This window comes from Vitis vinifera, chromosome 12 (genome assembly GCF_030704535.1).
Source record: "Vitis vinifera cultivar Pinot Noir 40024 chromosome 12, ASM3070453v1".
NCBI lineage: Eukaryota > Viridiplantae > Streptophyta > Magnoliopsida > Vitales > Vitaceae > Vitis > Vitis vinifera.
This window is the reverse complement of record NC_081816.1, coordinates 18,490,623-18,562,711: the sequence shown is the minus strand read 5'-3', so window position 1 is coordinate 18,562,711 and position 72,089 is coordinate 18,490,623. Positions and strand designations below refer to the sequence as shown.

General features: G+C 34.7%; 2 protein-coding genes across 2 annotated transcripts in view; both read right to left on the bottom strand.

Moving 5' to 3' along the window:
* Positions 1–11,807, bottom strand: part of LOC100246412 (disease resistance protein RPV1) — a 13,955-nt gene extending 2,148 nt beyond the window's left edge. Inside the window, 7 exon segments of the mRNA XM_059740941.1 lie at positions 644–679; positions 681–1,363; positions 1,482–3,626; positions 3,725–4,069; positions 4,193–4,957; positions 9,364–9,721; positions 11,069–11,807. Coding sequence (XP_059596924.1) covers positions 644–679; positions 681–1,363; positions 1,482–3,626; positions 3,725–4,069; positions 4,193–4,957; positions 9,364–9,721; positions 11,069–11,565 — 4,829 coding nt within the window. The 5' untranslated portion in view covers positions 11,566–11,807.
* Positions 11,808–18,728: 6,921 nt separating this feature from the next.
* On the bottom strand, positions 18,729–41,779 carry LOC109123441 (mitogen-activated protein kinase kinase kinase 1-like). Its single transcript, XM_059740940.1, has 9 exons — positions 41,645–41,779; positions 41,362–41,424; positions 30,921–31,078; positions 27,047–27,119; positions 26,900–26,959; positions 26,111–26,179; positions 23,666–23,776; positions 21,456–21,695; positions 18,729–19,309 (listed from the first exon to the last, which is right to left on the bottom strand). The coding sequence occupies exons 1-8, from the start codon at positions 41,777–41,779 to the stop codon at positions 21,495–21,497; spliced, it is 870 nt and encodes a 289-aa protein (XP_059596923.1). The 3' UTR covers positions 18,729–19,309; positions 21,456–21,494.
* Positions 41,780–72,089: the final 30,310 nt, after the last annotated feature.

The following is a 72,089-nucleotide window of genomic DNA, read 5'->3' as shown; positions in this document are numbered from 1 at the left end:
TTATTCAAATTTTATCTTAAAAACAAGTATAAAAAAAATTAATTAAACAAATAATTAATTAATGCTATCTCTAATAAGGTAATGAAGAATCCCTAGAGCTTCATAATCACTTTGTAGAGGTTTTTATATAACTAATTAAATAAATAAATAATGAAAAAAAAGAAAAGAAAAGCAATTCACTCTACCATATCTATGCTATATATGTACAAAAAATAAAAAAAAATAAAAAAATAAAAAAAACTATACATGTTTTTAAACTAATGATGACTTTCAAAGTTAGTTGAAGTTATTTTTCATATTTTTTGAAAATGAAGAAATTCTATAAAACGTGGTACATGCATAGTTATGATATCAATCACTATAAACTATGTTTGAATCTTAGAGAGTACTTAGGAAATAAAAAAAACACTGAGAAAAATTATTTTTTATGCTTGGTTTTTCTATAGAAAATATGAAAGAAAATAAAATATATTTAAAATTGATTAGAGATGTATACATTTTTAAATTATTTAATTTTTATATAATGGAGAAAAATAAGTGAAATGAGTTTAAAGAAATATACAAAAATAGTTTATTAACTTTAAAAATAATTTAAAAAGGAGAGAAGTTAGAATACATGAAAAAGGGTTGATAATGCACTTACTGATGGAGTTCAAAGCGAGAGATGGGTGTTGGGTGCTCCCAATCTTTTATAATGTGGCTCCTCCACTACATCGGGTAAGGAATCATCACGTCTTCTCTTACGGTTTCCATCAGTGCCTTCAAGTATTACTGATCCAATGTCACCAAAATTCCCAAGAAGATCTAACACGATGGGAATATGGTAGTGTTCATCATCTTGATTAGCCCCATGAACATTACCATCGGTATCTTGTAATGCTGATCCATTGTCACCAGAATTCTGAGGATGCTCCAACATGGGCATATGATTTTGTTGATCTCCCGCAAATATAAGATTGATGCCGCATTTTTTTATGTTTATCAAATAACTCTCAAATGAAGCATTAATATGTGTGTATTTATGGTGATGCTCTTTCGGAATAGCAATCTTAGGATAGCACCAAACCCATACCATCAAATCTTTAAAATCACACGAGTATCCATGACAGCATTCATCCTTGAATTCAAATCCATTGCCATGTAAATTCAATTCACACTCGAGAAAAAGATAAGGTTCATCAAAATCAGATGTAGGAATATGCCGATAAACACATGATACAACAAATCCTAGGAAGTCAGGATCTTCATACCAATTCGTTGGAAGCTCTGTTGTTACTTCACTTCCCATGTTCTGATACCTTATCCACTCTGGAATTCCATTACTTTCAGGAATAACAGCACCGAGTTTCCAGCATTTCAACTCCTGCACAAATTATTATGTAAATATTGACTTCAAATAAAATAAAAAAAGGTTTAAGTGGCATAATTAAAATATATATATATATATATATATATATATATATATATATATATTAAATTACCTCCGTTGTGGATTTCAACCAGTTGAGGTGGCAAAGCCAGAGCAGACCTGATAAATCTTCCTTGCTTGTGCAAGGGTATGCGTCTATTTCTTGTAGACTTGAAGGAAGCACCAGAATTTGTCCAGCCATTTTGCATTGACTGATATTAAGTTTTTGCAGATTGCAAAGCTGATTGCTTATTAATCCTTCCCACAGGTCTGAGCAGCCACCGAGCATAAGTCTTTCAAGATTTTTCAACCTAGAAATGTTGGTGGGAAGATCCTTAATAGCAGTATTTTTTAAATCAAGATGAATTAAACTTTTCATGTTCCCTCCCTTCTCTGGAAATTTCTCAAACTTTGAGCAATCAGAGAGAACAAGAAACTTAAGAGATTCCAAGTCTCCAATGCTATCAGGCAGATCCTTAATAGCAGTATTTGTTAAATCAAGGTCCATTAAACTTTTCATGTTCCCTCCCTTCTCCGGAAATTTCTCAAACTTTGAGCAATCAGAGAGATCAAGAGACTCAAGAGATTCCAAGTCTCCAATGCTATCAGGCAGATCCTTAATAGCAGTATTTCTTAAAAAAAGCTTCTTTAAGCTTTTCATGTTCCCTCCCTTCTCCGGAAATTTCTCAAACTTTGAGCAATCAGAGAGATCAAGAAGCCTAAGAGATTCCAAGTCTCCAATGCTATCAGGCAGATCCTTAATAGCAGTATATCTTAAATCAAGCTTCATTAAACTTTTCATGTTCCCTCCCTTCTCCGGAAATTTCTCAAACTTTGAGCAATCAGAGAGATGAAGAGACAAAAGAGATTCCAAGTCTCCAATGCTATCAGGCAGATCCTTAATAGCAGTATTTGTTAAATAAAGCCACTTTAAGCTTTTCATGTTCCCTCCCTTCTCCGGAAATTTCTCAAACTTTGAGCAATCAGAGAGATCAAGAGACTCAAGAGATTCCAAGTCTCCAATGCTATCAGGCAGATCCTTAATAGCAGTATTTTTTAAATCAAGCTCCACTAAACTTTTCATGTTCCCTCCCTTCTCCGGAAATTTCTCAAACTTTGAGCAACCAGAGAGATCAAGAAGCCTAAGAGATTCCAAGTCTCCAATGCTATCAGGCAGATCCTTAATAGCAGTATATCTTAAATCAAGCTCCATTAAACTTTTCATGTTCCCTCCCTTCTCCGGAAATTTCTCAAACTTTGAGCAACCAGAGAGATTAAGAAACATAAGAGATTCCAAGTCTCCAATGCTATCAGGCAGATCCTTAATAGCAGTATTTCTTAAACAAAGGTGCCTTAAACTTTTCATGTTCCCTCCCTTCTCCGGAAATTTCTCAAACTTTGAGCAAAATGAGAGATTAAGAGACTCAAGAGATTCCAAGTCTCCAATGCTATCAGGCAGATCCTTAATAGCAGTAAATCTTAAATCAAGCTTCTCTAAGCTTTTCATGTTCCCTCCCTTCTCCGGAAATTTCTCAAACTTTGAGCAATCAGAGAGATCAAGAGACTCAAGAGATTCCAAGTCTCCAATGCTATCAGGCAAATCCTTAATAGCAGTATTTTTTAAATCAAGCTTCTCTAAGCTTTTCATGTTCCCTCCCTTCTCCGGAAATTTCTCAAACTTTGAGCAATCAGAGAGATCAAGAGACTCAAGAGATTCCAAGTCTCCAATGCTATCAGGCAGATCCTTAATAGCAGTATTTATTAAAAAAAGCTTCTTTAAGCTTTTCATGTTCTCTCCCTTCTCCGGAAATTTCTCAAACTTTGAGCAATCAGAGAGATTAAGAAACTTAAGAGATTCCAAGTCTCCAATGCTATCAGGCAGATCCTTAATAGCAGTATTTGTTAAATCAAGCTCCATTAAACTTTTCATGTTCCCTCCCTTCTCCGGAAATTTCACAAACTTTGAGCAATCAGAGAGATCAAGAGACTCGAGAGACTCCAAGTATCCAATGCTATCTGGCAGATTCTTAAGCTGATCACAGAATCTCAAACTTAAGGTAGTAAGCTTCTTCATATTTCCAACAGATGGGTGAATATCGATCAAGCTTACACAACCTTCAAGAATTAGTCTCTCCAAATTTGGCATGCTTGAGAATTCTGACATTTGAATGAGATTCCTTGAGCAACTTAGATCAATGACCTTTAACCTTTCAAGATCCTGTGCCAAACGAAAATTGGTTTCAATAAAGACATAACAATCATAAATTTCAAAATCAATACAAAGATAAAGAAGTCATTATTAAATGATAATAATACCTTATGCCCTTGCCACAACTGTTTTATGTTGCTACACTTCAAGTGAAGTTCAACAAGCTTCTCTCCATCAAAGTTTGATGGTAAAAAATCTAAAGGATATCCATCCCAATAAAGATACCTTAACTCATAAGGAAATTCGAATTTCATGTCAAGTCGCATTTTAGAAGTATTTTTTATTATAGCATAATAATCCTTCTCGTGAATACCTTCAAAATGATGATAATAGACACCTGAATGAACTTTGAGCAATCGAAGACTAGTCATCTTTGCAAAAACATTTGAATCGAAGCATACTCTTTTTAACTTAGACAAGTCCAAGGATATTGTTTGAGCTTTTGGTATTTCCTGAAAAATAACAAGGATAAGGTAAACATAAATACAAACTAACTCAACTTATATGGATATGTAAGTTCTTATACAAGAATGATATTATTGAAGTTTATGTGAATTTATGCACTTGGCTCTTACCTTAGATGTTCTAAGTGCCTGTTGAATATCATGGGGATCCCACAATCTGCTCCATTGGTTTGGCTCATCAGGAAATTTTTCACGAACAATTTCACAACCCATATGTTGTATCAAATCATGCATAGCTATACGGTTGTATGGGAGAGTTATAAGACACTTGTCATTTAGATTTTTTATTCCAATTTCTGCAGGGAAATCACAAGCATCTAATATTCTTGACACAAAATCTCTATCTTCACCTTTAAAAAAACATGCAACATCAAGAAATATATTTTGTTCTGTACGATCTAATCCATCATAGCTTCGTCTAAGCACCTTGTGAATTCCCGCTTCAGGTTCTCTATCCAATTTACGCAATTCACTTTCCCACTGAGGTATTGTCTTCTTGAATAAGAGAGAACCTAGAACTTTTAGAGCTAATGGAAGCCCTTGACAATAGCCTACAACACGATGTGAGAGGTTTCTATAATCTGATTTGGGAAGATTTTGTTTAAAGGCATACAAACTGAAAAGTTCACAAGCTTCTTCAAAATTCAATCCCTTAACCTCATATAAGTCATCCACTTCTTGTACAGCTAACACATGTTTATTTCTAGTAGTTACGATGACTCTACTTCCTTCTCCAAGCCATTCACGATGTCCAAGTAAATATTCTAATTGACTTGGATCATCAACATCATCAAGAACCATAAAAACTCTTTTAGATAAGAGAATGTCCTTTATCATACCTGCTCTACGAGCAACACCATTTATATTTTGACTCCCCTGACCCCCATTTGGGGCTCATTTTCTGCAGCTTGATTTTGCCAAGTGTCACGATCTCAAGGAGCCACTTGTCCATGCATGGTTGGCTGTTGGGGCACCAGAGTGGTGTTTTTGATGGCCAACCAGAGGTCGACACGTGTCCAAAGAATCTGCAAAAAAAAAAAAAAAAAAAGCTGCAGACGGTTAGAGGAGCGTCTCCTACAGGCAGAGTGGTGGGGCTTTTCAGAGAGGATTTTTGGGGTCGTGGAGGAGAGATTTTAGGAGATGGGGGGATTCCGGTTGCAGTGAGGAGATATTTTTTAGAGAGGTGAGGCAGCTGCAGTGGAGGGGACCTGGCCGTTTTGGAGAGAAGAAGGGCAAACTGAAAAGAAGAAGGTTCAGGTATTATTTCTATGGGTTAGTTCTTCCATGTTCTGGCCGTCTCAATTTTTTTTTAGGCATCATGAAACTCTGCTTTAGTGTTTGAAGGTGATTGGTGGTATGCTTCTCGTTTATTCTTTTTATTTATTTATTTATTTATTTATTTTTTTCTCATGGAATTTGTACTTGCTTGTTCTCACATGCTGCTTGATCTCTAACTTGTTTCGTATCCCCTATTTTGAGATCTCTTATGAGATATCAGTATTCCCACCTCTGTTTTCTTTGTTTAAAAACTTGTTTGAAATTTGCTTTAATCCATTTTTACATCTGGGCTCATTGATGGTTATGGGAAAGGGGGCTTGTATGGATTCATTTGGTTCCTATCCATTGTACTCTGTCTTGGCTATCTTTCTCTGTTCTTGGTATTCATCCATGGCACACATCTGATTTCTCATCTCTGCCTGAGGAAGCCATATAAGAGTTGTCAGTGGGTCAACTCAGGTCTATTCTATCTCAGTGTGCCCTTACTGATTGAGAATCTCCAGTTTCGGGTTCATTTGATGGCCTCTGAGTAGCCAACAGTGTTGATGGAATCATCGTGGTATAGGATGGCTATTTGCTAATAGTGAATGGAAGCTCACGGGGGAATGTCAATGAAATGAGCAGAACGTGGGGTGTTGGTGTTTGCATTATAGAATTGCTTCCAGAGGGAAAAGACTGAATAAGATTTGAAGATGAACAGAGATGAAACATGAATCAGTGGAGATTGAGGTAAAATGACCGTTGATGAATGGAATGAAAGATGCTAAGTAACTATGCCCCGGAATATCACAGTGTTTTTTTTAAGATGCAGTCTGTAGAAGGTTTCGAAAAAGCATCATGTCTGCTTCATCAGTTTTGTACCCTCCATTTAACATCTACTCCTTTTGATATCCAACATCATTACTCCTTCCAAAGCTTGCTTTCTCAGTTTGTGAATGGTGACAGTGCCGCATCCTTTTCAAAGGAAAGTCCTGAAGCTATAGAATTCATCAAACAGGAAACTTTCTGGTCAGAAAATTTGATGGAATTGAGACGTATGGTCAGCTGGAGCTCATTCCAATTGGTCATGGTCTTTGTTTACCAGAAAGCTTGGAAGATCTGTACTTTGAGTGGATCCATTGGCCTCAGATATCAACTCTCTTTTGTGAGGATGAGTTTAGGTATACAAACAATCTGAGCCCTGCTCGATATTCTGAGATGCTGCGGATGGAGCTGCTTGCGATTTGAGAGGTCTGCTTTCAGGTTCTGGTGCTAGGCACCATTTTTCTTTAGGAAGCAGTGTTTTCATTGGACTCTGTTTTGCTTATATCAATGGGATGATGAGTAAGGAATTTCGGTGCAACTTTAAGGGGATGAAATGCATGATATCCACATGTACAGAGTTCAAATATCCTCCCATATCATTTGTCTCTTATCATGCATGCACTTAGGGCTATCCTTCAACGTACATTTCATGCCCATACCCACCATGCCCCTATACATACCCCTTTTCTCTCACCAGTTTCTGCTACCTATTGCACCCATCTCTTAACCTTTATCTTCATGCTCCAAGCTCATCTTCATACCACTATACAACCCATTTGACTCACTCATTCTTCATACCCATTTTCTAATATTTCCATCTCATTATTATAGTTTCTCTCTTTACTCCACATGACACCAACCCTCATGCATGCACCGGTTTTCTCATGCATTGGATTGTGCATCATATGATTTATTCAAAGAGCACGAAAAGAACGTCAGGCCGTGGCACCTATACAGTCTCGGATAGTGCGTGAATCATATGCGGGTGTATTTTTGTTGCCTACCTGTTTGTGCATGGTGTTTAACTTTTGAATCTCCAATGGACTGTAACAAGCAAAGCTGCCCTCGAACGACGCCGGCGGCAAGCCGCCGGCGGCGAAACGCCTCCACCATCACCACTTCACTGTCGACTCAGTCCAGCTGGGTACTAAATTCAGCCGCAATGTCTATCTCTCAATGCCTTGCGTAGCACCGTCGATGGGCATCATCACCGAATCTGCCATGGTCGTGGCCTTGACCACTGTTGACGCCAAAGGAAGCTTTTACCTGAAGGTGATCGGCACGAATACAGGGGTTTACTGTCAACCTAAGGGATCATCCTCTGGTTTGAAGATGCAAAGTCACGATACCTTTGATCCATACACCTCCAAGACATGACGTGTTGTACCTAGCCTTCAAAAGATTCAAGATCACCTCAGCTACACTTACCTGATGGAAGCTTAAAACATAGTCAAGATGTTTACGTGGAAATGGTTCTAAAGAAAGGTCACGGGAAAAGATGTACCTTGGGCGCTGGGTCTCTTCTTGGCTGGTTTATCTTTACATAATAGTACTGGAACCTCGAGGTTCTCTGCCGGCAGTAGCTATATATCGGATGAGCAGCAGAAATTGTCGCCACATCATGTTTATGGGAACAACCAAACTCCTTCTGGATATGGTGCTGCAGACTTCGTTTCAAATGCAACCTATGGAGCTACAGGTCCTCAGGATGCTCTGGTCGATGCTGGTGTTTCAGGACCCATGGGCCAATCTCCAAGTGTTGCTTCTGGATATAAAAGTCCAGGTTTTGGATATGATAATTACTGTGGGGAGTATGAACCGTTTTAGTTGAATGACAAGAATGCGCCAGTCATGTTTAGTGATCCCGTTTGAACAGCCACTACAATAAGGAGGTTAGATTATGGACCAGTGTATCGTAGTGTTGTTGTGATCCTTCAAAATGGCATTGTGCCAGTAGCTTCACAAGACGCCAATGTCCGGAGAGGAAAGTGCTTTTGGGAACACTGCATTCCAAGCATTGAAGACTTATGGGTGTGGCCTTGTTGAGTAAACTGGAAAGCTTGATCCTGTCATTAGCCGAGACGAAGAGATTTGGAGGGTCATCAGGATTCTTCCAAGGGAAACTAAGAACGACCCTGTTCTTATTGAAGAACCAGGTGTGGGTAAGACTGCTGTTGTTGAAAGATTAGCTCAGAAAATTGTAAGAGGGGGGCGTTCCTAGTAATCTCGCTGAAGTGAGACCTATGGCATTGGATATGGGTGCTTTGGTTGCTGGGGCAAAATATAGGGGAGAGGTACGTTCATGGTCTTGACATACCTGCCCAGGTCAAGGATTGCTGAGAAGCCACAGATTCAGAAATTGACCTGTTTTTTTCAAATGGGCTAAGAAAGGGATTTTCTTTGCATGGCCCTGTTCACCATGCAAATCTTAGTGGCCACATGACATCTCCTTTTACTTCTCTCATGTCACCATCCCTAGTTTTGAAAATAATTTTCCAAATCCCTTCATTCAAATAATTTTTTCGGATTTTAATCTTTTTAAATAATCGCAACTCTATATGTTCCTTCATCAAAAATTCCGTTTTTCCAATAACATTGGTTGCCATTTTCTCTTTGGCAATCCTTTTTCATTTTCTTTGTTTTTTTTTTTTTTAAATGTTTTAAAATAAGCAAAAATCAAATTTTGTAATTCTTAGTGATGGAATTTACAGATTTGGTTCATGCAAAATAAATGGGCTTTGGTGGGGGCCTACATATGAGATTTCAAGATTGATTAACTGATTGTTTGCTTCATTGGCCACATGTGATTGATTTACTTTATTCCTTGATATGCGCTTTATTATATATGTTCATTGTTCACTAACCATGTTTCATGATAGCGCATTCGTGATTACCGCCCAGGTACGCATCTATTCATATTTTGCTCATTCTTTATACATGCTTTGCTTCTCATATTGTGCATGATCGATTTGAGTATTCATCGATTTTCTTGTTGACTGTCACATCATCTTCATTCTATTAGTAGAGACCCGACATTAGGGACTTAGAGGGGTGCTACGGTCCGTACCGTACCTTCCCGATAAGTAACCTGACCCCCGAACCCGATCCGGTTTTTCACAGACCGCCTTTTCCAAAATAAGGAGTCACACTTAGGGTTTTTCTTTCTTATTTTGTTTACCCTTTAAAAAATAAAACAAAAATAAGTGGCGACTCCAAGTCATTTTCAAATAATCAATAAAAATCAATATTTCAAATAAAAATCGAGCTCGCCATCGAGTGGGAAACACATCGAGCAATCGAAATGCGGGGTCCACACTCGTCCATTCAAATTCGCAAGAAAGTTTATTATATATAACCTTTGCAATGGCAGTCTTACCTATCCCACCAACTCCATATATCCCAACAATACGAACATCACTTGATTCCATATGCAACCGCAAAATCATCTCTTTTACATGGGAATCCATACCAACTAAATTGTCACCAGCATCAAGCCTCTTACATTTCAATCGACGGTATATGCTAGCAGTTATTTCTTTAACTTGATTGGACTCGTACCTGCCAATTATAAGAGTACAACATTTTAAGCAATAAGCCACAATGGTAAATAAAACACATTAAGTTTGACAAATTTACGAGAAATAAATTAAAGTAGAACAATACCTATCAAAGATATTAGTTCATTTACATTTTTAGGACATTTTTCTTTGTATCAAGTATTCATGAGAATAAAAAATAAAACATAAATTTTGAATTTTGTTAGTTGTGCTCCTTGTGTGGCATTATCATTTATGCACATTTCCAAAACGCTTTAACAGCCCATGGCAATTAGAAACCTTGCAGGAGCAAATATTTTATTCTTTGACATTCGTTTTATATCTTGTAATGCCTGAAGCCTCGTTGTAGATATAGTACTCAACCTCTTAATATAAGAAGTTTTTAGTTTAAAGACCCCATTTTCAATTCCTCAAGCTTCAAAACTTATCTATCCTGCAAGATCATCTCCTTATTATTGATTTGTATAATAAAAAAAAAAAATTAAAGGCTTGCAAAAAAGTTATTCATTTATCTTTATTTTGAGTTGATTTCTTCAGCATCATCTGTAAGAAAATTAAGTGCCTAACCATTGTTCTTTATTGTCTATATATATACACACACACAAACTCTCAGGGAAGTTGAATTCCTACTAAATAATTTACGTCACATAATTTTGTTATTAGTAATTGTCACATAATTAATCAAACTATTTGGTCAAATAATTTTGTTATTGTTACTTGTTACATAATTTGATTAAGTTGTTCTATGAATACACAAGAGATTGGTTAATTGAAAATTTTGAAGCTCTTCAACAGATAGTAATAGTCATTAATTTTATTGTTACCTGTTATATAATTATTCAAACAAAATTTCAAATAAATTGATTAATTTTTGTAACATTAATGTGGATTGAATCTTGACAATTGAAAAATTAGTAATAAATTTTGATTAAATTAGTTTAGATATAGATTCTCATAAATTGACCTAAAATAGTAAAACTCATTAATTGGGTTTTAATAAGTTCATTCTACCATTTATCATGAATTCTAACTCAATATAATTGTTATTCTACTATTCTTTTTATAAAAAGTAAAGAAAAAGGAAAAAAACACTTATAAAAAGGTTAGAAAAAATAAATTCGTGGAAAAGATAGCTGATTTTCTAGAAAACACTTATAGTGAAAACATTTCCTATAAAAGAATATTAAACACATTTACACATAAAAGACTTCAACTAAAAGCATTTTGAGGAGAAATTTGTGCTTAAGTAGTAGACCTCCAAATAAAAAATTTGAGCTTATCATCACTCTATAAATGCAAAACTACTCATTCCTATACTTACAAATAGTTGAAAGGAAATTATAGTTACCCATCTAGTATATGCCATCCAGAAAGATTGGCTGCTTCCGTCAAGGCCGTCCTCCACCTTGGTATCTTGTCCTTCCAGTTTTCTTCATAACCGGCAAAGGCCTTTCCAAAACTTCCTTCTTGGTTTCGTACATGGGATGGATCCACATGATAGAAAATTGGGAAAACATGTCCCAGATCTTTGTGGCACTCCATGATCTTTACCAACTCATCCAAACACCATCTCGAACCAGCATAGTTTTCAGAGAAAACAATTACGGAAGACCTTGATTCTTCGATGGCTTTCAAGAGTTCTGGAGCGATCGCTTCTCCTCTCCTGAGTTTATCGTCTCTGAAGGTGCGAATGCCTCTGTTAACCAAAGCTTTGTAGAGGTGATCAGTGAAATTATAGCGGGTGTCTTCGCCTCTAAAACTCAAGAAAACATCATAAGTACTTGTTTGAGGGATGGAAGGAGTAGAAGAAGAAGAAGAGGCTCTGAAGGAGCTTGTGGAAGCCATTCTGGGTTTCTATCTCAAAAGTACAAAGACAGTTTAGAGGGGTTGATTTCTCTTCAGGATAGTGAGTAAATGAGGAGATTGTGCAACCCTAACTCATAATCTAAGAAGTTGGGAAGGCAAGGCGCCTTCCAGGAAGTGAAGAGGAAAGTTAGGGACAGCTCTGTGTCTCTCGGGTCATTCAATCTTGAATTAAAGCAGCTGACCCACTCTCTCTCTCTCTCTCTCGGGCCATTCAATCGTCATCATTACGCTCCTCTACTTCACTTCCCCACCAAGTTTTTCATTTTATTTAATATTTTATTTTTTCTTTAAGCACATAAAAAAATATTAATAAAAAGTTAAAGTAGACAGAAACTATATGTGCTGGCCCAGAATATGAAAATGAAAATATATTAAAAGAAAGAGGAATGGATTGATATATTTATTTTAAAGATGAATCTTATTATTGATAATATTATAATTTATAATAAATAAAAAAATAAATTAAAATAAAATGAAATGATTTTATTAACTTGAACTAGTCCATTTATATTGGAAAAGCTTTATCTTTGAAGTACAAATATTTTTGGAAGAAGGAAGAATAAAAATGTAACCATTAATTCTAATAAAAATCGTGATAATATTCTAAAGAGATTATTATTAAAATAAAATTTTAAATATTAAATATTAGAAAATGATCTTTTTTATACGCATATATCTAAATATAATTGAAAAATAATTTAAATCTAAATTAAAAATACTTTTATTAAAAAATTAATTCATTTTATGAATGATTTAAGAGATATCAAATATTTAAAAAAAATCAGTAAAATTATTATTATTTTAAATAAAATGAATTTTCACATGAAAATCAATCCAAGAAATAAAATGAATAAATTGAAAAAAAAAAAACTTTATAAGACATCCTGTGAGTATAGAAAAGCATGTACAATATAAAAAGGACATTACAATATAAAAAGTTGGGAAGACAGGTAGCTTCCTACTACCTTCGGAAAAGTGACGAGGAAAATTAAGGGTAACTCTCTCTCTCCACTGACTTAGATATTCTTTTCTCACTTTTTTCTTTTTCTTATTACCTTCGTTTTTTTTTTTTTTTTTCTATTTTCAAGTGGGACACCACCAAGTTTTTTATTTTATTTAACATTTTTTTTCTTCACTATATTCATGCTCTCCTATCTTACTATCATCTTTAATATATTTTGTTATTATTATTATTTAATTTTATTTTCTTCATATATTTTTTAAACTACCATCCTTTCATTTGGAAGATTAGAATATTGATGACAAAAAATAATAATTGTTTTACTTCATTTTCCTAATGAAGATATTGTTCTTTTGATAGATTTGTTGATGACTAATTATCATCACAACAAAACTAGAAAATACTATCCAACTCTTTTTTTCTTTTCCTTTTTCACTCTAAATAATTTCTGTATTTATATAAAATTATAGATAATGATACATTGATTTCAAAATTCAAATAATTATCTAACTTAAAATTAAAGTTTCTTTTTAATTTAAAACTTACTTATTTTCTAATTATGATATGTGTCACACAGGTCTATTCTTTTTTTTCAATATTCATAAATGTCCCCACTTCCATATTTGGAAGAAAACTATGATTAAAGTATACTTTTTCTTGATTTAATTTTATAAAATTTATAAATCTTATTTGAATAGGTATTTTACTTTTCAAAATTCTACAAATAATAAAATATGCTTGTTTATTTAATAGTAAACAATAAATTAAATTAATTATAATTATATTCATTATGACTAATTAATTTAATAAGAAATAATTAATTACTTATTATGTATTATCTAAACTTTTTATTCCAAATATTAATATTAGAAGATATGTATAGACATATGATAATTCTTCTAATTTCAATATCTTAAAAACAATCGTTATATATTTGAATTCATATTTTAATTTATTGATAAAAAAGAAGAAGAAAAAAATTAATATAAAAGTAAATAATAAATTTATTAAATTATTATAAGACGTAACTTCAAATTTAAACAAAGTTAGCTATTAATAAAAATAAATATAGGAAATAAATAAATAATGTATTAATTTATTATAAAACTTGATATAAATTGTATGTCTTTGAATTACAATTTGAAATGTTATGTTTTTTTAAACAAATAATAAAATTTCATCTTATCCTCTCTCTAAGAAAACAAATATGATTTTACCAATTAATATAATTATTTAAATAAATATAAATGTTTTAAAATAAAATCATAAAATAGGTAGATATTAATTGTTTATTAAATAATTATAATAAAATTTATTAAAGAAGAATGGGTTCATCTATTTAGAATTAATAATATATTTATTTTCTAATATTCTATCGATAAATCTTATTATTGACCAATTGTAGTAAACTAAAATAAGAAGAAATAATTTTATTAATTTGAAGTAGTCAATTTAGTATTGGAAGGGCTCTATTTTTAAAGCAAAAAAATAGTTTTATATTTTGGAAGAAGGAAGAATAAGAAAGTAGCAATTAATTCCAATAAAAATCGTGATAATATTCTAAAGAGATCATTACTAAAATAAATTTCAAATATTAAATATTAAAAAATAATCTTTTCTATATACATATATACATATATAACTAAGGAATAATTTAAATAAAAAATTACTTTTATTAAAAAAATTAATTTATTTTGTGAATGATTTAAGAGAGATCAAATACTCTTTTTTAAACTAGAAAAAAAAATATAATTATTTAAATAAAATGAATGACATGAAAAAAAAAAAAAAAAACTTTGTAACATGTCCTTCTTAATATTAGTATAGTAAAGCACATGAAAATACCATACATATCTTCTTCATCATTCCCAAAATTCAACAAATGTCATTCAAAAATAAGTCTTGAATTGGATGTCAACTTGAAGAAGAAACTGGTATCATCATTCTTTGGATTGTGATTAAAATCATCCAATGAAAGAATATTCTTTTTATAAAAAAATATTACTTCAAGCAATGAATGTCTTTGCTTTGCTGTAGTCATAGGACTCAGAGGTGTTGTGTCTTAACTTTGCATACTAGAAATTTGTACGCGTAAAATTTGAAAGTCCTATAAAAAAATAAGTAAAAAGATGAGAAAAATATATAAACAAAATTATTTGTATTAGAAAATTTTTAAGGTACAATTTTCTAGAGTAATATTCTTTACAAAATAATAATTTTTTTTTCTTATTTGATCACAATCCAGAAAAATATATAAACAAAATTATTTGTATTAGAAATTTTTTAAGGTAAAGTTTTTGGCTCAAATTACTTTTGTTGAACTTTGAATACATATTTAATATTTTGTATGCTTCCCCAAATTTACAAGAATATCTTATGAAACCTCTTTTTAGTTCTCTTTTAAATTTGAGATCTCAAATACTTTATTGCTCAAAGCCCTAGAGCTTAAGGAATACCACAGAGAACCACTAAGATATATGCATTTTGACGCTAAGTATGGAAAACAAAAAAACATATTCTTTTTCTAAAACATTTATAATATAAAATAAAATAAAATAAAATAATATTTTAAAAATTTATAAAATTAGTTAAAATTAAATAATTTAATTTTACTTTAGTTTCAATATATTTACATTTAAATACCATATATATTTCATTTAATATTATTTAAAATATTATTATATTTATACTTATGCATGATTTAATTTAATAATATTAAAGATAAAAAATAAATATTATTGATTTTTAATTTGGTTATATATATTTTAAATATCTTTTTATTTTTAATTTTAATAATATATAAATTATATATTTACCATATTATCAATTCTAGGTGATTTAACTATTAGTCCAATTAGTGAAACGTGAATTAATAATTTTTTTGATTTATTATCCGATCCGATTCCAAAAACATTATTTAATATTTAATATTTCAATTTTATGTTATTAATGATCTCATTAGAATATTATCAAGGTTTTTATCGGAATTAATTGCTATGTTTTTATTTTTCCAAAATAAAATTTTTTTCTTCTTAAAAACTAAGTTTCTTCCCACACTGAATTCACTACTTCAAGTTAATAAAATCATTTCCCCTTATTCCAGTTAGCTTTTATTTATTTATTTTAAATTACAATATTTATCAATAATGAAATTTGTCTATAAAATATTAAAAAATAAATACATCACTAATTCTAAATATATCAATCCATCCCCTTATTCTTTAAATTATTTTAATTTTTAATTTTTAAAATTTATATTTTATTTTTATTTTTTATTTTTAGTTTTATATTTATTTTTCACTTCTCGATCATAAATTTTCTTTTTTACTTACTTTAATTTTTTATTATTATTTCTTGTTGATGTCCTTATATATATATTCGAAAAAATATATAAAACATAATAATAAAATAGGAGAGCATGAATAAATTATGTGAAGGAAAAAATTGTTAAATACAAAAAAAAAACTTGGTGGAGAAAGTAATTGAATAAATAATCGAAATTCAATTACTTTCCTCGTTGCTTTTCAGAAGTTGACAAAAAGCCACCTCCTTCCCAACTTTTTATATTATAAACTAGTAGAGATACGCAATCACCAACTAGTCATCACTTTAGCCTTATTAGAGGCAAAAGGTCAAGGTCCTCATGGTAGTGCTTTTATAAAGCACTTATAGCATAAAAAACGTTTTTGAAGAAAAATCACATATTTGATAAAATTTAAAAAATCACTTCTAGCATAAAAACAAAAAACATTTTTTTTTGAAGAAAAACCAAGTATTTAATAAAATTTAGAAAACACATTTAAAATGTTAAAAAATCGCTTGTAATGTTTCCTAAAACACTTTACAAGTGATTCTTCCAAAAATATTTCTAGAAAAAACACATTCACTAAAAGTACTTCAAATGAAAACATTACTAAACACATTCTTAATGTTGTTTGAAACAAATTGAACTTTTTGTAGTTTCCTCTATCCTTCCAAAATATTTCTTCACCAATTCTTGTTGCCATCCAAAAAAATTCTCAACCTAATTATCCACCTTTAAGAAATTTCTCCATCAATTCTTGTTATCATGGAAGAAATTTCTCAACTTGATTGAAAATTTTTCCACCAATCTTCGTCACCTTCCAAGAAACTTTTCCACCTATTCACATTCGATGATTGTGCATGGTCATCCAAGAAAATTCTCACCTAGCAATTCATGTAACCATCTAAGAAATTGTCCACCTATTCATATTCAATTACTGTGACAATAGAAGAAAATTCTCTATCTACTAATTTGTGTGACCATCTAAGAAATTTGTCCACCTATTCACATTTAATTATTATGGCCAGCCAAGAAAATTCTCTACCTACTAATCATGTGATTATTTAATAAATTTTTCCATTACATCCAACAAATTTCTTTACCAATTCATCTAAGAAATTTTTGTGTTACATTCAACAAATTTCTTTACTAATTCTTTCGCCATCCTATAAACATTTCTACTTACTTACATCTAAAAATTATCTCTACCAAGTCCTCTCATCTGACCAACCAAAGAATTTCACCTTCACTTCTATTTTCACTTGCATTTTTATAGTTGTGTGGTTTAAATTGCTAACCTTATATTAAATTAGTTATTATTTCACATTATCTCTTTGACTTTGCAAAAAAATATTAACAAAAGGAAATATGACAAAAAGATAAAATTTTAGAAAATTTCACATTAAAAACTCTTAAAAAAAATCGTCATTGGAAACTTGTTTTATTTAAAATAACAAGGATATATAAAATGATCTATCCAAAAAAACAAATTATTTAGAAAAAATACCTCAAGACAAAAAACCGAAAAGAAATAAAACATTTGTAAAAAAAACATATCAGAATGAACGGTTTCTTTGGCAAAGAAATTGAGTAAGAATTTCATTCACTAAATTAGCATGATTTCTCAAAGCTAAAAGAGACCGTTTGAGGCTTGGTTTCTCTTGAAGATAGTGAGCAACCCTAGTTTACAATATAAAAAGTTCGGGAAGGCAGATGGCTTCCTGTGAACTTTGTAAAGTGATGAGGAAAGTTAGGGGCCACTCACTCTCCCTCTCTCTCTCTCTCTCTATATTGATCGAGAAGTAAAGTGCAGGAGTTTGAAGGATGAATGTAAAAAAGAAAAATTAAATGAATGTAAAAATTTTGATCGAGAAGTGAAAAATAAATATAAGACTAAAAAGAAAAAAAAAATAAAAGCAAAAATTAAATGATAAATATATATATATATAAAGTAAAAATTAAATCCACTGGATTGATATATTCATTTTCTAACATTTTATAGATAAATCTTATTATTAATAAATATTATCATTTATCTATACATAAAGAGTTGGGAAGGCAGGCGGCTTCCTATGACCTTCTGAAAAGTGACGAGGAAAATTAGGGGCATCTCTCTATAAGTTGGGATGACAGGTGACTTCCGGTGACCTTCAGGACAGTAATGAAGAAAGTTAAAAGCAACTCTTTCTTCTTATTTATTCTTTTCTCACTTTTCTCTTTTTCTTATCACCTTTTGCTTTTCTTCGGGTTTGGTGGGGTTATTCCATCATCATCATCATCATCATCATCATTAGACATTAGGCTCTCGCACTACACTTCACCAAGTTTTTTAATTTTTTTTCACATGTTAGTTTTTTCCTTCACTTTATTCATGGTGTTTTATTTTATTATTACGTTTATATATATAAAAGGATGTCAACAAGAAATAATAATAAAAAATTAAAATAAATAAAAAAAGAAAAATTCTGACCGAGAAGTGAAAAATAAATATTAAAAATAAACATAAAACTAAAATTAAAATATAAATACAAAAAAGTAAAAATAAAAAATAAGTTAAACAATGAGAGGATGATTTTTTTTTTTTTAACATTTTACAGACAAATCTTATTATTGATAAATATTATAATTTAAAATAAATAAATAAAAGGAAACCAAAAAAAGAGGAAATGATTTTATTAACTTAAAGTAGTGAATTTAGTGTTCGAAGAAATTTATTTTTTAAGCAAAAAAAAATATTTTTGGAAGAATAACAACATAGCAATTAATTCCAATAAATAATATTCTAAAGAGATTATGAATAAAATAAAATTCAAATAATAAATATTAAAAAAAAACCTAGTGTATGCTCATATATCTACATATAACCGAGAAATAACTTAAAGCCAAATTTAAATTATTTTCATTGAAAAATTAATAGATTTCCAATTTAAATGAGTGATTTAAAATATGATACGTAACACCATCAAAGCATAGTACGGTGGATCGTCATGAAGTACACTCGTGTGCTTTAAACCTTGCACTACAAAAATTGATAATCAACAAATACCTATGAGTTATTAACCTCCAAAGTTTTAATAATTTGATGGAAAAGGAATTCCAAAGCAATGCAATGTCTCATTCATCCAAACTTGCAACAATGCTAGCATGAGGGTGACCTCTTAAACAATTTGAGTGTTCCCTCCAAATGTGTGCTTTTAATTGGTACATGGATCTTGAGCCTAAGCCTATTGATAGTTGGGATAAAATGAAGCATGAAGACAATTACTTTTCCCAACCACCGATAAACATAATGTAGTTCACAAATACCAAGCAATAGAAAGATGAGTCAATGATTGACTGCATCAACTCACGTTCTTTAACCCTTGACAACAAGAATAGATTACATAATATTTAGTAGTGGAGATGAGCATATAAGGTATGCATTGAGAGCTTCTATATATCCTCCAAGGCAAGCGACTCTACACATTACAAGAGTTGTTCATATGAGCACATGACATAAAGTCTTATATAAAAGCTTAATATAAAAACAAATGCAAGTGAAAACATGTTATCCACTAGATTATGATGAAAGTGATTGAATAAAAAGAAAATATTCTTTTGTAATGAGTATTATTCCAAAGAATTGTACCCTACAAAATTTCTAATACATAAAATTTTGTTTGCATATTTTCTTATCTTTTTGTTTATTTTTTACAAGATTTTTAAAATATGCACATACAAGATTACTTTAACAATTATTATTATATTCATAAAATTAAGTATTCTTATCAAAATTGATTTAATTAATAGAATAATATTTTATTTTTACAAATTAAAATAAATTCACAAATTACAACCAAAATCATTATTTTTTTCAATTAAAAAGACATGAAAACTATCTTTTTTCCCCTATTAACATGGATTACAAATTAAAATTAAATTAACTAGAAAAAAAAATAATTTTCTAATTAAATCAAATTATAATTTTATTTTTAATCAAAATGAATATCCAACTTACATTTTTCTATTAAAACTGATTTTTAATAAAGTTCTCCTTAATTTATTTATTATTCTACATAAAAAAACAATCTTATTATGATGAATTGAATATAATACCAAACTTAAAACAATAAATCAATATTTCATGTAAGTGATGTAGCAAGTCAATTGTTTTTTAATTATCAAAATTTTATCTTCACTATTTGATTTTAAAACAATCATCAAATTATTGATCAAGGATGCATTTACTAAAATAAAGTTAAAAAAGGAAATAAATAAAATACCGAGTTCAAGTAGATATTCCCATATTATAAATGAACTCATTTGATTAAAAAATAAAAACACAAGCATACAAACCCATTTAAAGTTTAAGTAAAAACAAGTTTTAAAATTTAATGAAAAATATTTGTAAGAAAATCAATATATATTAATAATTCTTTTCTAGAAACGTGATACAAATTTTTTTTCAAAACAAAAATGAATAATGTATTGAGATGCTTTGAATAATTTTAAATAAATAAATGCAAGTAAATTTAAATAAATTTGACATAATTTTAATGGAATGTTAACCACAAGTGGATTAAGAAGTATTCAGATTATTTTGAATTAGTTATCTAATTGCAAGACATTATTCTTCTTTTTTGGAGCTTCTCCAACTTTTGAGATAATTAAAAATTGGATATTTAATTTTAAAAAATATATAAAATTATATAAAATACTCTTATTTAAAATTTTTTTATTTTTATATTTTAAAATTCTTAACAAAATTTTATTTCTATAGTTCCTAGGGGCAAAATAACTTCATTTTTCTTGAAACACATGTGAATGGCTACAAGGACATTAACCTTTAGAAAGGAGAAGCAACACTTGATAATGGGCTACAATGATTCAATGATTCTCTTCTATACTTTATATAATAAAGAAGCTTGAAATTTCTAGGAAACTTTATGAAAGGAGAGAAGGGTGGGATTTTTAAGATAATGGGCTAAGAATGATTCTCTTTTATACTTTATATGATAAAGAAGCTTGAAATTTTTAAGAAACTTAATGAAAGGAGGGCAGAGACAACATTTTTAAGATAATGGGGTAAGTAGAGTCAATGATTCTCTTCTATGCTTTCAATTCCCATTTGTTAGACAATTTGACATTGGATGGTAGTGGGTTGGTTTGGCAAGAGTCAAGAGTCAATGATAATTTTTTTCCTCACATTTCTATTTTGGATTTCACTTCGTATTTGAATGGTTTTTCTCTAGTTCTTATTTATTACCATTTGATGCTTTTTAAAGGAGTTTAACATCTTTAAGAACTATATTTATAGGAGTATATATCTTAATATTTATATATATTAAATTAAAGTCATTTAATTAGAATTAGTTTTTGGTAGTAAGGAATATTATATGAAAAGGAATTCTTATATGAAAAGATGTTGAAGTTAAATTGTTGTGTAAATATAAAGAATTTTTGTATTTAGGAAGATGAGTGAGTTCTAAAGTAGAAAAAATAAATAAATTAAAAAGTCATACTATAGGGATGTACTTCCTCCAGCTGGATTGGACAAACTCCAGTGTCTGATGGATCAATGCTGCTAAAGAAAAGAAATTACTCCAAAAAGGTGTTTTATTTTACCTCGATGTATTTGATGCTCCGTAGCTAGATCAAAAGCACTTAAGGTTGTATTCCACTCGTACGAGGAGATTGAGGGCCAGATGGCCTCTTCACAAATGGATGGTCCAGCAACTCACCAGCAGTAGGCCGATCACTAGGGTTGACTTGCAAGCATTTGAGGATAAAATCTCGGGCATCTGATGAGAAGGAATCAGGAACATCGGGAGGTTCACTCCTGTAAATTTTTGATATCACTTGCCCCTGCCAATATAATATCAGAGATGGACTGCATTCCAAGTCGTAAGGTTGATTATCAGGCAACACAATTATTTTCCCTTAGACACCAAAGGCATGTTTGGTACACTGGAATAGGAATGGGAATGGAAGCTGGAAATCCATTCCATTTTTCATTCATAAATGTGCTTAGTCTACTTGTACTAGAAATGAGAATAGGAATAAAAGAACTGTTCTCATGGAAACAAAAACGCACTCTTGTCAAGAGTTTTTATTCCTCCCTTTCACTGAATATTGTGATCTCTCCCCCTCCATTCCCATTTCTAAACTGAAACCTTCCAATTAACTTTGCATAGGACTTGAAATGGAGAAAACTAAAACTTGATTTCTTAAGCGGCAAGATCTACAGCAATATCAAGAAGCATATTAACACAAGTCTGGCTATCATATCTTCTGAATACAAGAACAGAGCATTCAAGGAATATAAGGTTGAGTGATGATGCATGACAACACAAAGCAAGATGCATGGTCAATATTTGCATATACAAAGTACTTGATCTGAAGGAAGAGCGCAAATCTACAAGCCTACAATCTTGCTTTCCAAACTTAGCTGTTTGGAAAGCAATAATCTTATGCCAAGGATGAGTTTGGAAAGCAAGATGCATGATCAATATTTTCAAACCTGATGCCAAGGATGTTTCTATAAAAACCTGTTTTCTAGCCCAAAGATGAGTTTGGGTGCCTTTAGATCTTGCTAGATAACACAAGCAATAATCAAGTCAAAACCTTATTTGGAAACATTCAACTTCCAATTTGATGATAAAATGCCTGGTGTTTCCAACCGTTATCAATTGGCAATTCAACGAGATTTTGAATCTGCTACCATGAGTTCCAGTGTCATCTGCACTGTCCTTCATCAGGGAAGGTCACACAATCAGGATTGTGAGGCTCCTTCACCCAGATTATATGACAAACTTAAGTTACAAAAGAAGAAATTTAAAATTAAAATTAAAAAAAATAAAAACAAAATTCTAGAGTGACTGCAAAATGTCATCTGACAACTGAGAAAAGTTGTTGCCAATGATACAAGCCTATTTAGTCAGGCACTTGTCAATTGGAGTGTTTGATAACATAAAAGAAAATATTGATAATTCCATGGTATTCATACATGACATCCAGGACAAGACAGATATTGAGTGGCATTCTCCAAACAAGGAAAAGTATAATTCATAAGTGCCAATTATCCAAAAATAAATGGCTTCAGATTGAACCTTTTTTTTTATATATCCCAAATCTAACAACCCAACCTTTCCATATTACAAAGGACAAAACCAAATACAACTATTGGGTTCCCGAAACATCCCATATTTCCCCACTCCCTGTATCCATACCCTACCATGAGCCCTCTCACTCCACCGGATATCTCACGTTCTTCCTCACATCTCTATCCATTTCGTATAATCTCTACAAGCTCATCTCTATCTTATAACTTTTTTTCCTTATAACCTAGAATATTTATAGAGATATTCCTAACAACTTTCCTTATTCTATAAAAAAATCTAATATTACAATGATATATCAACTTAGGAAATATTCTATACAATATTCTTTACAAAAAGGAATTAATAATAATTAGGAATTTGGGATACATTCCAATAATAATCACGAAATGATAAGGTGTGTGGATCTAAGAAGCTCTTAGACTCAACCCATTCCAAATAATTTTAGATATATTTTTTATTTGAGTGTTTTTATTCTTGAGATGTTACAGGTGTAGATTGTTTTTATATCGAATCCTTCAAAAAGGGGTAGACTTTGGGTCAAGATCTTCACCCTTACTATAAAATCATCAGCATTTTCAAAGTCAAAGCCAAACTCAACCAATTTCCATATCATCAATTTGAATAACAAGTAATTGAAGAGCACAAACATAAGAACAAAACAAGAAAAAACATTAAAGAAAATAATGTTGTATATCTACGAAATGTCATACGTACGCCTTCCAAGTGGGAATATGGGGGTCGACGAGTTAACATCTCCAACACAGTGCATCCAAGGCTCCATATATCAGTTGCAAGCCCATAGCCCTCATTTTTCCAATTAACAACCTATAGTTACACAATGAAATCATAAACTCAAACTATCTATAAGAAACAAGAATAATTCATAAACTCAAACTATCTACAAGAAACGCTTGAGCATGTTGTGCCTTGTAACATAATGTAAATTTTCCAAAATCATTTGGATGCCTAGATTTAAACTTGGGGTTTGAGTTATGAATCCCAACTGCTACATGATTTTTGAATAAAATGTCGTACTGTTATTGAAAATTCATAGATCCATGGTTTTAACATCTTTATAGGGCTTAAAAAGGTTAAAGAGTCCAGATTTTGGGACTTAACACCAAATATACTCCAAGATTCCAATAACCACTTAAAACAGTTAAATATGCTTCCTGAAGAAACTAGCAAATATCCATGAATGAAAGAAACAACAAAGTTGAAAGAGTGTTGCAAGTAGTTAAACTTGAACTTTGTTCCCTGAAATATTACCATGCTCATGCTTGTCAGCCAACTCCAACATGCCATAGTCTGGCTATAACTTTGTTATGGGTGTTACAAGTATTAATAACAAACCCATCCAAATCAATAATCAAGTGAACTAGAGGATATGGTAGTTCTATAATGCAAAATTGTTAGGTTGCTCTAAAGGGTGTGGCCAAGAGGATGCTAGGCTGCTTATTGAATTGCTACCATTTTGTTTTTGTTTAATTTTTATTTTTTCAAATTTATGGTGTGCTCTTACATGGAATTATCAAACTTTAGCACTTGAACAATGCAAGGGCTGATTGCCAGCATAATTTTTTTATTTTTTTTCATAAATAAAACCAAATGCATTAAAAAATAAAAACGCCACAAAGACACTCCAAAGTAGATGTATACAAAAAGTGTCCTAGCACAAAAACAAGAAAAGAACCCCAACAACCCCCTCCCTTAACTAGAACCCGACCACTCAATAAAATCAAGTAAAGACAGAATCAATCTCTATATACAACTTTACCCAAGAAAACAAATTTCTTAAAAAAACCATCTTAAAAAACTGAGCTGAATGCTCTTTATTTTCAAACTACCTAAGATTTCTTTCCTTTCAAACCATCCAAAATAGATATAAAGGAGTTGCTCTCCAAACCTTTTTCCTCCTTTTGCCCACAAAAGAAACGTGTCACCCTAAAAGAGTTGCCTTTACTATAACAACTTGCACCCAATGAATACAAAAGAGATCAAACAACAATTGCCAAAGAATCCTAACCAGAGAACAACAAAGGAGGATGTGATCTATGGATTCTTCTTCTTTGCAAAGAAAACACCTATTGACCAAAGACTACCCTTTTTTTTTAAGCTAATCTAAAACTAGAAATTTTCCCCAAATCGTCTCCTATGCAAAAAAGTTAACTTTCAAAGGACCCATGAATTCCAAACTACCCACCTTGGAAATAACATAACAACCTCCAATTCCAAATCAACATATAAATGACTCACTGAGAACTTATTATTGTACAAGTTCATTCACACCAACTTATCTTCCCCCTCTTTATAAACTGCCTTTCCTTGCAACTTGAAAAATAAATCCTCAACTTCATCCACTTCCCAATCATTCAAAGAACATGAGAAACAAGGGTTTCAATGACCTCTCTCCCCATGTTGAAACCAAAGATCTACCACCCAAGCCTCTTTTGCAACACCTAAGGTATATAAAGAAGAGAAGGAAATATACAACGGTTCATCCCTACACCACTTATCCATCCAAAACCTCATCCTCCTCCTATTACCCGCTACAAAAGGAAAAAAAGCCCAAGAAAGTGTTTTGTTCCTTCCTAATGGATTTCCAAAGCACAACTCCATACCCAACTCTAACTTCACCAAAACACCACCCACTCTCTTCCTCTCCATATTTGCCACTAATCAATCATGTCCAAAAGGCACCTCTTGCAATGGCATACCGCCAACTCCATTTGCACAAAAGCGCCTTATTTAACAAAGAGATGTTGAGCCTCTAACCTGCCTTTGCTTTTCTCCAAACACATAGTGGACCACACTTCACAAGATGTATCATTTTCTCCAACCCTCCACCTCCCCATAGGAAATCCCTCTCAATTTTCTCCAACCTCAATCTAACTATCCTCGGAATATGGAACAAAGACATAAAATAAATAGGAATGCTAGATAAAGTGCTCTTGATGAGAGTTAACCTCCCCCTTTAGAGATGAATAATTTTCCTAATGCTGGCCTCACTTGTTAGTAAATTTTTTACACTTTAATATGAATATATGTTTTCCATGACTAAAACTGATAGCTCTCCAACTTCAAAACAAATCTGACAAAAGATTGCAAAATATAGGAAGCAATAACAAGATTGATTATAGGTTTGGTGGGACCAATTACCTCATTGGTTGATCTTAAGGCCCAATCAGGTGGTAAGGCCTCAAGGGGTTGGTGGGGAGGATGTGAGAGCTTCCAGGTTTAGAGTACCAATAGGAACCCAAAAAAAAGGGAAAAGGAAAAAGAGAAAAAGACATATTATCTATCACAAAAAATAAAAATTAAGAATTAATTTTTTTTAAAAAGAAACAAAAAAATATTAAATTAAAATCTAAAAAAAACATTTAAAAAAAAAATCGGTTATAAGGATGGCAATGGAGTAAATTAACTAGGACTTAATTGCAGAATCCTTATATTAATCTTCTTGTATTAGACTAATTTTCCCATAACAAATAATGAAGCCAAGGCTTCCACCTCTCAGAAAAGAAATCACCAATTTAGACTAATATGAGAATTCCGCAGTTCCATACATCTACTAACGTGAGTGCATTGGTAGCTGGTTGTGTGGAATTATTAACACCTCATACATGATGGTAAATCTAAATGCATTGATAGAAAAATGCTAATAAGAGATGACATCAGCTAAGTCTCCCTTAGCTCCGAACAACAGTTTGAAAAAAATAAAAACTAATCAATTAATTGACAGAAACAGCTTTCCAAGAAAAAACTGAACTACTCCATAATTTAGTTGAGTTATATCACTTCTTTTTTTGAATAAAACGCTTACTAAAGATGGTTCCAGAGACTGCATCACAAGCATGCTGAAAGTCAGTTGAGTAAATATAGTTCTCAATCCAATTCAGAACATGAATTGTTCATAAAAATGAAGATATCAAAAGGGAGGAAGCAAACCTCTGGGGCCATCCAGAATGGTGTTCCTCTACAAGATTTTACATCATTCAATTTGGTTGCCTGAGAAGATAAACAACAAGAAATATTATGTTACATCATTCAGCAATTAGAAACAATGGAGATTGTAACTCTACTGAAGAAAACAACCTTTGCCAATCCAAAATCCGCAATTTTCACAGATCCATGTACATCCACCAATATATTTGCACATTTGATATCCCTTGAAAATGAAAGAGAAAAGATTAGTCTTAGAACAAAAAAAAAAAAAAAAAAAATCTATAATTAAGAAAAATACTCAGAAAATTGTGCTTTCAAATCTTTCATATTCTCCCCCCCCCCCCCCCCCACCACCATCACCACACACACACAAATCCATAGTTCTATCCTTGTGATTATTGCACAAAAGCATTGCAATTACACCTCACCCAATAGATATTTCCTATTCTAAGCCACACTATTCACACAACACTTGCTCCTTTGGTTGTATGACAGTCATTTAGTGAACTTGATTGGAGATTTGTAGTCAACTATGGTGCAAACAACAACATAGATTTAGAACTTGTATTTCCCTCCATAAGTACTATGTTTACATATTCAAGATCAACATGGGAGAGAGAGAGAGCGAGAGAGAGAGACAGAGAGAGATGTAAGTGTTCAAAAGTTCTCATGAAGGAAGATTGAGATTGAGTCAGTTGCTGCAAGATGGAAGGAAGGAAGTGAGGTAATACTATGTTTACATTATGCAAGGAGATGACAGGACAGAGGGAGAGAGAAACATTTAATCATTCAAAAGTTTCCATACAAGAAGATTGGGTGGAGTCAGTTGCACTAGGAGGAATGGACAGAGAGTTGCGGTGGAAAGGGGGAAGGCAAAGAGAGAAGTTGCTTGGCATGGTTCCAAATTTCTTATGAAGGAGATTATGATCAAAGCAGTCAGGAACAAAAGGAAAGAGAAAAGGAAGAGAAGCAAAGCTGAGGGAGAAGAGGACGGAGCTTCTTTTCATGATTCAAAACATGAACATAGATAAAATTGAGCTAATCAAGGGAAGAGAGGACGAGGGGGAAGATAGAGAGAAAAGTTCGTTAATTTTATTTCAAGTTTCCAGAGTTCTCGTTAAGGAAGACTGAGAATGAGTCAATAGGGAGAGAGGAAAAGTGGGTTAGGACAAAGGGGAGGAGAGATCCAAAATTTTTAAATTCCATTTCAAGGTTCAAAAGTTCCTAATGGGGAAGATTGGGAATGAATCAATAAGGAAAGGAAGGGGTGGAGGGAAGGGGAAAAAGAGATAGAGGAGTTGCTTTTCATGGTTCAAAACATGAAGAGAGATTAAAATTAAGTTAGTTGGGGAAGAAAACTGAAAATGTGAATCTCAATAATGAACTACACCTAGAGGGGGGTGAATAGGTGTTGTAGAACAATTTAAAAATTCTCCCAACAAAGATTACCTAACCTTAGACTATCTTAATGTCAAGAATTTTTTCTTCCAATAACTTTTCAACAAAGCAAAACATCCACAAGCAATAATGTATGCATCAACACTCTCCCAACAATTTATAAATGCAAAACACATGCAAATGCTTCAACACTCCTCAAAAATAAATAAAAATATAGAGTGAGAGAAAGAGACAATGAACACCGGATTTTTTAACGTGGAAAACCTCTGAAGAGATCAAAAACCACAGGCCTATCACCGATTGAAAACTCCACTATGAAGAATAAAAACTGAGTACAAGGTTTTACCTAACTCAAGCCAACCAATCCTTCCCGGAATACTTGACTAGTACCTTCATTTTCAGCTTCTCTTTTTGGAGCACACTTGGAGTCCGCACCAAGCTCAATCTCGGCCTTTTCTTGAATCCACACAAGAAGAAAATGGGTTTTTGCACAAACCCAAATAGAATGAGAGATTGAGATGTGAATGAAGTAATGAATCAACCCATTTATTGCTCAAAAAAATCCATTGAAAACTAGTTTGGAAAACATTAAGAGAAGTGGATTTTCTTTGCAATCAAAAACCCCAAATTAGGAAAGCAAAAATGAGAAAATGAAGAACACTTGGAGTGTGGCTGCTCTCCCCACGTTTTCAGCAGTCTCTCTACACAGAAAATGAGAGAAGATTGGTTTTTAAAGTGTAAAAAGAAACCCTTAATCTAATGGCTGAGATTTGATAAAAAAAACATTAGTTGGATAGATCCACCCCTACACCTGGATCGATCCAGAAACAGAGGAATGAAAGCCTTGCACCAAAAACCATTTTTCCCAACTTTCTAACACATTTAAAGATTAAAAACCGGGTTGATTCACATCCAATCACCACACACTTGACTACATACCTCGGCCTCTTAGCAAAGTCTTAGTCTTCAAAGTCAAGTAGTCCGAATAGGAATAGGAAAGCCGAGTTAGGGGACACTTAGGAATTTTGTCCGGAATTGCCAACCTAGCTAAACACTCACAAAAACGGAGAGAGGGAAAGAGGAGAGGAAGAGAGCCAAGAAATTTGTTAATTCCATTTCAAGGTTCAAAAGTTCTCTTGAAAAGAGATTGAGAACGGGTCAATGAGGGAAGAGGAAGAGAGGGGGAGCGAGAAGGGGAGGGAAAGATCCAAAAAATTTCAATTCCATTTCAGGGTTCAAAAGTTCCTATGAAGGGGGATTGAGAATGAGTCAATAGAAGGAGGTAGCAAAGGAAGAGAGAGGGGGGTGAGGAAGCATGCAGGATAGAGGGAGAGATCCAAAAATTTTCAATTCCATTTGACGTTTCAAGAGTTCCTATGAAGGGAGATCAACAATGAATCTATAAGGGAATTGGGGAAGCAGAGGGCATAGTGAAAGTGAGAAAAGAATTCCATTTCAAATTTCAGAATATCCTATGGAGGTTGAAAATGAGTAAATAGGGAAAGAAAGGGGCCAAGGGAGAGTGAGAAATAAGGGCAGGGAGAATGGGAGAGAGAGAGATATCAAACAATTTTCAATTCCATTTCAAGGTTCGAAAGTTCCCATGAAGGGAGATTGAGAATGAGTCAAATGAAGATGAGATTCTTTGCAGAGAGAGGGAAAGATAGACTAAGTGAGAGAGAAAGTGCTTCTTCCTCTTATAATTCACTCCTTGAAGGGAAATAAAATGCAGTCACCTAGGAAAGTAAAAAGGTGGACATGGATGCAAGCAAGACCCAGCATTGACAGAATACAAATTGATGTTCAATGCAGCTAACTGCATGATGCAACTCAAATAGAGATGGAGATGGGGTTCCTTGTAGGTAATTCACAAATGAAGTTGTTACAAGATAAACCAAATCACAACTTGAAATATAACAAACGATATATTTTAGGAGAGGAATAGCTTATTGGGATATACTGTGCTCTATACTTAATTATCACTCAAAATGTTAAGTCCACAGAACAACTTCAAGATATTCTCACAAGTCTTTGAATAGAAATTAATCTCATTACAGTTATGTCAAAATGAAGATGATTAACATCCATGCCTTCAACTCCTTTTTCCCCCTTTTGCTTTTTCTGAAAGAGGGCAGGTGCAATTATCATGTCAGAGAAAGTATAAATCTGTTATCAGAGGTGAACATATGTCCACTGTGTGTGTGTGTGTTCCCCTTTCCATTCTCAGCTAAATCTGACCTATTTCTGGCATCATAACATCGTAAAACAAAGTATAAAATCATTAATAACTCTAAATAGCAAATGGCAACAACTACACTCTCCAATAAGATTGAGAATTTCAATTTGGAAACATTGCAGCAAGGATGGGAAAAAAAAAATCGAATAACAGGAAAACTTCCACAATAGAGTGAACCGATTTTCTCGAGGTAAGCAAGCTGTGCATCCAGGTATTGTGTAGTTCATGCATATTAATTCGACATCTTGGTGGCTAAGGCAAGAGAACGGAAATAATCAAAACATGTTCAAAGCAATACATCAAAAAAAAATGCTGAGAAAACAAGAAAACAGAAATAAATATATAGATAAATATGACCAAACAATTAAGCAGTAAGATCATTTGTATCACCTGTGAACTACATTTTGCTCATGTAGATATTTCAAACCATTTAAAATCTGCTTTGTGTAGACCGAGGCTTGGCTTTCCTGCAAATGATACTTTTGATAAAGGCTTAAAAGTGAACCTTTCGTCACAAGCTCAAGGAAGATATAAAGTTTAGAGTCATCCTGGAAAGATCAAGTGCATAAAGGAAAATTAGAGCCAGATCATAAAGGAAGAAATACTTAAATGACAACATGAAAGATGAAAATTCCCCCCAAAGAAAAAGAAAAATTTAGCTATTGATCATTTACACAGTGAATTATATAACCCATGGGTTGAAGAAAGCCATAAGATGGTGCTTTTTTGATAGGCAATGATAATATTATATAACAAAGCACCCAAAGAAAGAGCTCACCTAAGGTACACAGGACACTTTTTGGGAGCTTGAGAGTTGGCTAGGAACAATCTGATTTTCTGGGGTGTTAGGTGGTGTGTCTGGTTAGTTTTCCCATGTTGTTCTCTTTGCTTTCATTCTACCTTTGAGCGCTTTCTGTATATTAGGTTTGTGCATTGTTGCACCCTTTAATATATTCTCATATTTTACCCATAGGGAAAAAAAAAAGGTACATAGTACATATGCAATGTTAGAAATCTGAATTTTCTTAATTGGGGTCTCTTGTATACATTTATGTAATTGTATATAACTGTAAATTAGATTAAGAAAGTGTATATAGCTGTATATTAGATTAGGAAGAATAATCCTTGATTTATATGGATTGTCATGATTTATAGGGATTATTAGTTTATTTTTTTCCTTAAATTTCTTTGTAAATATAGGATATAAATTAGGATTGTAACAGCTGATTGAATAAGAATTTTTTACCACTTTCTCCCACATTATATCAAAGCCACTTTGGACATTCTTCATCAACCTTCATTGCTGATTTTAGTTCAAGTTTTTCAGCCTTCGTTGTTAATTTCAAGCCTAATTCTTTCGGCCTTCATTGGTGTGTGTTTTGTTTATTTCATTTTTCATCTTTCATCCGTTCTCTTGCTTCAATCTCTACTTGCAATTTTTGGGATTTCACCATGTCTGACATGTCTGAGACTTCTGCCACACCCATAGCCGTCTTTGGTGAAACTTTGCCTCATCAAACCATTGGAGAGTTATAGAATATCAATTCAGCGTATCGGTTGAATGGCCGAAACTATCCCCAATGGTCTCAACTAGTGCAAACCTTTTTGAAAGAGAAAGGCAAACTAAGTCATCTAATTGACATAGGTCCATAGCCTGAATATCTGAAGTTCAACCAATGGGCTGAAGAGGATTCCATGATCATGTCATGGTTATGGAATTCTATGTTGCTTGAAATCAGTGGCACTTGTATGTTTCTCACCACAGCTAAAGAGATTTGGGAGACAATAAGACAAACTTATTCTAAAATACGTGATGCGTCTCAAATCTATAAAATTAAGCAAAAAATTTCAACTACTAAATAAGGAACAAGATTGGTCATTGAATATTATAATCTCTTGAAAAGTCTTTGGCAAGAAATGGATTATTACCAAAATCTTCAAATGAAATGTAGTGAAGATGATGCAATGTTAAGAAAGTTTGTTGAAAGGGAGCACATTTTCAAGTTTCTTACTTGCCTTAAATTGAATTTGATCAAGTTTGAGTTCAAGTCTTAGGAAAGGAAGATTTGCCATCCATTAATGAGGTGTTTTCCATTATTCGAGCAGAGGAAGGATGATGAGGTGTTATGATTGATTCTCAACTAGCTGAAGGTTCAGCCCTTGCTACATCAAAACCAAGAGATAGTAATTTCAAAGGCCTAAACCCGAGACAGGGTGGCAATAATGACAGTGGCATATGTGATTTTTCTAAGAATAAGGACAATGTTTGGTGCACATATTGTAAAAAACCGCAGCATACAAAAGAGACATGCTGGAAACTTTATGGTAAACCATGGGTATCAACTGTGCTAGTGGTTTTAAAGGGGGACAACAGTGAAGCCAAGTGTATGTAGATGATGCTAATAATTCTAAAGAGAACAATCAAAGTACAACAACACGAAACTTGGAGAATTGAATTAGGAGGACATTGAAAAGATGAAAAAAAAATTGGGTTCATTGGAGAAACCTATGGGTGTTTGCTCTCTCGCACATTCATGTAAGTCTCCTTTCTCTCATGCTTTTAGTGTCTCAGCTATGTCCCTGTCAAGCTCTTAGATTATTGACTCAAGAGCTACTGAGCATATGACATTCATCAGAAAAATTTAGCACATATATTCCATGTCCTAGCAATAAGAAAATAACCATTGCTGATGGGTCTTTAGCTACTGTTGCAGGTTTGGGAATGGTCAATGTAAACCTTTCTTTGAGTCTTAAAAATGTCTTACTTGTTCTCAAGCTTTCAACCAACCTTGTGTCCATTTATTAACTCACAAAAGATATGAATTGTAGAGTTATCTTTTCCCCTACTCATTGTGTTTTTCAGGACCGAGTTTTGGGAGAGAAGATTGGGCATGTTAAGGAAAAGAACGAACTCTACTACCTTGATACAAGTAGTGGCAATGTTGGCAATGGGAATCAACTACCTCTTTCTTTTTTATCTGAGTCCTCTTCTTCAAATCAAGACCAAATTTAGCTTTATCACTTTCGACTTGGCCACCCTTCATTTAATATATTTAAGGTCATGTTCCTTTTACTTTTTAAGAATATTGATGTAGACACTTTTCATTGTAATGTTAGTGAATTTGCAAAACATCATTGTGCCCCATTTCCTTTGAGCAACAAAAGATCATAATTTCCTTTTGCTTTAATTCACAATGATATTTGGGCCCATCACGAGTTCCTAATATTTTGGGAGTTTGTTGGTTTGTTTCGTTTATTGATGATTATTTTTTTTTTGATAGGCAAAAACAGAATTATATTAGAAAAGGGCACCAAAAGGAAAGCCCAAAGCATACAGGGAGTATACAAAGGACCCTTAAAGCACACCCAAGAGAAAGGAAAACAAACTCGACCCTCATCTAGCTCCTAGCCAATCAAGAAAACTAGGTAAAGTGAGAGGATCTACATTTACAATTGATTTTGTCCACACCCAAAGATTACAAACAAAAGAATTCTTCAACCTATGAACCGAAAAGTCCTCATTATCGAAAGCAATCCTGTTTCTTTCCATCCAAACCGCCCAAAAGAGGCACAACGGGGCTGCCTTCCACACCTTTCTATGCTTCTTGCCCAACATAAAGCCCCTCCATTCAATAAGGGTCTCTCTAGCCGAATAAGGGAGGACCCAACACACTCCAAAAAGGGCGAACAATAAATCCCATAAGGCTCTTGCCTTAGAGCAATGAATAAGGATATGATCAATTGACTCCTCTTCCTCACAGCACATAAAACATCTGTTAGCAACAGCCCAACCCCTCTTTTTAAGCTGGTCCATAGTAAGCACCTTACCCCAAGCAGCCTCCCAAGCAAAGAAACTCACTTTGGAAGGCACACTAGGGTTCCATATCAACCCATGAGGGAAAAGACCAGCTCTTCTTGAAGATAGATCATTATAGAGCGATTTAACTGAAAAACTCCCATTCGAAGTCACTTTCCACATCATTCTATCTTCCATAATAGGACTAAGCCTTGCGCCTCGGATTGTCAAAAGAAGCCTCTCCACCTCCTCCACCTCCCAATCATTGAAGGGCCTAGAAAATCTAGGACACCAAGCCCCTTCCACTCCCGAAGTGTCCCAAAAATCCTCTACCCAAGCCTCCTTAGAGGAAGCAAAAGCATACAAGGAGGGAAAAGAATTGCATAAGGGGAAATTCCCCCACCATATATCTTTCCAAAATTTTACCCTTCTACCATTCCCCACTAAAAAAGCGACTTTATTTTGCATAAGGGCACCTTCCTTCCTTATTTCCTTCCAAAATCCTACCCCATAACTCTCCCTCACTTCTCTAGAACTCCACCCCCCTTCTTCCTCCCCAAACTTCCTACTAATGACATGCCTCCAAAAGTTCTCCCTTTCAATCGCAAACCGCCAATTCCACTTGCAAAGAAGGGCCCTATTAAGGATGGAAAGGCGTCTAACTCCCAAACCCCCCTTCCTCTTATCCATGCAAACAGTATCCCAGTTAACTAAGTGAGGCTTCCTCTCCAAAGCACCCCCTCCCCACAAGAAGTCCCTTTGAATTTTCTCCAACCTTAGACTCACCACTCTTGGCATTCGGAGTAAGGACATCAAGTATATAGGCATGCTTGACAATGTACTCCGAATTAGAGTAATTCTCCCTCCTTTGGAAATAAATTGCCTCTTCCACAAGGCCAGCCGTTTCCGAAATCGCTCTTCCACTCCATCCCAAACAGCCACCGACTTGTGGTTCGCCCCCAAAGGGATCCCCAAATAAGAAGAAGGCAGCCTACCCACTTTACAGCCAGCCTCAAGAGCCAAATTTTCCAAATTCTCCACTCTACCAACCGGTAAAATTTCGCTTTTGTCCAAGTTGATTCTCAAACCTGATATGGCTTCAAACCACATCAACAACCAGCTTAAATGGACCATCTGATCTTCAGAAGCTTCACAAAACACTAATGTGTCGTCGGCAAACAGCAAATGAGAGACTAAGGCCCCATTCCCACCCCTTCCATCAACCCTACAGCCTGAAAGGAACCCTCCCTCCACTGCTCTATGGATCAGCCTGCTAAGGGCCTCCATTCCTATCACAAATAGGTAAGGAGATATGGGGTCCCCCTACCGCAGCCCCCTTGAGCTGTTGAAGTAGCCTTTCGGGGTGCCATTGATCAAAACTGAAAACGTTGCTGTAGAGATGCACCAGGATATTCACCCAATCCACTTCTCCCCAAATCCCATGCTTTGCAATACAACCATCAAAAAGTTCCAATTTATGTGATCGTATGCCTTCTCTAAATCCAATTTACATAACAATCCACACTCGTTTCGTTTCAACAGAGAATCTATTGCCTCATTGGCAATAAGGGCAGCATCAAGAATCTGTCCTCCTTCAACAAAAGCGTTTTGAGCTGAAGACACCACTTTGCCCACTACCTTCTTAAGTCTGTTGGCTAATACTTTTGCCAACAGTTTATACAATCCGCCCACCAAGCTGATCGGTCTGAAGTCTCTAAGGTCCTCGGCTCCAGGTTTTTTTGGGATTAGGACCAGGAAGGTCGAATTTAGGCTCCTAACGAATCTGCCGCGCTCATGAAACTCTAACAGAAAACCCATAATCTCTTCTTTGACAACATCCCAACAAAATTGCCAAAACCTAATGGGGAAGCCGTCTGGACCCGGAGCTTTGTCCCCGTTCAGGTCTGAAAGAGCCTTGAGGACCTCTTCCTCTGAAAACACCTCCTCCAGACCAGCTGCATCCTCATCACCAATTCTATTAAAATCCAGACCTTCCATAGAGGGGTGCCAGCCCCCCGGGTCAGTCAACTGGTCCTTTAAGGCTCTAACCACACCCCTCTTTATCTCCTGCTCCTCAGTTAGCCATACTCCATCAACTTTAATCTTGGACAGGCAGTTTCTCCTTCTATGGGAGTTAGCCATTTTGTGAAAAAAGCCTGTGTTTCTATCCCCCTCCCTAAGCCAAACTTCTCTTGATTTTTGTCTCCAAGAAACCTCCTCCATTAGGGCCCATTTTTCGAAGTCCCCCTTTGCTGCCTTTCTAGTTTCCAATTCCTCCAAAGATAAGGGGCGAAGCTTCTCCTGACCATCCCAGAAATTTACCTTGTCCAGGGCCACTTTCTTATTGACACCCACCTGCCCAAAAACCTCCTTATTCCACGACTTTAGAATAGCCTTCAACGCCTTCAACTTCTCAGCAAGGATGAAGCTAAACGAGCCATTAAAGCTTAGACTCTGCCACCACCCCTTCAACAGATCCTTAAATCCCTCCTCCTTAAGCCACATATTTTCAAACCGAAAAGGAATAGGACCTCTTCTAACCCCTCCCCCATCCAATAGAATAGGGAAGTGGTCGGACACAGGCCTAGGGAGGGTACACTGCACCGCCCCCTTAAAGTGATCCTCCCAATCCTCCGACACCAAGAAACGGTCTAACCTGGTCATAGCTTGATTATTCAGGCCTCCACTCCAGGTGAATGGACCCCCCTGAAGGGGAAGATCCCTCAAATCCAATTCATCAATCACTTCCGAGAATCTTCTCATTGAAGAAGACAATCTTCCCCCTTTTCTGCTCTCATTCGGAAATCTAATTAAATTGAAATCACCTCCGATACACCAAGGATCGCTCCATAGCCCGTGGATGGCCCCTAACTCTTCCCAAAACAGCTCTCTATATCTCTTTACTGTAGGGCCATACACTCCTGAAAAAATCCAATTAAAACCATCTTCACAGTTCTTGAACCGGCAGGAGACGGAGAAAAGACCTACCTCCATCCCTTCCAGCTCCAGCACTCTTTTGTCCCAAAAAACCAACACCCCTCCAGCTGCCCCTCTCGCATTTAGAACTCCCCAATCTAAAAATCTCCCCACACCAAGACTTCTCACCACCCCTAGAGACATCTGAGACATTTTGGTCTCCTGCAGGCATACCAAATCCACTTTTTGGGCTCTAATTAAGGCCTTAATTGAACTCCTCTTATTTCTGTCATTCACCCCCCGGACATTCCAAGATAGGATTTTAATCTTCATTTGAGGCACAGAGCTCTGTCCCCGTTTCTTCTATCTGAGCCTTTCTTCCTGCTTTCTCCTTCATAATTAATCGACCATTCCAATTTTTTCACTTCCCTATCAAACCTAGTCATCCCTGAACTTCCTTTCTTCTTGCCTTGATCCCTCCTTGATTTCAGCCTTAACAGAAGTTTAAGAACTTCCCCCTCAACACCAACTGTCGAGAATCCCAAAGACTTGCTAAACTTAGCCAAGCTACTGTCATCCCAACCGCTGCCCTGGTCCTCTTCTTCCTCCAGATCCTCACTCTCCTTTGACCTGACTCCCCTGTTCTTTCCCCCCTTTGTACCCGTTTCCCACGGCCTGCCATCAGTCAACAACGCTCGCAACGGAGCATGATACCCATCTCCTTCGTCAATAACTACCGGATCCCTAACAACCCCCACCACCATAGCCCGATCGCACCCAGAAAGAGAAGAAGAAGAGAAGTGGACCTGATCCCCCCCAAGAACATCGATGACGGGCTCGTACCTGGATGCTTCAGCTAGCAGCGCTTCTTCGGACATTCGCGCTCTCGCCTTCGCCATTAGAGACTCGGAATCCCTCCAATCTCCTCCAAGGATGCAAGCGATCCCCCCGTCTTCCTTAACTTGGTCACCCGAAGCTTCCATCGAAGCCCTAATCTCCATCCCCCCGACCTCGGCACGAGGAGAAGCCCTATTTTCTCTTAATCCCCCCAACACCGGTTCAAAACCTATGTCGGCCCTCCCTTCGCAGCCCTCGATCGACCCCTTTATGAGGAAAGGCCTTTCCTCGCAGCCCATTACCCACCCTTTTAAGGTGATGGGCCTGGGCTCACAATCTGGCCCAAACGTCTGGAATCCCACAAATTCTGACTTAAGACCACCATCTCCAAGCCCGCTCCTGGCTTGGGCCTCCCAATCGGGCCCAAAAACACAAGCAGCTGGCCCAGATTTAAAACCTCCCATGTTTGCTAACTTCCCTCCCCCTCGACTGCTGATCCCGTAGCTGTCTTCTCCATCAGTCACCTCCTTTCCAGGCCCCCTACCAGCCAACTCATATGGACAGCCTGAAATCCCTTTTGAAGAACTACCACAGGGCGGCTCACCTGCTCCCCTCTGCTCCATCGGCTGTCCAACCTTCACGATCACACCTCCTCTACACTCTTCACGAGACCCACTCCCTGCAACTTCTACAGCCACTGCATCCCCTTTCCCGAGAGCACTTCCCGCCGGCACCACCTGAGAGAACCAAGGTGGGAATTCCCACCACAGCTGGACTGAGAAGCACCCCATCTCATCCACAATCTGGACGGAGGAAAGTGTGTCCCTGCCCACCGATTTCACCAACAATCTAACCCATTGCAGCTCTGCCATTGATTCCGTCTTGTTGTCCACAGCAATGAACCCACCACAACCATCTCCTATCAACTTAAACACCTCTCGATTCCATAAATGAAGGGGAAGACCTACCACTCTCACCCATACCTCTCTAGCAAAAACACCATTGCTGAAACACCCCACTTCCGGGTGCCATCTTTCCATCATTAAAACACTGCCTAGAACCTTTCTCTTCCCTCTAGCAAGAACACGCTCGGCCTCACTCATCAATTCGAACTCAAATAGCATTAGCCCACCTCCCATTACAGCTATGTCCAGCTTTCCTTTGAGGAGCCAAGCGTGGACAGCCCAGTTTTTCAGAAAATCCAACGCAGGAGGATGGTTCTCCACCTTATCCCATCTACCCACTAAGCAACGACCCAACTGCTCTAATCTACCAGGCTTCACCCTCCCTCCCCCTTCCAGCCAAACCTTGTCCCCAAGTCTCCCCAATCTCAGATTTACTACATCTGCATATGTCCTTTGATCAGGCTCTTTTTCCTTCTTCAGCACCTCAAGAGAAAGGGGGTCCTTTACTCCTCTAAATGGAGCTACCCCAACCTCTCTCAGCTTCTCAGCCAAGGTGTTCCATCCTCCAGATAGCCTCTTTCATTCTGGAAAAATTAAGCAAAACCTTTTTGCCTCCAAATCACGAACAGAACAGAGAATGAATCTACCCGCCTCATTTGTACGACGCTCCAATCTATATTTCCTACCCTCCTTCTCCCATGCGAGGGACCAATTACTATCATCTCTATCTCTACAGCAGGACTCCACACCTACCAGCAGACTACTGAGGCTTGCATCTCCAAATCTGATCCAAGATGATAGCCCTTTATATCTCTCCCAAATGCATTCTCTCAGCTTTCCTCCTACTTCATCAATCACAAGATCATAAGCTTTAGATTCCACAATAAACCGTCTTCTACCTCCTCTAGACATCTTCCACACAATTTAACATTATTGATCAATCATTATATTGACTTCATGAACCACTTCTACAAATTTCTGTAACCAGGTGATTCATCATTTGAAGTGGTTGTCTCCACTGGCCACAGCGTCATCTTCAAGGAGAAGGTTTCCACCAAATCTTATATAACCCTCCATATCATCTTACAACTCCTTTTTATAGCACTCCCATCCCAACCTAGTGACTATTACTCTTTCAAGAACAAGGGAGCACCCAGGAAGTCCCAAATAGATGGAAATAAAGTCTACAAGCTTTCAATATCCCAGAAACCCCGTGTTACTTGGATCTTCCTTTTAAAACAAAAGTTGGATGTGAGCATTGTTTTTCCAAATTACCATAATATGGTCAAAAATCAATTTGGGGTGTCAATAAAACGTGTTAGATTGGACAATGCAAAGGATTATTTCAATCAAACACTTTCATCTTATTTTCAAAAAGAGGGAATTATTCATGTGTCTTCATGTGTTGATTCACCCTAACAAATTGGTGTAGCCAAGATGAAAAATGGTCACTTACTAAATGTTACTAAGGCTGTCTTGTTTCAAAAAAATGTTCCAAAAACATATTGGGAGGAGTTCGTTCTTACAGCTACTCATTTAACAAATAGGGTTTCTTCTCGAGTTTTGGGTTTAAAGAGTCTTATGTAAATGTTCACAACATTTTTTCTTCAATTTAATACATCGAGTAAGCTTCCTCCTAAAGTGTTTGGGTGCCCCGTGTTTGATCATATTCATGCTTATCATTGAGGAAAGTTGGATCCAAGAGCATTAAAGTGTGTTTTTGTTGGTATAAATGTTTCCATCCTCCAATGAAATTTTTTTTCTTCTCCATGGATGTGACTTTTGTAGAAACAAAGGGATATTTTTCAGTTCCTTATCTTCAAGGGGAAACATCATCTATGGAAGATAAGGACATGTTCTTGCTTGACTTTCCTAAATCTTCCCCATCCGAACCTTCAAATTGAACCCAAAAAGAGTCCAAAAGTCATGAAAAAAGTCTAGAAATTTCCAACACACCTCAAATAGCTACAACAGTACCAAAATAGCTAAAACATGCCCTATTTTAGATGTTGGAACAAAAGAAAAGGAGTCAGAACCTATTACCACAAAGCCACTACAAGTTTATTCAAGGAAGAGGGTGACTGAACCTAGACCCATGCAAGTCCAAACATTCAAACCAACTCTCAGAAATGAGGTACATAATTATATTGCGCCTCTTGACTCACATGATGATGTTGACATTAATGTTGATCTTCCCATTGCCATTAGGAAAGGTACATATAAATGCACATAACACCCATTGTCTCAAAGGTCAGGCACAAAAAATGACGAAAAATTCATTTTAGTTTGCTATAGGTGACAAAATGTAATGCGGCTCATTCCAAGAATTATATGTTACAAGAAAACAAAAGAAACTGACTCAACGTAAGAAACACACCTTATTTGTGCCATAATACCGAACTATGTTCTCATGTTCCAACTGACTTAAAAGAGAAATCTCCTGGACCAATAAGGAAGGAATTAGAAAAAGAATTTCATGATAATACAGCCCGGATCGATGAGCAATTGCTCTTTACTGCAATACCTATGTATGCAATTGGCTTGAGGTTAACTGTGATGTACAAAAAAGAAAAAAATAGTTCAAAAAATTTTATTAAAAAAATAAGAACGATTAAACCATATTTGATGAGCATTTCTTCAAAAGAAGACATTCTTCTCACCTGTTCAAGTTGATAAATGCTTTGTTTGCCCTTGCCCCCTTGATCAAGCAATGAAACCTCCTTCACAGCAAAAAAGAATCCATCACTGCAAAATAAAAAAAATAAAAATACTTGTGTGAGAGAGGGGAAAAACATGAACACGCCAATGATAGTCAACATGAACTAATCTGATCATATCTATTCTCAAACCCACTTGTCTGATTCTTTAAGGTTGGTAAACAACATCAAGTTGATCACTGCTCATAATCTCATACTTTTAAGATAAGGAGGACTACAAAGAGGAAAACCTTAAAGAGCCGGGTCAAGACCTAACTTCCTCAATGGAAAAGGAGGATGATAGATAAACAAGAAGCAACAAAGAAATGAAGCTGATAAGATCACCACTCTCCTAGTCTGAGAAATAAACCAAGGAGTTAAGGTATCAGCACAAGGAGGATAAAATATTAAGAGCAGATGAACTAAAAGAATCTCTAGACCTTGGAACCAACAGATGTTAGGATAGAGGGTTTGAAATCACCACAAATCTTCCCAAAAGAGAAACTCAAGAGTCATTCCAAACTAAGAACTGGATATACTAAGAAAATTAAAGAAACCTTGTGCAATTCCTCTCCATGTGCCCTAATGTGACCATTAGACAAAATGTTTGTATCCCAACCATCAAAGTGCAAACCATAATTAATTCTGACTACCTTATGGAATGCAGCGTCACTAGCCCAAGCATAGCTCCATAGAAAAGGCTCTATTCCTTGAAGAAATCATTCCAAACCCCAATCCCCTTCATTCCTCAGCCTATAAAATTGATACCATCCAATTAGATGTCCTTTCCTTTTTTGATAGGCAAACAAACAGAAAGTTCTTTCTTCCCTTCCTTGACCAATAAAAATTCCAAATTCTGTCAATCTTAGAAGCCAATCTTGACTAGAATACTAGTCTGAGAGGAAACCAGTACAAATATAAGGCAAACGAGACTGGATAAATGTAGCTCTTCATCCTAGGAACAGAGAGGCTCTTTGACAACCATTTGTTTTACAAGAGGCCTTTTCTAAATCAAGGTTCTAAAACTGAGGAGCCTTGAGATTCCCAAGCAAAATAAGCCCTAAACAAGAGAGGGGCTACCTCGCGGTCCAGCAGCCTAACAGGGAAGCTAGACTAAAGAGTTGTCTTAATTCAAACTAATGCCTAACAGGATACTCTAAATTAGATTTATCGTAAGTCTTGATATCTATATGAACATTGAAAGAATTTTTTTTTTCTTTTAATTAGTCTTTCAAATATTGAAAGTGTGATTTAATCTTGGTAGATATCCTCTGATCTACTACTATAATAACGAGAAAAGGAGAAAGTAGATCCCATTGTGTGAACCCTCTACAAGCCTTTACCCAACCTTTCATACAACTATTCACTATCATAGAAGAACTAATCGAAGATAGGCAACCTAAAATCTGAAGTGTCAATTTAGAACCAGACTTTTTCTGAGCAAAGCAGGGTTTAGTAAATCTCAATCAACTTGATCATATGTCTTTTCAAAATTTATCTTAAATACCATCCCCTTCTTGGCCAAGTGAACTTTCTTATCCAACATCTCATTGATGAGCAAAGATAGGTCCATAATCTACCTACTCTAAACAAAGTCTGCTTGTGAAAGAGAAATCTTCTCCTATAATACTATCCAAACTCATAAGATGCATGCCATGAGGAGATGCTTTTACTTTTGAAATTGGTGTAAAGGTTAGTAAAATAGTAATCATGACATGTGTCCTCAATAAGCATTCACATATCACATTGTGAACATATCAACACTTAAGCAAATCCAACATATAGAAGCAACTGATTTCTTGTTGGAAAAAATGGTATATTGAGTGGTGTAACAACAAAGGTTTAATCTTCTTTAGTCTCTTAGGTGACCATTCACCTAGTAATAGGTCCAGGTGTTAAATGCAAAAACTAGTGAGTATTTTTCTAGGTACAAAGAAACAATATTGAGGAAAATGAAATTATACGACACTCTAAATTAGAATAAAGGATTAGACTTGTAACGAATAATCTTGCATAATTGACAAAAGCTTTCAAAAACTCACAAAGCATTAGCAATATCGTGCAAGATTATTTGGACTTGGAGGAATTGCCCAAGTACTCACAAAGCCAAGCAAATCATACTCTCTTCTACAATCATTCTAGTGATGGCAAGCTTGCTATACTAATAGTGTACGTGAATGATATCATCCTTACTAGAGATAATCCAGCTAGATAGCAAAGATTGAAGAATTTTTTAGATAAAGAGTTTGAGACCAAAGATCTAGGAACCTTGAGGTACTTTGTGGGAATGGAGTTTTCTATATCAAGGGAAGGTATTTTTGTGTCACAAAAGAAGTATACACTGGATTTGCTCCAAAAAATCTAGATTTCTAGGGTGTAAGCCAACCGAGACTCCAATTGATCCTACTTGCAAATTATGGTTACTAAAAGAGAGTAAGTGTACTAGCAAAGAACACTATTAGAAGTTTGTGGGAAAACTAATATATCTCTCTCATAATTGGCCATATATACCTTATTTAGTGAGTGTTGTGAGCTAATTCATACACTCTCCAAATAAACACCTTGAGGCAGTCTATCATATACCTTGAGGTAGTTTCGGGATGCATGTGGTGGTTTTTGGCTATAGATGGGGAGGTGATGGAGAAACATCATGTACCTAGGCTAAGATCCTTATAAAGTCCAACAAGTAGAAGGTGTTAGGAAAGTTGCATGTAGTGGATGGGGCAAAGTTTTTTATATCTAACTTTGGTGGGAAATATCAGCATAGATGATGTTAATGGTCTCAAAAGAGAGATACAAGGATTCAGAGGTCAGGGAAGAGAGTATGGTTTGTTCACACACGGGTGGGAGATTAGAAGGATGAAGAAAAGAATGTAAAAGAGGCTTTACAGGTGTCGGGTTCTAAGTTGAGTCCCTCTATGCACTATACGGTGGTGAAAGCACTCTCTAGAGAAAGTGGCAGCATCTTTTTGTTGGAGCAGGTTGGGAAAGAAGGCTCTAAGTCCTCTATGAGTCCTTTCGAGGCCCTTGATGGGTCATTGGGATTTTTTCCTACTAAAGACAAGGCAAAGGGTGGCCCTTGCTCACTCAAAGTGGGCTTATGTCCGTCAGAAAAGATTTATTTTCCTAGTCTTGCTAAAGGATTCTTTTTGGGCTGACCCAAATTTGCTAAGAGGTTGCCCAATATAAAATGGAGCGCTAGCAAGCTTGCTAAGGATGGGCCAAGTTCAAGTGCTAGTGGGCCTGACAAGGATGGGCCAAGGTCTTTTTTAAGTGAATCAAGCATGATGCCTCCCAAGCCCATTAGTGGGATATTAGGCAAGGTTAACAAGGTCTCTAAGGGTGTTCAATACCCTATGTTCAATGGAGAGAAAGGCAACAACAATGAAAGAAGAGGCTTTTTTGACAATCCCATTCTTCATGCAAAGTCTCAAGGATTAGAAAAGAGGGTTTTAGGAGTTGATGAGGTTCTCTTGGCAAAAGCATCAACTTTTTTAGGTAGGCCAAACTCATTACTTTAGGGAGGGATCTCTTCTTTCTTCTTTGCATTCGTGGTTAGGTTGCCACAAGGTGGTAGCCCTTTGTTTTAGTCTATGGGAGGCAGTCGCAACTAGAAGAAGAATCCTCAACTGAAGGTAGGGAATTGTAAAGGACCTTTGGGAGTGGGATTTCAACCCTCAAAATGATGCTTCAAGATGAGTCTCGCTTGGAGTGCCTGAAGATCATTGTGGAAAGTACTTTAGGCAAGGATTTGGTAGTCGGGTCTGAAGAGCAAGTGTCTTCAAAGGTAAAATCCTTCAATCGGCCGTTAAAAGAGGAGGTTCCTTCCAATAGTCTCTTTTCTAAGTTGGTTAGTTTCAATAGCCTTGTGGGATGCCAATCGAGGGTTTTGAAAATAAAATTTTCTCCCTTTTAAGGAAGATGGAGACAAGGAAGGGGCATGGTGTCTATGCATCAGGGGGGAAAGGAAGCTAATCTCGAATTCCCAACTTGAGAGGGAGATACAAAAATTGAAGTGCTTGGTAAATTACAAAAACTTTCCTTTGCTAGTTAGAGGTAAGGGGAGGAGTATTGGGGTCATAGATTTCATTGCATGAGGTTGCTTTTAGGTTCCAAATGTTGGTTTTTTTGGTTTATTATTCCAAGATAAGGGTTGTTTTGGGGTGCTGAGAGTGGTGGGGGTTGGTGAGGCGATTGGTTAGTTTTGGCTTTCTAGGTTGTTTGGGTGGGTTTGTTGCTTATTTTTCCTTTTCTCTTCTTGCAAGCCTTTAGGCCCTTCTTGTATACTTCTCGTGTACCATGATGCGCTTTTTGCACTCTTAATATATTCTCTTATTTACCTATAAAAAAAAAATTATTTTAGGAAACTGTTCTTTTGTAAAAAGAAACGTAATGACTTACAAGAGTAGGATGTAATATGTCATTCCAAGAAGCAATACTAAAGTTGAATTCAAAACAACCACTCATGGTATTTGTTTACATCGTTGGTTGAAGAAATTGCTTGAAGACCTAAGAATTCCTAGTAAGAAGCCAATGAAGCTCTACTGTGAAAAAAATTCAACTATGAACATTGCTCATTGTTAGATAGTGTATAGTTATTTCAATTATTTATTTTTCCTTTTCTTTCCTTATTGTATTGTGGGTCTCACTAACATGTATATATACCGAAGTCCAATGTGTATTATTAACAGTTTTTTTAATAACAAAAATTAGGGATTCTCCATTTTTCTCTTTTTTCACATGATATCAGAGCCTAAGGAGAAAAAAACGTAATTATTTTCGGTTTATCGGTGAATCGATTCTGGGAAACCTTTCAGTGACCGTGTTTCATTTCGATCACCTTTTCCATCTCCTAAAGCTTTCCGATCAACCGTATCGCCATCAGAAAACCCTCACTGCCATCAGAAAACCCTCACCGTCGGCGACTTTTTCCGGCGAAGTCCTTTTTCGACACTGACTATACCATAAGGTGCGCAAGGTGGAGATCTTTAAGTTTTGCCAAAGCACCGGAGGGAGATTCTCAGTCACGCGCCGGCCACGTGCGTTTCTTCTCCGGCGGCCTGAACCTCACACGCCGACACGTGAGGGCCCGTAGAGCACTTTTCGACCACGCACTTCCACCTTCAGCCTCGCCTGACGCCGTCTAGCCACCCTCCATCTGTGCTTGTGCCATCTGAGCCCTGCAAGTGCATTTTTTTGGGTTTTTTGTCTCCGTTAGCCCTCTAAATAGCCTTTCCGATGACCTCCGGTGACTTCCTCTCCACCCTGAGCCCTGCACGTGTCTTAGAAAGTGTTCTTCTACCCTTCCAGTAGTGCCACATTTGTTTTTATTTACTATTTGATCTCTCACAGCCACGGATCCTCGATTTTTCTTTTTTCAGTCGTGATCTGAAGTCGTATTAGGGCTCTCTTCGATCCAAACATATTTTGTTCTCTAGATAAGTAGATATGGCTACTAAAAGTTTCATTTTTTCCTCTGTTATATCTGGATTTCCTATGATTACTTCGGAGAAATTGGTTGGCAGTGAAAATTATTTGTCTTGGTCTGCCTCTGTAGAGCTTTGGTTTATGGGTCAAGGTTATGAGGATCACCTTGTTACGTAGGGGCGGATATCCCTGAGGTTGACAAAGTACAATGGAGGAAGATAGATGCACAGTTATGTAGTATGTTATGACAATCAGTTGATCCTAAGATTCTGCTTCATCTTCGGGCCTACAAAACATGCTTTAAATTTTGGAATCAGGCGAAAGGGCTATACACGAATGATATTCAACGTCTTTATAAGGTGGCTTCTTCTATTGTCAATGTCAGACAACAAGACATGGATTTATCTACTTATATGGGTCAGATTGCCTCTCTTAAGGAGAAATTCTTGATCGTGGGGGATCAACAAACATAGATTGACAAGTTCTTCACGGTTCTTACGCTTATTGGCCTCCGTCCAGATCTTGAGACCGTCCACGATTAGATTCTTGGTAGTTCCTCCGTTCCATCCTTGGATGATGTGTTTACTCGCCTCCTCCGTATCTCCTCCACTTAGACTTTGCCATCTGATAACACTTCAGATTCTTCTATAGTAGTTTCTCAAACTAACTCTCGAGGAGGACGCAGTGGTAACCGAGGTAGAGGCCAACGTCCTCATTGCACCTATTGCAATAAGCTTGGCCACACTCGTAATCAGTGTTATTAGTTACATGGACGACCTCCCCGCACTGCCCACGTGGCCCAGTCATCTGATCCTCAGCCACCTCAGCCTCTTAGTTCCTCCACATCTCAGGGTATTTCCCTCACTAACAGTGAGTATGATGACTATCTCCTCTATTAGGCCACCAAGTCAGTTTCTATTGCTTCTGTTGCCCAGACTGGTTATGCTTCTACTTGTCTTACCCACACATCTTCTCTTGGACCTTGGATTCTAGATTCTGGCATTTCTGATCACATATCTGGTAATAAGGATCTTTTCTCTTCTATTACTACTACCTTTGCCTTACCTACTGTTACCTTAGCTAATGGTTCTCAAACTGTGGCTAAAGGCATTGGTTTGACACATCCTCTCTCTTCTCTACCTCTCACTTCTATCCTTTATACTCCTGAGTGTTCCTTTAATCTTATCTCCATCAACAAAATCACTCGTACTCTTAACTGCTCTATTACTTTTTCTGATAAATTTGTGACCTTGCAAGATCGGAGTATGGGGAAGATGATTAGCATAGGACGTGAGTCTCAAGGCCTCTATCACCTCACCTCGCCTTCAACTTCTGCAGTTTGCATTTCCACCGGTGCTCCCCTTCTCATCCACAGTCGCTTGGACCACCCTAGTCTATTCAAGTTCCAGAAAATGGTCTCTCGTTTTTCATCTTTGTTGTCGCTTACGTGTGAGTCCTATTAGCTTGGGAAACATACTCGTGTCTCATTCCCAAAGCGTTTATATAATCGAGCAAAGTCTCATTTTGAACTTGTCCACACTGATGTTTGGGGTCCTTGTCGGACCGCGTCTGCTTTAAGATTTCAGTATTTTGTCACTTTCATTGATGACTATTCTCGATGTACTTGGTTATTTTTAATGAAAAATCGAACTGAGTTATTCTCTATTTTCCAGAAATTTTATGCTGAAATCCAAACCCAATTCAATATTTCTATTCGTGTGTTACGCAGTGACAATGCCAGGGAATATTTTTTTGCACCATTTACTTCATTTATGTCCCAACATGGGATCCTTCATCTGTCTTCTTGTGCTCATACTCCTCAACAAAATGGGGTAGCTGAATGTAAGAATCGACATCTTGTTGCGACAACTCGTACTCTCCTTCTCCATAGTAATGTTCCTTTTCGTTTTTGGGGGGACGTTGTTCTTACAACATGTTATTTGATTAATCGTATGCCCTCATCTATATTACACGATCAGATTCCTCATTCCCTTCTTTTCCCTGACCAACCACTTTATTTCCTTCCTTCGCCTGTTTTTGGTTGTACTTGCTTTGTTCATATTCTCACTCCTGGACAGGACAAACATTCTGCCAAAGCCACAAAATGCATCTTCTTGGGATACTCCAGACTTCAAAAGGGTTATCGTTGTTATTCCTCTGAGACTCATCGCTACTTTCTCTCCGCTGATGTCACTTTCTTTGAGGACTCACCATTCTTCTCCACCTTTGAGTCTCTTCCTGTTTCTGAAGTCTTACCCCTTCCCATTATCTTCTCACTTGATGCAGTGCCTTCTTGCCCACTTCAGGTTTATCATCGCCGTCATCGTGTCGTTGTTCCTCCTTCTTTGGCCGAGGTACCTGCTGACTCACTTCCTATCCATTCGGCTTCTCCTGCCCCGACTCTGCCTTCTTCTGCTGACTTATCCATTGCTCTTTGGAAAGGCAATCGATATACTCGTAATCCTCATCTCATTTACAATTTTTTAAGTTACCATTGATTATCTTCACCTTATTCTGCATTTGTTTCTGCTATATCTTATGTTTCTCTTCCCAAGAGCACCCCTGAGGCTCTTTCCCATCCAGGCTGGCAACAGGCAATGGTAGATGAAATGACTGCTTTACACTCCAATGGCACTTGGAATCTTGTTGTTTTACCCTTTGGTAAATCTACAGTTGGTTGTCGTTGGGTCTACACAGTTAAGGTTGGCCTTGATGGTCAGGTTGATCGCCTTAAGGCCCGCTTAGTTGCTAAAGGCTATACTTAGGTTTATGGTTCTGATTATGGTGACACTTTCTCTCTTGTTGCCAAGATAGCTTCTGTTTGTCTATTGCTCTCCATGACTGCTATGGGTTCTTGGCCTCTTTATCAATTAGATATTAAAAATGCTTTCCTTCATGGGGATCTTGCTGAGGAAGTTTATATGGAGCAACCACCTGGTTTTGTTGCTCAGGGGAGTCTAGTTTAGTGTGCAAGTTACGCCATTCTCTATATGGCTTGAAACAATCTCCTTAAGCATGGTTTAGCCGTTTTAGTTATGTTGTTCAGGAGTTTGGCATGTTCTGCAATACAGTAGACCATTCCGTTTTCTATCATCATAACTCTGGGGGCAATGTATTTATCTGGTAGTTTATGTGGACGACATCGTCATTACAGGCAGTGATCATAATGGTATTCAGAAACTAAAGCAACACCTTTTCACCCACTTTCAGACTAAAGACTTGGGGAAACTCAAGTATTTCTTAGGGATTGAGATAGCTCAATCCAGTTTCGGTGTGGTTCTTTCCCAAAGGAAGTATGCTTTAGACATCTTGGAAGAAACCGGTATGTTAGATTGTAAACCGGTAGACACTCCTATGGATCCATATGTCAAACTTATACCAGGACAGGGGGAGCCTTTAGGAGATCTTGGGAGATATCAACGACTTGTAGGTAAACTGAACTACCTCACCATTACTCGTCCAAACATTTCTTTTCCTGTAAGTGTTGTTAGTCAATTCCTACAGTCACCATGTGATAGCCATTAGGATGTTGTAATCCGCATTCTTCGATATATCAAAAGCACACCAGGCCAAGGTGTGTTGTATGAGAACAGAGGTCATACCCAGGTTGTTGGTTACACAGATGCAGATTTGGCTGGCTCACCCACAAATAGACGTTCCATTTCCGGGTATTGTGTTTTTATTGGAGGTAAACTAATATCCTGGAAGAGTAAGAAACAAGATGTAGTGGCCAGATCTAGTGTTGAAGCCGAATATCGAGCTATGCCTCTGGCAATATGTGAACTCATATGGCAGAAACATCTTCTTCGAGAGTTGAGATTTGGAAAGGATGAATAGATGAAGCTCATCTGTGACAACCAAGCCGCTTTGCATATTGCATCCAATCCAGTCTTCCATGAAAGGACCAAACACATTGAAGTTGACTGTCACTTCATTAGAGAGAAGATCGCATCAGGATGTGTGGCGACTAGTTTTGTCAATTCAAATGATCAACTAGCAGATATTTTTACTAAATCTCTTAGAGGTCTTAGAATTAAATACATTTGTAACAAGCTTGGTGCATATAACATATATGCTCCAGCTTGAGGGGGAGTGTTAGATAGTGTACAGTTATTTCAGTTATTTACTTTTCCTTTTCTTTCCTTATTGTATTGTGGGTCCCACTAACATGTATATATATACCCAAGTTCAATGTGTATTATTAACAGTTTTTTTAATAACAAAAATTAGGGATTCTCCATTTTTCTCTCTTTTCACACTCATAATCCAGTTCAACATGATAAAACTAAGCATGTTGAAGTGGACCGTCATTTCATCAAGGAAAAGCTAGAAGTCAAAGTGATCTACATACCTTATCTACCTACTGAAGAACAGCTAATAGATGTTCTAACCAAGGGACTTCATATAGGGTTGTTTAATTAACAAGTTAGGAAAGATAGATATCTTCAAATAAGCTTGAAGGGGAGTGTTAAAGATTTTTAAAGTTTAGGAATTAGTTTTATTCTACTTTAGTGCAAAAATAGTTAGGATAATTCAGTTTTACTTAGTTGTATTTTTAAAAAAGTTCATTCCTAGTTTATAGGAAGTTCATTGTATTTTTTGTTAGTACCTATTTTGTAGCTAAAATTTAGTACACATTATTGTATATAAATAGGCTTCTATGTTCCTATTTTTCTTATTGAAAATAATAAGAATTTTTCATTCTTCTCTTAAACTGAATTCAAAGTTTTTACACCTTAGTGAATTATAGTTAGATTTGACCTGTTGAACTAGTATACACTTTCTGCTTATTTGATCCTTTTTTGCCCGTGATAGGTGTATAGTGTAAAAAGATGATCAATGAACATATCCCAAAATATCGAGTGAGTGACAACAAAGTGAAGGGGTGTGCCGAGCCAAGAAATGATAACGAAAGCCCTAGGGAGAAAACATGCCAAACTCCTCGAGTGAAAAACACAAACTAAGGCGACAAGATGAAAGGTGACCCAACCGTACTCAAACTCATACCGATCTCCGAGCACTCTCAACTGGAGACTAAAAAGAGGGAATATTAGATCCGAACTGTAACCACAGAGGCTCTGAAAGCCCTCAGATGCACCCACGTGTAGGGAGGAAGTCCTAATCGAATGATCTATGGCTCAACCTACGAGATCAAGGTGGCTCTAAATGGATATGGGTGGATTTTAAAGATCCCTAGCAGAAGCGATCATACCCTCCGGCGGTACGCAACCCTCTGCACGCCTCCGAAGAGACGGGGCGCTTCCATGCAAATATTAAAATCCAAATATGAAATATTTAAAAATAATTTTTTCTACATGCATATACCCATATATAACTAAAATATAATTTAAATCCAAATTAAAATTACTTTTATTAAAAAATTAATTCATTTCATCGATGGTTTAGGAGTGATCAAATATCTTTTTCTTTGACTTGTAAAATTATTATTTTTCTTAAATACAATATATTTTCACATGAAAATCAATCTAATAAATAAAATGAATAATATGAAAATAATTGGTGAAAACAACCTTATTAGTCCTTATAGGAGAGCACATGAAAATACTACATGTATCTTTTTTATCATTCTCAAAGTTCAACAAATGTCGTTTACAAATAAATCCTAAATTAGATTTTAACTTCAAGAAAAAAAATTTGCATCCTCGTTGTTTGGATTATGATTAAAATGCTCCGAATAAAAGAATATTTTTTTCATAAAAAATGTTACTTCAAACAATTGTATCTCACAACATTTTTAATTCAAATAGTTTTTAAAAAATTAATGAATTTTATGTATTAAATAGAATTTGATTTAAAATTTACTCAATGAAAAATTTTAAAGAAGTTAAAATGAAATTTAAAAAAGTATGTGTAATTTAAAGAAAAATCATATTTTAAGATTTTTTTTATATTAAAAAGAGAAAGAAAATGATACTATATTCAATTTTATTTATTTTCAAGATTTTTAAAATTTTTTTTTATATTTTTCTTTTGTTTTTTACAAGGGATGAAAACACTTTTACGTGTTCTTTAAAAATTGTTCTTCGTTCTATCTTATTTTTTAAAATTATTTTTAGATAATGTAAGAATTATTCTCTATTTTAAAAAGTAAAAAACTATTTTTAAAACATCCAGTTAAACAGACTTTGAATTTTCCATGTGTGGATCCCGCATTTCGGCTCATGCGTTTCCCACTCGAATGGCGAGCTCGATTTTATTTCGAAAAATTGATTTTTATTTGATTAAGAAAATTGACTTGGAGTCGCCACTTATTTTTGTTTTATTTTTAAAAGGGTAAACAAAATAAGAAAGAAAAACCCTAAGTGTGACTCCTTACTTTGGAAAAGATGGTTTGTGAAAAACCGGATCGGGTTCGGGGGTCAGGTTACTTATCGAGAAGGTACGGTAACGACCGTAGCACCCCTCTAAGTCCCTAAAGTCGGGTCTCTACTAATAAAATGAAGCTGACATGGTAATCAATGAGAAAATCAATGAATACTCGAAGCGATCATGCACATATGGGAATCAAAACATGTATAAAGAATGAACAAAATGTGAGTGGATACGTACCTGGTCCTCTAGTCACGAATGCGCTATCATGAAACAGGATTAGTGAATCACGAATAGATAAAATTATGCGCATGTCAAGGAACAGAATAAATCAAACAAAATAAATAAATCAATCAATCAGTCAGTCATAAGGAAATCACATATTTTGGGCCCCACCAAAGCCCGATTTATATTGCATGAATTAATCTCACGAATCCCATTATTTCGAAATTATGAAGATTCATCATTCTTGCTTGTGTAAAAATTAAAAGAAATAGAACATTATTTAAATATCGGAGTGGAATTAAAACTGTTCGAGAGAAAATTGGATTTTTGAGATTTATTTGGAAATTGAAGTCTCGAAAGTTATTTGAAGACTAGAGTCTCGAGAATTAAATTTAAGAATTTGAATTTTGGATATTAAATTTGAAAGAAATTAGAATTTTGGAAATCGAAAATTAAGTTCAGAAATTGGAATTTTGAAGAATTGTTTAAAATGGAATTTCAAAATAATTAACTAAAATAATAATAATTAAATGGATTAATGTGAATATCGGAATTTTCGGAATTAGAAATTAAAATCGGAAGTTGGAAATTTTAATGAATTGTTTAAAATTGAATTTTAGAATAAACAAATGAAATAATAATAATAATGAAAATAATAAGGATCAAATAAATAACTATGGAAATTGGAATTTCGGAAATTAGAAATTGAATTTAGAAATCGGGATTTTGAAGAATTACTTAATGATGGAATTTTAAATAAATAAATAAACAATAATAATAATAATGATTGAATAAATTAATATGGAAATTGGAATTCCAGAAATTAGGAAATTGAGTTCGGAAAACGGGATTTTGAGGAATTGCTTGATGACAGAATTTTAAATAATTAAATAGTAATAATAATAATAATAACAAAAATAATGATTGAATAAATACATATGGAAATTAGAATTCCGGAAATTAGGAAATTGAGTTTGGAAATCGGGATTTTAAGGAATTGCTTGATGATAGAATTTTAAATAAATAAATAAATAACAAGAATAATGATTGAATAAATAAATATGGAAATTAGAATTCCGGACATTAGGAAATTGAGTTTGGAAATCGGGATTTTGAGGAATTGCTTGATGATAGAATTTCAAATAAATAAATAAAATAATGATGATTTAAATAAATTGATGTGAGAATTAAAATCTTGGAAATTGGAATTTGATTTTAGAAGTCGGAATTTTGAAAGATTATTTAAATGTTGAATTTTAAAAGAATAAACAAATAAATAAATAAAATGATGACGATTAAACAAATTGATGTGAGAATTAAAATTTCGGAAATTGGAATTTAAATTTAGAAATCGGAATTTTGAGAGATTATTTAAAGGTTGAATTTTGGAAAATAACAAATAAGTAAATAAATAAAATAATGACGATTAAAGAGATTGATGTGAGAATTAAAATTTCGGAAATTGGAATTTAAATTTAGAAATCGGAATTTTGAGAGATTATTTAAGGGTTGAATTTTGGAAATAAACAAATAAGTAAATAAATAAAATAATGATGATTAAATAAATTGATGTGAGAATTAAAATTTCGAAAATTGGAATTTAAATTTAGAAATCGGAATTTTGAAAGATTATTTAAAGGTTGAATTTTAAAGATAAACAAATAAATAAATAAATAAAAATAATGATGATTAAATAAATTGATGTGAGAATTAAAATTTCGGAAATTGGAATTTAAATTTAGAAATCGGAATTTTGAAAGGTTATTTAAAGGTTGAATTTTAAAGATAAACAAATAAATAAATAAATAAAATAATGACGATTAAGTAAATTGATGTGAGAATTAAAGTTTCGGAAATTGGAATTTAAATTTAGAAATTGGAATTTTGAAAGATCATTTAAAGGTTGAATTTTAAAGATAAACAAATAAACAAATAAATAAAATATTGATGATTAAGTAAATTGACGTGAGAATTAAAATTTCGGAAATTGGAATTTAACTTTAAAAATCGGAATTTTGAAAGATTATTAAAGGGTTGAATTTTAAAAATAAGCAAATAAATAAATAAATAAGATAATGATGATTAAATAAATTGATGTGAGAATTAAAATTTCAAAAATTGGAATTAAAATTTATTGAGGAATTAATGTTTTTAGGGAGATAAATCATGCAAATTGAAAACAAAAGGGGTAATTTGAGGTGGGTATGGGCTTGGAGTGGGCATGGACTAACTTAAAATGGGTGAACAAAACAAGGGGCCATTCATCAATGTAAATGGGCTTAAGGGGAAAGAAGTCCATGGGCCTTGGGCTTGGCTCCAAACTCAAATCCACATCCATGCTATGGGCAAGCCCAATGGGCTGACCTGATCACAAACTTGGGCTTGGTGTACTAACGCAAGCCCAAATCCAAAGCTAACAGGGGCGGGCTCAAAAACCCATCTCAAACCCAAGCCCAAAACTTCATCTTCCTCCAGCTTGCCTCTCCCTCCGCGCCTGGCTTCAGCACGATCACCACCTCCCCGCGGCGGCAGCGGCGACGCCAGCCAGCACTAGCCAGCACCAGCCAGCACTAGCCAGCACCAGCCAGCACCAGCACCAGCCAGCACCAGCCACCAGCCAGCACCAGCACCAGCACCAGCCAGCACCAGCACCAGCCAGCACCAGCACCAGCCAGCACCAGCACCAGCACCAGCACCAGCACCAGCACCAGCACCAGCCAGCACCAGCACCAGCTAGCAGCCGGCACCAGCCAGCACCAGCACCAGCCAGCTTCGAAAAATTTTCGGAATCCTCTTAAGCGCCAGAAAAACTCATTTCTCCTTACCTTCTCATACAGCTGCATCTATGGAATGGACTTGAGCTTTCACATGAGAGCCTCAGCCCAGATGACCAGTACGAGGTGCGGCATTCAACATTTCGACAAAAAAAGAAACTTGACAGGAAAATAGGAGCATGAAAAAAAAACAAAGCATGTACATATATGTAAAAAAGAAAGCTGCCAAGCCTCACCCCGTTCCACAGATGTCTATTAAAACACGGGCATGACATCTAAGAATAAATACAAATGCAATGAAAAATCCAAACTCGGGACATCCCAAAACAGAAAAACAGAGTGCACAAGCGGTCTTCAAATGTCAAAGGAATCCACAAGTGATTAGAAACAAAGGAGGGCGATTCAAAACAGGGAAAGCAAAACAAACTAAAAACTATAAAAAAAAAAAAAAAAAAACCATACCTGGACCAAGAGAAACTGGTTGAATGATCTTCTGATCCTTTTCAACTTACTCCCCTGTTTCTGCTCTGGATGTCCCGCTTGAAGAAAAGCTCCCTCTGCGATACTCCCCCCCCCCAAGAAAAGAAAACCCCTCTAGCTTGCCTTCCTGGAATCCCTTCAGCTTACTCTCTCTATCTTCCTTGGCAAGTCTCTCCCTCTGCTTTCCCGTCCCATCTCGCCGTAAAAAAACCTGCCCATCTCGTCCTATGGCCGCCCTGTTTTCGGCTGCCACCCCCCAGCTCATTCTCGGGTTCTGAAGAAGAGAAAAGAAAAAATAAAAGCAAAAGAAAAGGGAATAAAATAATAATCTCAAAAAAAAGAAAAACCTACTGCCGCTGAGGGGGTCTACACCATGATTTTGATTTTTTTTTACCTCAACCTGTTTTGTACGTAATACTAATTTCTGTATGCATGTTCACACCGGAAACATTGACATTTCCGATTCAAAACCCCATCTCAAAGCAAGTGATTTGAACATAAATTCAAAGTACATGAACACTTGTTGGGTTCTCAAAATACCCAAAGCATTTATTTTAGGGCAAAGATAACTCATATATTTTAGAGGGTTAAGAAAATTATTAAATATCTGATATATTTTTTATTTTTAAAATAAAAACATTTTATATAAAAACAGAACCTTATACAAAAACAATAAATTTATTTTATATTTTTTATACTTTAAATTTTTTTAAATAGTTTTTAAAATCACTATTTTTTTAATATAATTTATTTAAAAAAATTATATCTTATATAAAAGTTATTATTATTTTTATTTTAAAAATAAAAAATAGAAAATATGTTTGAACCTACATCTATTGATACTTAGGATTAAATGTTCACGTTAAAATCTTTTATTTTCTTTTTTTATTTTATTAATATTATAATTTCTTTTAAGGCACTTTCTAATGGCTACTTTTGAATAAGGCTAAACATATTTTTAATTTTAGGCACTAAGTCTGTCAGCCACTGCTACTTACTCCTCTTGAATACTGCCATACTTCTTATACTTTTTAAGGCACACACATTGTGATTTCCAAGGCTGTGCTAAAATTTAATTATCCCACTAGGCTTCTGATCATGTCAGTAATCCGTTTTTATTTAAATAAATAATTCTATCCCTTCAATTTATATATTTGTTAATTTTTCTGTTTTAAATCCAAGAAAGTATCTCTTGGAGTTTTTTCTTGTTCTTTTTTATATTGTATCATTTTATAACATAAATGAAAATAAAAAAATTTAAGTAAAATTAGATCCATTTTTTATTTTTAAATTAGAAAAAATTAAATAAAATATATTTAATATTATTTATTATGAATGAAAGACGAGCTTGAGTGGAGTAACCATGAGTTTGATAGTGTTTTTATCTCTTCTTGAAACATCCTTAGAATAATCACCTATTAAAGGCTTTATAAAAAATTAACATTCTGTGATTTTTTTTTTTTTTAAAAATGTTTTTTAAATTTTACCGGTTCAATGTCTTACTTTGAGAATGGTATGAACATACCTACACTCATGACTCTGTCAACCAAATAAATAAGGGATAATTATGTTTTGGACCCTGTTGGGCCCAAAAATTAAACTTTGGTCCATATAAGTTCACCATTTAAGCCCATGACCCAAATGAAGTGTTAAAATTGAGAAGAAAGATATGAATTTTTTATCTTTTAGGAAATGACCTTTGCTGACTGTGAAAAAAAAATTTAGAAAATCTACGTTGGAATTCCATTTATGTTGCCCTAATTTTACTCTCTCCGGTATTTCATTTCAGCCCTAGACAGTGGCGTTTTTCATCTCTCTCGATTTTTTTCCCTCGCTTCCATATCATTTGAGGCCCAAACATTGCCATAATCTCTATGGTGATTTCCTTATCTCTAGATTTTGTTTCTCCCGGCCATTTGATTTTAGGTTTAGACAATGATGTTTTCATCTTTGTCGATACATTGCCATTGTTGATCCCCATCGGCATTGCCCTCCATGCCGTGGTAGTTGGATATTTGAGTTTAGTAGGTTCTCTAATTTAGTTTTCCCCCACTTTCGTCTCTCCCGACCATTTGATTTCAGCCCAAATGCATTTGCCTAATCTCTCTCCCGATTTCAGTTCGTTGTCTATCGTTCCCTCGTCGATCCCAGTGATGTTGCCCTCCGTGTTGACCCTAGTTGGATATTTGAGGTTAGTAGGTTCTCTAAATCTCGCCTTATATTTGATTTCCTTTCAAAATTGCAATGTTCCATACTCTATTTGGATTCCAAAAGAATGTTAAAAAATGTAAGACATTTAAAAATTTTGGCACTGCTCGAATTGTTGCTTTGTGGTAGACCTTTATTTCTTTAATTTTTTAATTCTCTTCTTTCTGGTGTTTTGTTAGGAAACATAGAAGAACAGATTTCAAATTCTGAGATTTTCTGCACTGGTTGTCGACAAAGAAGAGAAGGTTAGTGTCCAATTTCAATGTTTATTAATGTAATTTTTAAGTGGGGTGTATTTTTCCCTGTTTGGTTGCTGAGAAAATGTTGGAGAATGGAATAATACAAAATTAGAAGTGTTATGATTCAGCTAACAAAAGGGAAAAATATATTCAGGTGATAAGGAATGATTTATCAAATCATAGGATTATTGTTGGTACGTTGCGGGATTAGTCTTTTTTTTTTTGGATAAATTTTGGTAGTTGTTACATCTTTATGTTCAAGTTTTTTTTTTGAAGACATTATATAAGTTTGTTTGACTATTTTCTATTATGAAAGTTGCCTCTCTAAATGATGTGTTTGTTTACTACTAGACAGAATGCTTCCAAATTTTTTTGCTATATATATTCTCCTAATTTCTATGTTTGATTTGCTTAGTGTTGGGAACCGCCTAGAAGGTCATTACATTGTTTAGGAAATTATAGGGCTACCTTGGAAATGATTTAAAACATAGTTCTCATTTCTTAAAAAAATAGTTTCTAAGATGAAATCTCAGATACAGTTATCAATTGTTCCATTGTGTACGAATTGAAATATGAAAAAAAAAAACAATTTTTTTTTCAAGTATTTAAAAAACATGCTATCAATGTGTTCTTGTTAGAGATTTGTTTTTTGTTTTAGAAAATTGTATATATATTAATCTTTTTTAAGAAGTGTTTTCTATTTTAGAGAACTGGTTTTTATGTTTTAGAGAATTGTATTTTGTTTCCAAGGCTGAAAAAGTGTTTTTTAGAACAATTTCCACATAGGCCTCTGTTTGATAGGTTTTTGGAAGACTATTTTCATCTAATTAAGGAGTCATGTCAACTTTTCTTTAGGAGCATGTTCAGTTTGGTAATGTTAGTATGATGATTCTTTTTATTTTATTTGTTGTTTGGTCTAGGATAGTACAATGTTAGGCTGAATTGGTTTCTAAATGGTTTTGGGTTTTTGGTCTTTACCTCAAACTGTTTAAATTAACAATTTACAATAAAAGATATAATTTTGGGTAAGAATGTGAATTCACCTTAAAATAAGATGATTAAGAGGTTGTTTGGGAGTTTTTATTAAAAACATCGTTTGATTTTGTTTGAACAATAGATCTTGGTGATGAAATACTGGTGGTACTAATTTGTATAGGAACAATACATACTGTGAGAGGGAAAAACTTTTCGGATGACATTGAATATGCATAATTGTTTGTTCAACAATATGAAAGTTGTGCTTTGTTTGAATAGGTTGATGGGTGCTACAAATAGGATATATTGTTACATTTTCGTGGGAGACAAATTTGTCCAAAAAAATAATGGGTAGTGGGAATACGTTGGTGGAAGAAGCAAAGGTATTCACATATATAAAGGAATGTCATTTAAAGAATTCACTCAACGAGTCTTAGAGAAATTCAATATTTCCCTTGATGTGATGAGGATGCATTACACCCTCAAGTTTAACCCTAGAGTCATCCAAGATTTAGAAGATGAAGATGACTTGGATAATGAGGCTTCCCATAGTGATGACTTTGCAAATGTGTACATAATAGAGTCACCTCATGTCGAAGCCATTGAGGGAAATATACCGAATACACAGTTGACTTTTGGGTAATGCACTTTGACTTGAATGCCCAATCAAAATATTGTGAATATCAATTTTACACATGATGTAGTTTAATTTTGTTTATGTATGTAATATGTAGAGGTCCACCTCTCACGTTTCCTTCCTCTAATGCATCATGTGATGCAATTCCTAATGCTATGATGGTATCAAGAGGTTTTGCATCACGTTGTGTAGAAAGTGAGTACACCCATTTGGAATCGAATTGGTTTCGTGAGGCAATATTAGGGTCAAGACATACATATAAAAATACAGAGGAGTTTCAAAATGCAATATACCAGATGTCGTTAAGTGGGAGGTTTAAGTACAAGTACAAGAAAAATTCACCTAATCATATGTCAGTGAAGTGCTTGGTTGAGGGTTGTCCTTGGAAGATAGCAAGTCATGCTGTAGAAGGGAATGAAATCTTGCGAGTTCATACTTACCAAGTTAATTATAATCATATAGCTCAAGATGAGTATTCATCTAAGGTGAGGATTAGTTCAAAGAAAGTCATTGTTGTTGAAGATGTCTTTATAACAACTCCAAATTATCTTCCCCGTCAAATATGCAAGGATTATGAACGTGATCATGGAGTTGAATTAACATATAACCAAGCATGACACCTTAAAGAGAAGGCAAAAGAGCTCATATATGGAGCTCCACGTGACTCCTACATGTTTTTGTCTTGGTTATGCCATAGGCTAAGGGAAATAAACCTCAGAACTATTACAGGCTACACTTCTCATGAAGTTCACTTCATTAAATTGTTCATTGCCCATGCATTTTCAATTCTAGGGTTTATCATGGGGTATCGATCAGTATTAACTATTGATTCTTTCCATTTAAGCGGTCCATATAAGGAAGTTCTTTTGTCCGCCATTGCATATGATGCAGATAATGGAATGTTCCTTCTAGCCCTTGGTGTCGTCAATTCAGAAAATTATGAGAACTGATATTGGTTTTTGGAAAAATTAAAGGGGGTTCTAGATGGTAAAGAAGTTGTTATTATATCAGATAGACATCAAGGGATATTGCGTAGTGTTTTTGAGTTGTTTGGAACAAAAAATCATGCATATTGTTATCGACATGTGAATGAGAACTTTTCTAACCTCTTCAATAGGCAAAACATAATAAGCAAGAAATGAAAGGAAGATGTTTTGTTGTTTTTGGACAACATTGCGCATGCTAGGTTGGATATAGACTACAACGAGACATTTGAAAAACTTGTGCGCTTTAATGAGGACCTAGCAAAGTGGGTTGCAGAAAGCAATCCCGAGCATTGGGCTATGTCAAAGTTCCTTAAAAAAATGTGGGGATAAATGAAAACTAATATTGTAGAGTCCTTTAATGCGTGGTTAAGAAAGGAGTGTCACCAAACAATTTATATGTTATTGTTGATGCATATGGATAAGCTTGTATCCATGTTGGACAACCATATTCATGGTACAAAAAAGTGGAAGAACGTGGTTGGACCGAAAACAGAGGAGAAACTAACATCAAATATCATGAGGTCTGGTTCAATTAGTGTGATGCCTTATTTGGGGAGAACGTTTAAGGTGTTTATTGGGGAGGTTTATTTGGTTGTGGATATGCAGCAACGTACGTGTTCTTGTGTGACATGGAAAATGTCTGAATTGCCATGTGCACATGTAGGTGTTGTCATCTGCACAATGAGACACGAAGTGTATGAATATATCAGCCCATGTTTTAATGTCTCCACTCAACATTTGATTTACTCGAGTCAGTTTCAACCATTACCAATGCACAACATCGCTAAAGTTTGTGAGGATGGGAGTTTGCAAGATGGAGCAGACAACTTATTTCCTACTCTCCAACCCCCACATGTGAGACATCCTCCAAGAAGACCCTAACAAAGACGCATTGAGTCATAATTTAGCCATAAGAGAGTTATTCATTGCTCTAGATGCAATGGCATAGGTCACAACCGGTCCAAATGTAATAATTTGTTGCCTTAACATGTCCCTTTTTGTGTTTGTAAGGTTTTCATCTTTTGTACCATCCCTCATTATTCCATTCTATGGTATATGGTGGTCGGGTAGTTGCTTTTGGTACTTATGTATTGCCATTATTATAGCCATGATGAACTACCTTTTTATTTTCATGATTTAGAGTTGCTTTCATTAATGAATTAAATGGAAATTGAAATTTCAATGTGGTATCTTTTCACTTGTTGTATAAGTTCATAAAGGTGTTTATATTATGGCGTATTTACTGTTTTGAGGTATCAAAATTAAGCTGAATATTAAGGAGTAGGGTTGTTGAGGTTGTGGCTCTCAATTTTAATGACTTACAAGGTCTAAGTGTTCCCACAGATTTCATCAGAGAAGATCTCTGTTTAGCAACAATCACTGACTTTTAATGAACCATATGAGTAGAAGAGCTACACTATGACATTTACAGCTAGTTCTATGCAATTAATATTCAAATCCTTTTTAATAATAATAATAAAAATAAAAGCAATCTCATACAAGTGTGGACTATTTAGGAATGCAGTGATTAATATTGGGTAATACACATCTCTTTGATATGTTGGTTGAATCTGTTTAGGTATTTTTTTTTTAACACCTATGGAGAGTGCTTTGAAGACCTGACAGAGTTTCAACGGCCTACATTGTTGAAGCCTATAGGGATATATTCATTCTTCAATGGCCTCTATGGAGGTAATGCATTATTTCATATGTATCTCATTTCATGCATTCTTCAATGGCCTCTATGGAGGTAATGGATTCTTCAATAGCCTAGATATTGAGGATAGGCCATAAACTGACTTCATAATATCCACTTCTTTAACTGACAATCCTAGAAATTGCCTCGTGTCCACTACGATGTATCTCCGATCCATATCACTTAATTACCAACTGCACTTATGTGAATGCTTATTGACACTAATGTGAATGCCTATTGACACTAAATATCTCCAAAATTGCATGCAAGCTACAACATTGTCTACACGGTGTTCATCTTTAAGATTTCTCAAACTATGTAGCTGATTATTAGAGGAGAAATTGCAAGTGGTCCGAGACCTCCAGTTTGGAGGTCTTCTTAACATCAATTGCAAAAAGATACGCCACAATATATGCCATTGGATAATTCAACATTTTAACGTTGGATTCAGATGCATAGATATCTCACCCGATAAAATATATGATGTTACAACTGCTGATGTGGGGCTTGTATTTGGCCTGTTGACTACGAGACGAATTTTACACATTGCATCAATTCTATCAGATCATCTGTTCGGTACAATATGTACATGCAAAGAGAGACTCTTCACCTTACCAGTTGGGGAAGAGTTTCGAAGATGTTTCATTTACTATGCCTATGCCATAATATTAGCCCCCACGTTAAGGATTGATGGATGTCGAAACTTATGGCATACCATAAACGAAGATGGTTTCAAAAATGATGTTAACTAAGGCTAATTTGTTATTGATTATCTTGAAGAGGGAATAAGATGATATAAGCAAAGTAATAGCTCTTGAGTACATGGTTGCATCCTCTTTCTATAGGTATTGCACTTCTTTTACATGCGTTCCTTGGTAATTTGTCAAGTGTTAACATGAGTAGCAAATAACCATTGCAAATATGTTTATTTTTATGGTGCAACTCCATTATGTTAGGAGAGGTCGAGGAAGGGGCAAATTTTGTTTGACATGGTGGCTATCCATTGTATTTGGAAGTTGGGTTCAGAGAAGAGAGAAGAGAGGTTTGGAGAGTTAGTGCATAGAGTGGTGGAGTCCTCAAAGGTGGCGTTGTGTCGATCCAGAAGCTTCCGCTTCAACCACTTCTACTTTAGCCACTTTTCCTTGTGCTTGGAGTTCATAGCTTGCTGAACAATTGAAGTTGAAGGAGATGGTGGAAAGTTGTGGTTAATGGTGGACTAGAGAGTGTGTGAAGGAAAGTAAGAGACGTTTATCTCTCTATAGATGGAGTTGGAGTTAGTCAAAGTGCAAGAGCTAAGAAAGATGATTGGAAACAGAAAAGGAGGGAACGTGGCGGATTCCTAGAGCTCAAAGGTAGACCAGAGTCAATGGTTTAAAGGAGAAGGTTGTTACTTAAGAATTTTGATAGTCGGGTTGCACCACACCGCATGCTTAGTTGTACACACGTGATAATTAGCTACTTCTTCATTTTTAAATTAATAGTAATGTTTCACTTTTGCTAAAAAAAATTTAAGGAAAAATATGTTTTTTTTCCCTGCCCATTTGAAAATAAATAACTTTTTAAACCCTAGTTTTTCAAAATCCAAGATGCCTATATTAATATGAAAAAATATTGGATTTTGGTGCACTTTGTGTTGAGTGGGTTTTCTATACCTAATATGCCCTTACCCATGTCCATGTCAGCATCCATGTTTGAAAAGGTAGAAGAGTTAAAAAAAAATAATAATAATAATTACAGTGCATGAAACTTCCCAAAAGAAAACAAAACATTAACTTTATCCAATTGAGATTTATGTGGAGAATTAAGATAATTAGATACTACTACTTTTGGTTTGGACTAGAGATCCTATAGCCAATTCTTGATGGATTTCTAAGAACTATTGTAACTTGAGAACTATTTTTTTTGGTAATATATTTGACCTCATTTGGAATGATGTTTTTGCCCTTCAAAAAATTAGAATAGCAACGTTCAATGAGGTTATAAACTCAAGCACTTTAAAATTATTTAATCTTTATATAATTTTTTTTAAAAAGGGTTAAAATAAATATAAAATTAATTTATTGACTTTAATTCTATTGTATTTATTTCCACCAGTTCTTTTCTTCTACTTTTCCCCTCTAACTTCTTATTTCCCCATCAGTTTAAGGCGACTATAATGCAAACTGCAAACAACATATCTAGACATTTCCCATATAATAATGTCATGTTGTTTTTCATCTACAAGCACCATTAAAAGAAACCAATAGGAATTTTCATTCCTCAAACCATTAAAAGATGGACCATTAGGCAAAATAGAAATTTCACCCATTTCATGAATGGAATTGGACAAAAAACCTTCACACATAATATCAACTTCTAATTTCATCCTAGCATAAAAATTAAGTCAAATCAATATTGTGGCTCGTGACAGGAGGGAAGATATTAAGTCTTCTCTTATGATTCAAAACAAGAAGGAAGATTTTGAGCATAACAACAAATTAGAAAAAAAAAAAAAAAAAAAACAAAACCACTTAGGTCATTGCTGAGCCATTGTGATGAAACTAAGAATCTTCAGCTTTGTGATGAAAATAAGAAGCTTCAGTTCCTTTCCCTTTCTCAACCTCATCACATATTAGGCCATTGTTGTAGGTTCATCCCATTGGATCTACAAGGAGAAATAATTTGCAAAAAGCATTATAAACAACACTAAATAAGTAGAAATTCATATGTTAAGAACCAAATATACTCCATCAAAGGCTTACATACCAAAGGTTTACTCAAAGTTATCGATTTTGATGGGAGTAATCTCATCTGCTACCTTGAAGTGTACTAAACCTGCAAAGAATACCATTTGTTGCTTTAATGTGAATTTAATATTTTCAATCTACGGAAAACCACTTGAGTAATTCTAATATTTTCCTAAAAAATAAAAATTATGTGATTAAATAAAATGTAAATAATACATACCTTCTAAAATCCAAGTTGTTATATTTCAAACTCCACAAAAAAACAAGCAAAACTTTATGCTTCAATGCCTGGTAAATTCTTGCATGCTAAAAGGAGAAATATTGTGGAACCCACTCCTTCATTACATAATCAATTACTAGTAAAAAAACAAAAGCAATGCTAAGAAAGAGCAATATTGTGGAACCCACTCCTTCATTACACAATCCATTACTATTCATGCATAGAACATCTAGACATGAACATGGATGAAGCCTTTCCACTTCAAATTGTCGTTCTTTATATAAAATTATATTCCACATGGTTTAGTAGGTTTTTTCCCTAAACTTTCAATCTTTGGACAATAATGAAAAGGGGTCTATATTCTGATCACACAGTCTAGAGTTCCACATTCCTTTCCTAGTATTAAAATTCCATGTGTTCTTTTATCTTGGGTTTCTCCATGGAAGTATCCAACTAAAGACAACAAGCAACACTATTCTTCTCTTTTACCAGGTCTTAACTGTTTAATACAACATTTACACATTTTTTTTCTCATATAAGCTTAAAATTATAGGCTTTTCACAACTTGAGGCCCATTAAAATAGAACCTAAGCATAAATAAGCCTGAAATTCACACTAGAAATGCTAACATAATTAATCATCCAACAAAATAGTGAAGTCTAAAATTTTCAACAACTGAAGCAGCATAAATCCTAAGCACTACAAATTTCCTCCCCTTATCTTCTATTTCTAGAGTATAATGCTCCACAAAAAATGTATCTTCCATAATTTGGACCCCAACAAGTTTAAGAAAAATCCAGAAAACTCAAATGACAAACAAATACCAAGCTCATATGTTTTATTGGAAATTAAATATAAATTTTAACCATAAGCTGCTTTATGCCTCAGTTTATAATGATTCTAACTTTAGGGATTGACAAGAATCCACCTATCAATTTTCTAAAGTCCTAGTAAGATTTGTTTATATAAAGAATAATAAGAATATTAATAACAATATTAATATTTTTTTATAGACAAATAACAATATTAATATTTAATACACTAACGTATGAAAAAAAACAATATTCACTTGCTTTAAAAATATTAAACGATAATGACATGACCGATTAGTTCTTTGGTATCAATAAAAATGCATTGTATGAATTTAGCAACATTTGCTTCGAAAATAAAATTTAAGCAAGTAAAAAAAAAACCCACATTAGCGAGACAACATCTGCATGATATCGAAACATAAGAAAAACATTTGGTTTAGTATTTTTTTTTTCTTTGCTTAGTACTTTCTAGAAGCGACAATTTGTAATGACCAATATGGACAAATACCATTTTCAATTGTTTCATCCCCAATTTGAACTTTGAAACTTTTAAAACTTCCTATAAGATAAAAGCCAAAAAATGGCCATATGATCCAAAACACAAACCTTTTTGTGAGATCAAAAGGCTGAAAGGGGCCATACAATCCAAAATACTATTCACTCATTTGCATGGTTTTGGTTTATTTCAAATACAAGTATCCTTAATAAATTGCTTGCATTAACATCAGATGAACCCAACATAATATTCTAAGTGTTAAAACACATTCATACACACACAAACACAAATTTAACCACCCATGCAATTCCGCTAATCCAAACATTTGTTATTTAATATGAATCACAAAATTTAAAAAATACTATGAGAAATCAGCTAACAAGCAATAGAATAACAAAAAGATACGCAAAACTCTAGGTGATATAAATAAATTGGTGAAAATAAAAAGCAATATATAACGAATCAAATGAAGAAGGAAGAAACCTTCTTGAGAGAATCCATGGTCGAAGTTTTAGCAATGTAGATGCAGTTGTACTGATCGGGATTGACCTTGCCCCATCTGTCAAGCACTACCATGCCCAAGATCTTCCCTTTCGAGAGCTTCAAGTGGTCCAATAGTTTCCATGAGAACCCTGAACTCCCCATCTTTTTCTCTATTGGTTATTCTGAGATGAATGTGTTATCCAAATCACTGAAAATATATGTATAATAAGTGTGAATAATAAATATACAAATAAAATGAAGTAGAAAATTAGAACTCACACATAAGGTTAATCAAGGCTAGAGTTTGACTCTATGTTCTTAAGGCGAATTTGTCCTATTCAGGTACTTACGGTTTATTGACAATCGTCTCCTAGGATACATCGATTGCTTTCTTATAATAGTAGCACTTAAAATCACAAGAAACAATTAATCACTAGTGATTTGTGCTATCTTGTATACCAAATACTTGATAGAAAAGATAAATGACTAGACTTGAAGCCAAGGAGGACTTGAAAGACAAGAAAGGAGAAAGAGTGGAGAGAAAGGATGAATGAATGAAAATTCCATTTGGAGGGAGGGAATCCCTATTTATAGATTTGAAGTGACCTTTAGAAGATATATGTCTTTAAAATATTAGATACATCCTTTGAAGGGTTATGTCTTAAGACACTAAACATATCTTTTGGAAGAGGTTGCGTTTTTTTTTTAAATACAAGACACATCCTTTAAAATAAGTTGTGTCTATTGAGAAACAACTTGTCTTCCAAAGAAAAAAAAATCCTAATTTCCATTCACCTATATAAATTCTAACAATCCCCCACATGAATGGAAATTGTCTTAAAAACACACACACACACATACACACATGACACACACACACACACACACACACACACACACACACACACACACAAATGACAAGCTAATCAATCAAGAGAGTACAACTTGGAAAGTAATTGCATTAGGATAGGTAACTTGTGACTTTGAACCTTCCTTAGTGAAATATTATCTGATTTACTAGCTAATTAGTGACTATGATGTCTTGAACTGTTCAACTGTTGATGTAAATCAAGACAACAATATCCACATAATTTTCTTCTGAATCACCATTGATTCTCATGGTTGTGTTCATTTTGGCCTTGAACAAATCCTAGTTTCATGAGTGTTATAGATAATTTTAGCCTTAAAAATTCTTATAGAAATGACCCCATTTCACACTCACATAGGTGATTCCTATTAAGAGTATACTGCCATACCCCACTTGTTTCCAAGCTATAGGATTCATTAAAAACAAAGTTTAACCTAGTTCACATTGCAAAAAACAGTATTTCACCATAGGAATATATAAGAGAGATTATCTCTTTAGTGCTTCTCCTAATCATTCATAACTTAATTGTCTTTTTAAACCTAGATCTTGGGATCTCCAGTCAACTAGGTTGGGTTACCAATTTAAAGACTTTTTTTTTATCATAAGCTTTAATCTCATTCCCCTTGATAAGTAGTTAACTTGATCTCTTGGCAAACCTTTAGTAAGCGAATTCTCAAGGTTGTCCTTTGATTTAATGTAATAAATGAAAATCACTCCATTTGAAAGTAACTTACTGTATTGTGTCTTTGACATATATGTTGAGACTTACCATTATACATGCTATTATGTGCTCTTCCAATAGTCGATTGATTATCACAATGTATGCTTATTGAAGACATAGGTTTTTTCCAACATGGTATTTCCTCTAGAAAATTGCAAAGCCATTCTACTTCTTCTCCTACTTTATCTAAAGCTATAAATTCAAATTCCATTATGGATTTAGCAATAAATGTTTGTTTTGAGGACTTCCATGATACAACTCTTGCTATTGTGAATACATATCCAGTAGTGGATTTTGTGTCCATTGTATTAGATATCCAATTTGCATCACTAAACACCCTTCAAGCATAGTTGGATATCTTGTGTAATGCAATCCATAATTTGGAGTGTATTTTCGGTATCTAAGCACCCTCATTATTTCCTTCCAATGATTTTTTCCTGGATTGTTTGTAAATCTACTTAATTTGTTATGTCTAGTCGTGTACAATTCATGACATACATTAAACTACCAATTACATAAGAATACTCTAATTGAGATATGGTTTGACTAGTATTTTTAGCTAAGTGTAGATTTACATCTATCGGAGTCTTTATTAGACTATCTTCATATTTATTAAACTTTCTAGGTATTGTCTCAATGTAGTGTGATTGAGATAATACTAGTCCATCAAACATCTTGGAGATTTTAATTCATAAAATGACATTTGTTGTACCCATATCTTTCGTATCAAAATGTTTGGTCAATATTTTCTTGATAGCTCTAATAATATCATTATTATTTCCAAAAATTAGCATATCATTCATGTATAGGCATACTATTACATAACCATTTGGTGTGCTCTTAGCATAAACACATTTATCACATTCATAGATCTTAAAGTCATTTGATATCATAATATTGTCAAATTTCTCATGCCATTGTTTTGGTACTTACTTTAATCCATACAAAGATTTAACAACCTTACACACATTTTTCTCTTGTCTAAGAGTAATAAACCCTTTAGATTGGTCCATATAAATCTCCTCTTGTAATTCACCATTTAAAAATGTTGTCTTAATATTTATTTGATAAATTTCAAGATTATGCAATGTAGTGATTGCAATCAATGGATTCTTGTGACTAGTGAATATGTATAAGAAAAGTCGAGGGATTTTTTTTTGTTTAAAACCTTTACCTACAGTCTAACTTTATATTTATCAATTGATCCATCGGCCTTCAATTTCCTTTTAAAGATCTATTTACAAGATAAAGGTTTATTTCTTGCTGGAAGATCCACCAGTTCCTATGTGTGATTTTTCATGATCGATTCAATTTCATCATTAATAGCTTCTTTCCATAATAGAGCTTCTGGAGTAGACAATGCTTTCTTAAATGTATGGGGTTCATTTTCTAACATATAAATTAGATAATCATGACCAAATGACTTAGATACTTTGGTCTTTTCACTGCATTTGGGTTTTTCAATATCTTAATGACTACTAGTAGTAGTCTCATATGTTCTTTTCTAAGAACTTTCTCTAGTATACTTTTATAAGGAAAAGTGTTCTAAAAAAATGAGGCATTTCTTGACTCAATGATTGTATTTTCATGAATATCAAGAATGTCTAATTTATATACAAGGAACTGATATGCACTACTATTATTGGCATAACCAATAAAAACACAATCAACTGTTTTAGACCCTATCTTAACCTTTTTAGGGTTAAGAATAGCTACTTTAGCTAAACACCCCCACACTTTCAAAAATTTGTAAGATGGTTTTCTTTCTTTCCATAATTCATATGGAGTTACATCATTTTTCTTGTGTGGTATTTTGTTCAAAATGTGGTTAGCAAAAAAAATTGATTTCCCCCATAAATTATGAGGTAAACCAGAACTTATCAACATAGCATTCATCATATCCTTTAATGTTCCCATTTGATTGAGGTGAATAAGGAGCAGTGGTTTGATGAATAATACCATGTTCTAAACAAAACTCATCAAAAGGTGCTTCATTGTCTCCACCTCTATCGCTTCTTGTCATCTTTTTCTTCTTGCTAAGTTGATTTTCAACCTTATTCTTATAGTGTTTAATACTTCCAAGGCCTTTTCTTTGCTTCTTAGCAA

Excerpts from the sequence above, each read along its gene's own strand:
- LOC109123441 (XM_059740940.1), bottom strand. The coding sequence starts at position 41,779 with ATGTTTTTCCCCTCTCTCACACAAGTATTTTTATTTTTTTTATTTTGC. Across the intron at positions 41,425-41,644 it reads GCATTTATCAACTTGAACAG|GAGATTTCTCTTTTAAGTCA; the intron begins GTGAGAAGAATG and ends TTATTGGTCCAG. Across the intron at positions 31,079-41,361 it reads GGTATTATGGCACAAATAAG|GATGACTCTAAACTTTATAT; the intron begins GTGTGTTTCTTA and ends TGATCTTTCCAG.